At 41.7% G+C, this 65,555-nt stretch overlaps 1 protein-coding gene across 1 annotated transcript; it reads right to left on the reverse strand.

Moving 5' to 3' along the window:
* Nucleotides 1–9,872: 9,872 nt before the first annotated feature.
* Nucleotides 9,873–60,119, reverse strand: EPSTI1 (epithelial stromal interaction 1). Its single transcript, XM_086611853.1, has 12 exons — nucleotides 59,826–60,119; nucleotides 49,348–49,406; nucleotides 47,302–47,385; nucleotides 43,475–43,548; nucleotides 42,759–42,842; nucleotides 36,978–37,051; nucleotides 25,765–25,858; nucleotides 22,474–22,557; nucleotides 19,074–19,147; nucleotides 17,469–17,559; nucleotides 12,523–12,555; nucleotides 9,873–11,063 (listed from the first exon to the last, which is right to left on the reverse strand). Exons 1-11 carry the CDS (start codon nucleotides 60,020–60,022, stop codon nucleotides 12,535–12,537), a joined length of 936 nt encoding a protein of 311 aa, XP_086467979.1. The 5' UTR covers nucleotides 60,023–60,119; the 3' UTR covers nucleotides 9,873–11,063; nucleotides 12,523–12,534.
* Between the last annotated feature and the right edge of the window lie 5,436 nt (nucleotides 60,120–65,555).

Genomic DNA, 65,555 nt, shown 5'->3' on the forward strand with positions numbered 1-65,555 from the left:
TGACCCACGCCGACGCGAGTGGCAGCAGCTCCCTAAGAGGCCGAGACTGGTAAAGCCCGAACTGGTGCAATCCATGGGGAAGGATTGCAATCCTGCAGGCAGGACTCACGTTGGAAAAGTTTGGGGACTTTTTTCTTCATGAGTAGGGGATCCACCCAAGCAAGGGAAAAATGGTGTAAAGACTCCTCCTCCTTTAAGAAAGGAGCGGTAGTTAACAACATGGATGAACTGACCTGTACTCCCCATTCCCTGTCCCCCTGCGCCGCCGGGGGGGAGGTTGAGCCAGGAACGAAAGGAAACGGGGTGGGGAGGTGTTGTTTTAAGATCTGGCCTTGTTTTCTCCTTTCTCCTCTCAAGTAACCGGTTTCATTCCCTTGTCTCCTGTTAAGTAACTGTTAATAAATTGTTTTGTTTTATTAAGAAAGCCTGAGTCATGTTTTGCCTGGGACCATGGTTGGTGGGTGCTCCCTCTCGGTTCTTGTCTCAACCCTCAGTCCAAAAACCACGACAATGAGATACTCTGCTTCTTCAGCAGTCTCCAGTCAGGTACCATGGCTTGTGCAAACAGAGCCTCTGGGAACATCTATAACCTAAGACAAGTTTGGGAATTGCTGGAACCAGTGTATGTCTACTATTCAGGGACCATTTTCATTTTGAGGGCTACTGCTACTACACGCATACCTCCAGGGAAACACTGCACTCCAGGCAGAGACCAAAGTATCTAAGACAAGGAGCACCAGCAAAGAAACACTACCACCCCCACAGATTAGCTCAATAACAAACACTGTGCCAAAGACATGACAAAAGTACAAAATCCTCACTTCTGGTAACAAAATAAATCCTTATTTATTTTGGGGAAACAGAAAGATGGCTATTACCAGTTTAGAATAGGGAAATATTTATTTTTTTATTTCTTTAGTAAAGCAGTGGGTTACTAAATATCAACAAAGCAGAAATCTTGAACCCTTGGCTGTAGACATATTGACTGATGACATTGTTAAACTGCTGTTTTCAAAGCAGGATTCTGGGTAAGTCCTCTGAGATATGGTGACTGTCCAAAAGATGGAACAGAGAAGACAGGAAACAAATTTTTCAATATTTCCAAAGGACAATGTGCTGAAAATGTAACTATAGGTCTGTCAATTTAATGCTTACCCAGGGCAAAATCTCAGGAAGGCAAAATAGGATGTGCCCAATAAAGAATTAAGAGTGAGCAGCATAATTAATACCAGACAGCATGGTTTCATGAAAGACAAAACTTTAAAGATAAATAAATTGCATTTTTGGTGGGATGACTAATCTGACAAAATGTGCATTTGTTAAAACAGCAGAGTTACATAAAGCCATATGACTTTCTCATTTAAATAAAAAAGAACTATTCAAACTTCAAAGTCTAAGTAAGCAAACTAAAAATTTACTAGAGAGATTTTAAAAGGCAAGACTAAATGGGAATGATCATTCAAAAATAATGTTGCTGGTAGGATTTTCTTACACAAATGTAGTTCAGGGGAGTTCATGAATTGGGAGGGAAAGCAAGAGAAATTGGTGGTAAAAGCTATAGTTGGCACTAACTCAATGAGAGATAAAGATATCTTCTAGAGAGAAACAGACAGCAGGAAAATAGGGGTTTGCCTTCTTTTAATTAAAGAGCTAGCTACAAAGATCAAACAGCTAAGAACAGGGAATGTGGGCTGTAAGTGAAATAAAAAAATAATTAATGTTGGTGTCGTGGTTTAGGCCGATCTGGCAACTAAACTCCACACAGCCGCTCTCTCACTCCTTCTCCAGTGAAATGAAGAGGAGAAAAATATAATAAAGTGACTGAGGGTCGAGACAAGAACAGAGGGAGCACCCACTGACCATGGTCCCGGGCAAAACAGACTCAGATTTCTCAAAACAAAACAATTTATTAACAGTTGCTTAAAAAGGACAAAGGGAAACAAAACCGGTTACTTGAGTGGATAAAGAGAAAACAAGGCCAGATCTTAAAAACAACACCGCCCCCCCCCCCTTTCCTTTTCTTCCTGGCTCTACCTCCTGCCCCAGCGGCGCAGGGGGACAGGGAATAGGGGAGTGCAGGTCAGTTCATCCCGTGTTGTTACTGATGCTTCTTTCTTAAAGGAAGAGGAGTCCTTACACCCTTTTCCCTTGCTCCAGTGGATCCCCTACTCATGAGGAAAGTCCAACACTAAATCCACAAACTTCTCCAGCGTCAGTCCTACCCACAGGATGCAATCCTTCCCCGTCAGATTGCTCCAGTATGGGCTTTACCACAGTCTCAGATTCTTAGGGAGCTGTTGCCACTCACTCTGGCGTGGGTTGATCCACAGACTCTAGATGCCTCTCTACCTTGTCATGCGTCCCATGCTCCACAACTGTCTTCAGGCTCAGGCATCTCTTCCCCGACGTGGGCTTCTCCACAGGCTGCGAGTGGGTCTCTGCACCACCGAGTCTGTCCTGGCTGCAGGGGGCTGCCTGCCGTCTCGCCACAGGTTGCAGGGGAAACTCAGCTCCGGCACACCTCGTCCCGTTCCATCTTCACTGATCTGGTGTCGGTGTGGCCATTTCTCTCAGATCTTAGTCCTCTCTGGGTGAACTTGGCCCAGTGGGCAACCTGGGAGTGTGTTGCTCCCCGAGTTCCCCAAGCGGCTCCGCCGCGGCCATCCTGAGCGGGAGGCACCGGCCCGGCGCGGGCAGCCACCCGGCCGGGAGCCAAGGAGCCGGGGCAGTCCCCTCCTCCCTTCTCCTCGCTCCTAGGCAAAAGCACCCTTTCCGGTTCCTTTGTCCCAACTTAAATAGGGCAATTCACAGAGGCACTGAATGGCTCAACCCCGAGGGGGATGAGAGTTTGATCTGGTGGCCAGAACCAGGTCTAACCCGGTTCCAAAACCAGGGAAGTCACAGGGAGCAAATCCCCTCTTCTGCCACCAGAACCACCCCCACACATCAAACCATCACAGTTGGCAAGAAAAAATCCCACCCTTTTTTAATGAGAGCAGACTGGAGAGAGTTCAGATGAGATCCCTAGAACAGTTTGAAATTTGGAAAGCCTTTAATGAGAAACTGAAGAAGCTGAAGTGAATTTTCTCTCATCTTCAAGCTTGATTTCTACCTAGCCCCAGTCAAGGCCCTGCTCCCCCTTTACTAACAGTTTCAGCATCTGCTGAGTGCCCACCCATGATGGCTGGGACTGAGGTGACTCCTTTAAGGCCAGGACAAGAGAAAATGTTTCTTCCAGGTAACATGAGACACTTACAGGTTCCTCCTCCACATGCAAGGGATGCCAATGAGCAGTTCAGACTTCAGATGCACTGAAGCTGACATCCAGGGTCCTGCAGAGCTATCCAGAGCGGCTCAAGGGAACAAGCGGAGGGCTGGAGGAGAGCCACCATGAGCAGAGCTTGAGAGAACCAGGACTGCTTGTTGCTAATATGAAAGGAGGGTGAAGACAGAGGGTTGACTCCAAGATTGGTGATCCAAGGGCTGGAGCACCTCTCTTATGAAGACAGGCTGAGAGAATTGGGGTTGTTCAACCTGGAGAAGAGAAGGCTCCAGGGAGATCTTACAGAAGCCTTCCAGTATCTAAAGGAGGCCTACAAGAAAGCTGCAGTGGGACTTTTTACAAGGACATGTAGTGATAGGACAAGGGGCAATGGCTTTAAATGGAAAGAGGGCAGATTTAGACTAAGATATAAGGAAGAAATTTTTCACTCTGAGGGTGGTGAGGCACTGGAACAGATTGCCCAGAGAAGTTGTGGATGTACCCTCCCTGGAAGTGTTCAAGGCCATGTTGGATGAAGCTTTGAGCAACCTGACCTAGTGAAAGGTGTCCCTGCCCGTGGCAGGGGGGTTGGAACTAGATGATCTTTGAGGTCCCTTCCAACTCTAACCGTTCTATGATTCTATGATTTAAACAAAAAGAAATAATTTGAGATATTGATTTAAATTACTTCTTAAAAAATAATTGAACAAATGTAAAATTACTGTAAACAAGCTGCAAAATTGAAAAAGAAAAGAAAGAAGGTTGGAAGCAGTTAAAATTAACTGGGGCACAAAAGTTTTGGTTTATGTCTGCAGAATGAAACAACTCTTTCTTGGACTGTGAGCTGAAAGCGGAAAATGTGGGCTAAGGGAAGGAGTGATAGCAGAAGATAATAGCTATGGACAGATTAGGAGATCACAACAGGGCAGGTGAGGTTCACAGGCACCTCTGGAGGTCATCTAGTCCAATCTCCCTGCTCAGAGCAGGGTCACATACAGTAGGTTGCTCAGTACTGTCCAGTTTGGTTTTGAATCTCCAAGGATGGGGAGACTCAGCAGCCTCTCTGGGTGACCTGTGCCAGTGTTTGATCACCCTCACAGATTAAAAAAAAAAAGGGGGGGGCTGTGTGTTTAGACAGAATTTTCTTATTTTAACTTGTGCCTATTGCCTCTTATCCTGTCACTGGGTACAAATAAGAGCCTGTCTCCACCTTCTTTACTCCCCTCTTCCAATGTTTACCCATATGGATAAGATCCCTCTGAGTCTTATATTCTCCAGGCTGAACAGTCTTTGCTCTCTCAGTCTGTCTTCCTATAGAAGATGATCCAGTCCCTTCATCATGGTTTTGATGGATGGACCACTCGGTGGATAAGGAATTGGCTGGATGGTCACACTCAAAGAGTTGTGGTCAACGGTTCAATGTCCAAGTGGAGGCCAGTGACGAGTGGTGTTCCTCAGGGGTCAGCACTGGAGCCAGTGCTATTTAACATCTTTGTTGGTGACATGGACAGTGGGATCGAGTACACCCTCAGCAAGTTTGCAGATGACACCAAGTTGTGTGGTGTTGTGGACATGCTGGAGGGAAGGGATGCCATCCAGAGGGACCTTGACAGGCTGGAGAGATGGGCCTGTGAGAACCTCATGAAGTTCAACAAGGCCAAGTGCAAGGTCCTGCACATGGGTCGAGGCAATACCAAACACAAGTACAGGCTGGGCAGAGAATGGATTGACAGCAGCCCTGAGGAAAAGGACTTGGGAGTTCTGGTGGATGAGAAGCTCAACATGAGCCGGCAATGTGCGCTTGCAGCCCAGAAAGTCAACAATATCCTGGGCTGCATCAAAAGAAGCGTGGCCAGCAGATCGAGGGAGGTGATTCTGCCCCTCTACTCTGCTCTTGTGAGACCCCACCTAGAATACTGCGTTCAGCTCTGGAGTCCCCAACACAAGAAGGACATGGAGCTGCTGGAGTGAGTCCAGAGGAGGGCCATGAAGATGATCCAAGGGCTGGAGCACCTCTCCTATGAAGACAGGCTGAGAGAGTTGGGGCTGTTCAGCCTGGAGAAGACAAGGCTCCAGGGTGATCTTATAGCAGCCTTCCAGTACTTAAAGGGGGCCTACAGGAAAGCTGGAGAGGGACTTTTTACAAGGGCGTGTAGTGATAGGACAAGGGGCAATGGATTTAAACTGAAAGAGGGCAGATTTAGACTAAGATATAAGGAAGAAATTTTTCACTCTGAGGGTGGTGAGGCACTGGAACAGGTTGCCCAGAGAAGTTGTAGATGCCCTATCCCTGGAAGTGTTCAAGGCCAGGCTGGATGAGGCTTTGGGCAACCTGGTGTAGTGGAGGGTGTCCCTGCCCATGGCAGGGGAGTTGGAACTAGATGATCTTTGAGGTCCCTTCCAACCCTAACCATTCTATGATTCTATGATTCTATCATCGTCTTGGCCCTTTGCTGGACTCACTCAAGCATGTCCAAGTCTCTCTTTTACTGGGGAGCCCAACACTAAACTCAGCAATCCAGATGTGTCTCAACAGCATGGAGCAGAGGGGAAGGATCATCTCCCTTGGCTCATTGACAGTGCTTTTCCTAATGCAGCCCCCATGCCAAGATGGGAAAGGATGGGATAAGTAGGGGACATTGGAGGGGTCAGGAAAGCACATCTGCCTCTCAGAAAGGAGGGAGAAATGATGGTAAAAAAAAAAAAAGCAGTCATTTTTTGTCCAATTGTTCTTTGATAAGATACAGCAGAGAAAGAGTCTGTTGATGGAGTCAAGAGTGCTGAAGAAGAATCCATGGATTACAGGCATCTGATTCAATTCAGCTCAAGAAACAGAAGGATTTAACAAGAAAGGGGACATGACCGAAGGGAAAGGAGGAGGAATGCTTAACAGAGGGAGATAAAGGGATTTCTGTCAGAAAGCCTGTACTCCAAGAGCAGGACTAGAGAAAACAGTTATCTGGAAGTGTAAAGGAATGAGTGTGCTATGTGAGAGAGCCCTTAGGGAAGACTACGATGGGGAGCAGAGTCATGGCATGAGCCACAGCAGGAACATCCAGCTCTTGGGCTAGATAAAGCCATGTGTCTTCTCATTTCACATGAATTTCTATTTGTTTGCATAAAGCAGAAAAGTCATCACACCCTGAGTGTGAGAACTACCCTAAAGAGCTCAGTGGTTAAGATATTCTCCAAGACAAGAGACAGGGATTTGGATTTCTTGAAGCAGACATGTGAAGTGAACACGGATGAGTACCATAAAATGCAAGCTATGGATTAGCTGCCATTCTTGTAGCTAATGCTATTCTGCCTCAGCATCTGTGTAGCGGGGCACATACTGAAAAAGAAGATACACTTGTATCTAATCCTATCACATCTAAGGCTCTCTGTAAATCTGGGATATTTTTAAGAATAAAAGCTGAACAAGAACTGCTGTGTTGGGTTTATGCGGTGGGGTTTAGGAAGCTGTGAGAAGCTTCCCCAAATTGAAGTTGGACTCGCCTCTGGCCAGAGCTGAGCCAATCAGCGCCTCTGCGAAGGAACAAAGAAACCCACACCATGCAGGGCCTGCATCTGAGAGGGGCAGAAGGTGCGGGTGGCTGTCTGCTCTGGACTGTCTTGGAGTTCTTTGAAGCTCCCGGAGCGCCTGCTGGGAGGAACTCATCGCACCAGGGCCAACATTGCTCATTAGGCCGGTCGGGCCTGGCATGGCTGCAGCAGAGAGAGGAGTGAAATGTGAGAGAAACAACTGTGCAGACACCAAGGACAGTGAAGATGGAACGAGAGCAGGTGTGCTGGAGCAGAGATTTCCCTGCAGCCTGTGGTGAGATGGTGGGTGGCCCCCCTGCCATCCAAGGAGATTAAGAGTGGAGCAGTCCATGACAGAGCAGGTGGCTGCACCCAAAGAAGGCTGTGACTTCATGGGAAACTAATGCTGCAGCTGGAGATTAACAGTGAGACAATCTGTGAAGACCTGCAGCCATGGAGGACCCCACGCTGAAGCAGCTGGCTGTGCCCAAAGAAGCTGTGACCCTGTGGGAAGCCCACACTAGGGCAGTCTGTTGGTGAAGGACTGCGCCCTGTGGGAGACACTCACATTGGAGAAGCTCATGAAGAATTGCAGTCTGTGGGAAGGACTCACATCAGAGAAGTTTGCAGAGAACTGTCTCCTGTTGGAAGGGACCCCACACTGGAGCAGGGGAAGAGTTTGAGGTGTCCTCCTGCTGAGGAGGAAGGAGCAGTAGAAACAACATGTGATGAACTGACTGCAACCCCAACTCCCCGTCCCCCTGTGCTGCTGGGGGAGAGGAGGTAGAGCTGGGAAGAAGGGTGGGACGGGGAGAGGGGTTTTTAAGATCTGGCCTTTGCTTCACATTGTCCTCTCTGATGTGATTGATAACGGATTAAACTGCCTTTTTTCCCCAGGTCGAGTCTGTTTCGCCCATGATCATAATCGGTAGGTGATCTCTCCCTGTCTTGTCTCGACCCTTGAGCCTTTTGTTGTATTTTCTCCTCTTCATCCCACCGCGGGGGAGGAGTGAGCGACTGGCTGCCTGGTGCTTAGCTGCTGCCTGGGGCTAAACCACGACAGTTCTTTTTCCAAGATAAATGGGGGGGGGGGGGGGCGGGGGGGTGTTGGGCAGGGTGCAGCCCTGCACCAGCAGCCGCCCCGCACCTTCTCCCTCCCTCAGCTGCAGGTCCCGGACAGCACGGGTTTCTTTGTCCCTTCTTAAATATGTTATTCCCAGAGGTGCTGATTGACTCTGCCCTGGCCACAGGCGGGTCTCACATGGCCAGAGGCACATCTGACTTCGAGCCAGGGAAGCTTCTCGCATCTCCTTACAGGGGCTATGCCTGTATCCCCTCCCCTGCTACCAAAATCCCACCACATAAACCCAACACAACTGCAAATTGAATTAAGCTGTCCAATCATGCACATCGAAAAAAAATAAGAGTCCTAAAAAGCAGAAAATTCTTTAATTTAACAGGCAAATGGTTAAGAAAATTCAGTAACAGATACCTGAAACTTGGCAACTTTAAACTAGGAGTCAGACAGATATTTTTAAAAGCAGGGATAGTTAAACCATTGGAACAATTTTAGGTACATAATTGAGAATCAGTCTTGTAATTCCTTGAACAGATATTGCATTTCTTCATAGGAAGGTAGTTTCTGATTTAGGCAGACCATAAAATCTAAACATAGGAATCTTGCTGTCAAGTCACATTGGAATTCAGAATAGCTGATCATAATGGTTTAGTCACTTTGTTAAAATGAATTTGTCTCAGCAATGAAAAAGAAAAGGGGTTTCCTCCTGTAAATTCCAGGCCCATACCACTCCCTGTTGGAAGGTTTGTTTCTGAAATAGCAAGGAGTTTGTCAGTGCAGATTATATTGAGACAACGACAATTTTCAAAACAAAAAAACAAACCTCCATTTACTGCTATATAGTAATAAAATCTGGTTTTATGCCACTGCATAATAGATAATTAATTCACTCAATGTAAGTTATAACTGGAGGAACCTATTTGTATTTAAAAACCTTTATCAAAGGTTTACTCTAACAGGTAGATAGCGAACACACCCGACTATCAGTTCCTAACTCTCAACAGACATGAAGCCATTTTCCCAGTCTATTGCCAGTTCATTTCATTATAACCCCTTTAAAGAGATGTCATAACGTCCCTGTGCTTTCAAGCTTAAAGTTTTGGCAGGGTGTGTGTGTAGGGAGGTGCTAATTCTGAGATACTGGAAACTTTACAACAGGATAAGAACAGCATTTTCCAGACATCCTGCTAACATCAATTTGTGGATGCATGTAACTTCTTATCATCTCCATTGCAGGCTATGGCTCTCAAAGACACTTCCCGGGCCACTGTTCATATAGATTTGTTTGTTCTGTTCAGAAAGATAGGAGAGGAAAAATTCAGATACTTCACCATTAAAAAGAGCTGGAATAGTTAATGCCTGAAATAGTTTGTAGAGAGCATTTCAAATAAGAGATTGAAATGCTGGATAAGGGGAAGCACTTTGAAGATTGTGATCGAGTTTCATCTTTGAAGACAGGCAAAAGAAAGTAGACAAGCTTAATGGAAGAGGTTACTCAAGGTGACTTGCTATCACTATTCATTCCTGAATGTGAAAGTAGCAGGTTAATAAAAATTTCATCTTTTTCTTTGGATATAGAAACACAGCAACATGATCACACTGGATTTTAACTTGTCGGTGACCATGGTGACTTCCCCTCCCACTCAGCCTTTGGCAGTGGGGTCTAGGGGTATTGTACATTGAGTGTGGAGAGGCTGCTGATTCACTACTTCAAAAAGACTGTCTAGAAGTCTTAGTCTGATTGGAGTACAATACAAGGATCTGATTAAAGCAAAGATATTTCCTTTGAAATATATGTGCATGCATGCACATATATCCCATTCAGCAGACATTTAGTCCCAGCCCTGATTATCTACTACAGGAGGTTCTTGGAGGCAGATGTAAATTTAATTTCCAAAGCAGCAGTTCCATACCATAGTCAAGTACCACTTCCAAGACAGTGCCATTGTGTAGGTATGCAAAAATCTTCCCAAGGAATTTTCCCGGTGTCAGATACTTAAAAAAAGGCTAAACCACAGAGAATTACCAAGCATTTCCTATTAACGTCATCTAGCTAGTTAATCTAGAGAGATTTGAGTAATTCTCTGAGGCAAAGAGAGCCAAGGGCAACTGCAGAGAGTCCCAGAGGGGAAAGCAAATGTGGCAACGTCCATGGTTCAAAAGAAAACTTCAGGTGATCCATTACAAATTTTCCATATTGCAAGGGTGACGGAAAAATATCGTGGCATCCTGCACACTGAAAAAAACTGCTCAGGAAACCTCTAACTTTGCCTAAGATGTACTTGTCAACACCACCGATACTTTTTCTTGTCTGCGTGGTTTATCTAACATGTACTGTGGACCCTTCTTTTCCATTAGAAATATCTTGGTCATGCATCTGACTGTCGGAAAGCATTAAAATGTTGTTGTCTGCAGAAACAGGGAGATATAAAATAAATTCCATTAGACTAGAGGGACAAAGAAAAGCAAGAAACTAAAGCTAACCTTGCAGTAGTTTTCCCCACTCATGTAACAGAAGCTACCAAGGTAAAACAGGCAAAGTGAAAAACTGGTATATCTTATCACAAAAGATGTGGGAGAGATTGAATAAATTTCAGTGTTATTTCAAGTTTTATTTCTTTCATGTGTTATATCTTTCTAAGAACATATTTAAAAGATCCTGTCTACAATATACACATCTGTTTCTTCTTGAGTGTCTCCTGTTGAACACAATGGTAAAACAATTCCACAAAATCAACACCAACATGAAACAAAATAAAACAAAAAACCAAACCAGCAACACTTCTCATCCCAAAAGAAAATGCTCTACCTGCCTCTTTAGTTCAAGTCTCTGAGATGTTTTTGGCTGGGTATAGAGCAGCAAGTAAACACAGATATTACTGCAGCTACTAATATCTTCTGTTCCTGTGATCCCAAAGACCAGGATAATTACATTCTGCAAGAGGCAAAACAATTTATGGAGAAAAAAAAATGAAGCGTTCTCTTATTAAAAATTAAATAGGACTTTCATAATCAGCTGATTCAAATATGCGTGAATAATGACAGCTAGAAACCAGTCTCTGCAGATTGCTCATGAAGTGGGTGTGAAGAAGTAGTCAGGGTGAGAAAAAAAATCACAATGATAAAAGAGTGATTTCTTGGAGCTTTTACAAGGTCACTTGGCCCAGGCCAGATGAAAGTGAGTATTTCTCCAATACCCTGTAACAAGAGGGAGAAAACAGAATTAAAGACTATCTTTTGCAGCAAAAACAAACATCAAACTCAACTTCTCTGGGATTAAGTCCGCTGGAGAATAAAGTCTCCCTTTTCTTCCGACAGGTTTTAGCTTTTAATTATGTAAAGCCATCATGAAGGGATTTCTATCTTTTTGTAAATTTAATTGACAAAATGTCCCAATTATTTGCAGATGTATTGATAACTCTTTGAACAATATATTAATGTAGCAAACTGAAATATGTTTTCAAAACAAACAAGGCCTACAAAAGTATACCTATCCATAATTCTTGTACAGTTCATAGGTAAATATATTATTAGTATTGTAGATACTGTGAAAAACAACAAAGAATGCAACACATTGAGCTCCTTCAGCTGCCCACAGTTTACAAAACCTACTCGTGTTGTGGGCTGCAAAAGATGGTCATTTCTTCCTCTGTGGGGAACTGCCTTTATCTACTCATTGTAATTTCTTTAGTGAATTTGAGTTAATTTTTAATAACGATTTTACTCCTCATAAAATTAAAAAGATGACTCATGGGAGGCCAACAATATTATTTAGATACGACCTTCAGAATGCAATCCTACTGCAAAAATAATAAAAATAACTGTTGGAGCAGAAAATGAGGAAGAAAGTAGCAGAAGAATATGTGCATTTGTGGGAAAAGGTTTGAAAGTAAGGGGCTTTTTTAAGTTTGATTTTTTAAAATTCCTCTTTATAAAATCCTAGCTCTCAAAAAAAACAGTTATGTCAAAGCCATCTCCTAAGGCAAGAATAGTATGTGTCAGTACCTGAACTTGCTTCAAAAGTCTCCAAGCCTAGCAGTGAAGGCTCTGAACAAATCTTTATATCGGAACTGGGAATAAGAGTAGGGAATCCCTTTCAGAAAAGAACATAGGTGCAGTGAGCCTTATGAAAAGGCCATTTGAAAACAGAAGGCCTGATTTCTCCACCTTAGCAGAGGTTTTTAGCCTCCACTGATATGAACAGTCTCACTTTTTGCTCATGGCAAATAGCAGGAAGAATGAAGCCCACGACAAAGTCATCCTCTTTCACTTAAGACCACTGAAAGTTTGCAGTCACCTCCTGCATTTTCAGTCATGTTCCTCCGCTGCCCAGGTTTATCCACCCACAGCCCACGACACAGCAAATGTGGCTGTATTGAGGTTTTAGCATCAAATATCACTGCACCCTGAGCGGATGCCTTGGATGCCATCGGCACTTCCTCTGACTTGACATACATGTTTTGCAGTTCTAACAAGAATGTGTTTCAGGATAAGCATGTGCCATTGCATGGCCCCAAACACAGAGCTGGAAATAAGATTTCCTTTCATATTACTTGAGAATTAAGCCACATAAGCTGTCATAAGGAAATGTCAAATACGAAGGTACATTAACACCAGCATTGGTACTAAAAAGAACTGAAAAATCCATTATTCTGACCTTTCTCTTCTTTTATTCCAAGCAGTTCGGCCCCTGGATTAAAGAAAAAAAAACAACATTAGTACAGTACAATGTACAAGGTACAGTACATTGATATATTTATGCAAGGAATTCTGGTTATACCAGTCATGTGGCACTTCCTTGATTACTTGATGCCCTTTCCTGTCTTTTGAAATTCCACTTAAAAACCCAAGTAAACCCTTCTGCAAGATTCCAGTTCTAGCAATAAACATTTCTTTGATTTGAACTCAATATGAATAGCAGGATGTATCGACTCAAGAGATAAACATATCTTGTTTTTGCTGGGAAAAAATCAATCTAGAAGTGTTCCAAATATCTTCAGATACCTTAATCCTTTCTTGATCTCACACAATTTGAAGGACTGAAAAGCTTCTTCCACTCCTCTTCAGACTCCCACTATTCTCTTTTAGGATGAGATTTTCAACGGAAAGAAGGATGGAGCTCAAAGTCAGGCCAGGCAGAACACGTCTGCATATGCTGTTTGACTGCCTTGTCAGAGAGAAGTCATTAAACTCAGCTATGGCATGCCTGGACCTACTCAGCTGAGGTCCCTATATTGATGCTGATATATCTGCTGAGTAGTTTATTTATTTTCTGCCATCATTCTGCCAGGAAAGACAAGCACATTACTCTCAATTTAAAAAACAAAATCAAAACCAAACCAAACCAAAAGAAAACCACAAACAACTAGTATTAGGAAAAAATTTAATAATCTTTCCAACTCAGATTGTATGTAGACTAACCAGGTTAAAGCTGAGTTAGCAAACCACATTCTTTGTTAAAACAAACGTAACGATTGTGGATTGCACTCTGGAACCTTCTTATATAAATACTCAATTCCAAATATTCCCATGTCAAATAAAAGCTTTTCATTTGTGATGGGAAACCAGCATTTTCAGTGCAACGTTACCCATGTAAAAGCTTGTTAAAGTCTGCATTAAAGACTGTGTGTATGGAAAACTGAGGCATATATGTTGGCCTTGTGACTTCAGGGGCCTTTGAGCTATGCTTCAACAGTAAACTTTGTGACATTCTCCCTCTCAAATTGGTAGCCAATGACATAAATCAAGTCCTGGTTGAGACTCCAAAGAAACATTCCCATGGATCATGCTACAAAAGCTAAACCAAGTGCTAACCCACAAACCATGTTTATTTAAAATATTTTTATCCACAAATCATGTTTCCTCAAAACAGATTTATCCAGCATCCATTGAGTTCCTGTTCTGCATATGGGAAAGGAAGAGAATGAGGTTTCCTGTCACACTGCACGTGTGTATTCAGGGCATAGTTGCTTCCCATAACAAATATCTAGAATTATGCGTCCACTGAAAGAACAGAGTCACCATCCAAGAGATCATTTCTCATTCTTATGCATGACACCGTGTGTAATGGAGACATGAAACGGGAAGATGTAGTACGTCATGTTGCCTTCTACATTCTACTATACCTCAGAGTAGAGTAGAACAAGACAACTAGCATTTCGTTAAAGAAGAGTAGACATATAAATATCATCTATCCACCATGTGACCTCTCCCCATTAACGGAATAGACAAAAGGGTCCTTGACAGTGCTGCATTTCCATGCAAAAAATCAACAAGGGCTTTGTTACAGGCTTACCATGCATTAGCACTTGGACTCTGAAAATCCTTTGAACACGGGCAAATCTCATAAGGGAGGGAATATTAAAATGTGCAACTGTCTTAAAGTTATTCTTTTGTAAAAATAGAAGTGTTTTAATATTTAATTAAAACTGACCATTTGTGCCATTACAGTGAACAGATACTGTCTCAGTCACAGGTCCCAGCTGAGTAAGGATTAAATCTTACTGATTAAACTTTGATGTCAAAATGACGATTGTTATTTTTTTACCTTCCTATCCTAAAAGGTTCATCCTTATGTTAGAGATAATGGCAGCCCAAAGGACATCAAAATTTTCTTGATATCATACATCAAGACTGGATGCTTTCTCAAGGGTGCAGTTTCTCACAGGGAGAAGTGGAAATTCATTAGTTTGTCTTCCCATTAAAAAAAGAGACCACGCAACCACCCAGAGAGGGCCCTGGCATTTATAATCAAAAAGTGAGAAAAGACTACTTTCATGAAGATACTTCTCGAAATAACAGCTTATAAACGTTCCTAATAAAATACAAGATGTCTGGAGGGCAGATGAATTAATGAAAACTGGTTTCCTATCAATTAGAGGACAATTGCGCAATGCGACTCTTCTCCTCCCCCTTGCCCAGACACACACAATAAATTTGTCTTCCCCACCTCCTCTCCATGTCTGCTGGGAATCTATGTTGAAAGTTTGAAAGCCTTTTTACATGCAGACAGACAGCACAATCATACATACTTCCTTAGGAAACCAGGCTAATAGAAGGAATAATGACAAACACAGCCAGTATATCGATAACACAGTGCGATGTTCAGGTTCTGTAAGTGTGAAGCCGTTATGACTATAAAAAGTTTAAACAGGAAAAAAAGAACTGGTAAAGAGAACAAATATTTCCTTTTCAGTGCCACTGCACAGATGGAGCAGGCTCAAAAATTACCGCCAGGTCTGAACTTTGGGAATCTTTTTCATTTCCTTTAATCTCAGTATACAGTCTGACCTGCTTCACTTAGCTCCCTCATAATGTAAAACGCCACGCTGCAGACTACGACTTGTAAGTCTCACCTGGCATTCAGCAATTTTTGCTTAAAACCCCATGGGAAGGGAGAAGAATCTCAGTACAATCAAAGACACTGAGGTTGCAGTCTCCAGCCTATCTTTTGAGAGATATTTTTCTTTCTTGCTCTTTTTACCAATATAATTTTTAATGACTTTCCATTATGAGTTATTCTTTCATAGTTTATTCTTTCCCTGCTTTGTTTAGTCTTCTAACCTCACATCATAGCATAAAGGAAAAATGGATCATCTAGCATTACCCAACAGAAGGCAGGCTCCTTGGGAGCCACTAAGTAAACGTTAGAGTAGCAAATTTATCACTTCTACACATCAGGTTCTATTGCAATTGTGCTGATGTATTCTTTGAATGTATGTATTTAAAAAAAAAAAAAGCGCATAGATTGGCTGGGTATGTCACAGAGCTGTCTGTTGTTAAAACTGTGCCCGGGCTGAGTGCACTCCACTCGTTTGGTGGTACCAACACCTGTCCTGTGAAAGAGGACATATGGCATCTGGCTAAAGACAAAACCCCACTCCTTCTGTAGACAATGGCAAGGTTTTCGATAGTGACAGCAGGTGCTCTGACGGAGATGCTTGAGTTTAGATACTGGGAATCTGGGCCGTGTCACACATTCTTTTCTGAGTTTATCAGGAAACAGTTTACAAATTGGGATAAAGGACACAAAACAAAATAAAAATATTAATTTCTGCCCTCTTTGCCTTTGTTAACCAGGCCCCATCCAGCAGATAATACCTTTTGCCCCTTACTAGGTATAGAATCATAGAATAGTTTGAGTTGGAAGAAATCTTAAAGATCATTTAGTTCCAACCCCTCTGCCATGGGCAGGGACACCTTTCACTAACCAGGTTGCTCAAAGCCTCATCCAACCTGGCCTTGAACATCTCCAGGGAGGGGACATCCAAAACTTCTCTGGGAAAAATGTTCCAATGTTTCACCACCCTCATTGTATCAGTTGACTCTACCCTACCTGAAGCCTCTAATTCTGCTATCTGCAGACATTCCATCATAGAATCATAGTGCTCTCTTACTCATACACTTTTACTAGCCCTGACGTCTGTAGTTTGGCTTCCAACAGCTCCTGAATTTCCTGGCACATGACACAGGCCCTACGAGTAAAGCCCCTAACCAACTGGTTGTCCAAGCAGCTGCCCACAGACTTTACAGAAGGTCAAGTTGGCAGGTCCTCCTCCTCTCAGCAAGACCAAGAGAACTGCTACACACAAAGACAGCCTCAATCAGAGGTTCCCAAGCCCTCTGTCACAGCTCAGGGCTTGTCCAAAGCTTGTAGTGATTAAGACACTCATTTTTCCACTCTAGTATCTTGAAAACTCCAGCAGCAACAATATCTGCTTCTTTAACATGCCTTTATTTTGTAGCTGCTTGAACCCAAGTCTTCTTGGTGTTCATCTGCCAAGATACACATCCACATCAGACAGTTCAACTAATCCAATCCAAGCTTTTCTGATTATCAACTAAATATCTTTCTCTACACTGGCACATTCACTAAATTCTCTTAGGCTCTCATCCTTTTGCTGCTCAGTCTTTGTAAATTTTACATTTTTGCACTGTGACACTCTCAGCAAGGGAATTTCAACCAAATGTAAATTTCCATGATGGCAATACTACATTTTTATTTTTTTTTAACACTGAAGACTGCAATTCTAAATAACAGTCACATTAATGTCTCATTAGGACAGCTAAAAAGATTTAATGGATGTTTAATAGGCTACAGTCAAGATATCTCTTCTTCACAGAATCTTCACAAATACTATGTATTTTAAATTGGATGCAATGGAGTCTTTGTCATAATTTTATACAGGTAAAAAAAGAACAGTTGTACCTTTCATGGGATCTTTTCCCTCCACTTTCAATATCATATTAAAATATTTACAGCATTCCCAAACATCTTTCATTTAAAGACTTTCAAAAAAACCTTTATGATTTCACTACCCTTGCTCTAAACTTAAGGACGTACCTTGGATTCGGTTCCTCACTGTACCTTGAATGCAAAACAACTGAGTTCTGCTGCAAGAGTAGCTGTTCCTCCCTCCTCCCATTGGGACAGCCTATATATTTAAGACAGGATTTCTTCTTACAAGCTATTGTAGGCAGCCAGACAAGACTATAAGTTCTGTCAGGTAGGCTAAATGCACATAGACATATAATAGTATCCAGGGAAATCATAAAATTTTAAACAATCTTATTGCTTTCATGTTCTGTACCCAAAAAGCTTACCCAGGTGCCGTTACTGAGGTAGTCCAGACTCTCAGAAGATCCACGAGGTTGCGTTTTGTTCTGGAGTCGGTCCAGAAAAGCATTATTTACCCTTAAAATACAAGAAAAAAAAATAATAATGATTGAAGGTAGCTGAGGAGATCACAGACTTTTGAATTTTAACGTTCTGAGTGACTTTCCCAATTCTCAGTTCAATATGTGTCTTCCTATGTTTTTCAAGCCTGTGCTGAATAACCATAGACTGGCATGAGATAGGGTGGATTTCATTTTCAATTCACTGGTGATTAAAAGTTGTCCCTCAGCTGCTGTGAGAAATGCATCAAAATTCTCCCTAGAAAGACGACCTGTGTACCACCACCCACCTTATCGGGGAGGTCAGCTATTTCGACAATTCACCTTAGGTAGGATTTCAACCTTCAGTACACAAGGAGAGTTTCCCAAAGTACTGATTTCCTAATGCCAGTGAAAAAAAAACCACTTAAGCTTGTTACTAATAGTGACAATTTGCATAGCTGACAACTTTCCCTACCATCCAGCTCTGAAATGAACTCTAGCATTTTCTTGTACCGCTCTATCAATCTGGAAAGCATGCACGCATACAAATACAGTTTCCCTCAACCTGTTTTAAATATTTTCAAACCTTTTGAAAACTGTTTCTTTTCCCCCCCTATTAATGCTTAGGACTGACACACATGCTTAGACATGACTGTTGTTTTAATGTTTTACAATGCTGTTGGTAAGAATGATGTAAAATGCAAGACACTGGATTATTTCTATCTAGGGACATGAGATGGAGTGAATCGAAAATCCTTCATTAACTTCTATGGGTAATTATCTCAATATCTTTGCTAGAGAAAAAAAAAAACGAAATGAAAACAGTATGGAGAGTGGTTGCCTACAGAAGTAATTTTTTTTTATATATTTCCCTAATGATATAAAAAAAGAAACAAATGGTGTTTTTATCTTTTAGCCTGAGCCGTGTATCTTTTTACCAGCAGAAAACAAAGCTGAGAATAAAGCTGTGCTTCAAGACAATGGAAAGTCAGTTAAGAGACAGAAGTGCAAGATTAGAACCGCTGAGCACAGAGGGGACACAGCAGTGGGGCACAGCCCAGGGCGCGAAGCAACGCAGCTGCAGAAGGCCTTGCTGTGCTTCAACTTCTGTCCGTACTGGTATTTTATCCCATGTTTTGCTCTGCCTGTTAACTTCAGTGACAGGCAACTGCAAAATGTGGCATGGACAAAGTAGTTCATTTGAAAAGAAAATGAAATAAAATAAATAAATGAATAAAATATTTCTTATTTGAAACTACTGTCAAAGTAGCTACCCGTGAAACTACTAATAGTTTCTACCCTATGGTACCCTATTTATTTATCCTACACCGATAGGATAAATTCAGTGAAAAAGGCACTCTGGGTCATATTGCATTACAGTGAGCAGTTGTAATGATGGATATCAGCAGCTCATCTGAAGGAAAAGTTAAACCAGAGATGAGGTCAGGGATCCTCATTGCAATTATCTTCTAAAGCATGAATGCCTCCAATTTTCAGACCCTTTGCATATAGGAATTCACTTAAAGTGTATTCTGCATTTTTGCATCATACCTCCTCTGTTCATTTTGACGTGCTCTTGTCCTGGCTTCCTCTTCCTGCTTTTGCTTAAATTCCATTAATTCAGCCTAGAAATGATAAAAGTGAAAAAAAAAAAAAACACAACAAAAAACAACCAAGCAACAAACTTACTTTTAATTAACATGCCAATGTTGCAAACCCAATTAATTCCACAGGGTGTTAACTTCAGCTAGAGTCACATGTCATTCCCAGAACTTCTCTCAGCAGCATTTTATTTATGTGACAGCAGTATGTTAAAAACTGAACTCATTTTTCTGTTCAGCGTTGCTTTGGATGAGTTTTTTTTGTGCCTTAAATAGTGGGGAGTTACAGGATTCAAACATTTACAGTCCTACATTTAAAGGAGTCTGCCAGACACCAGTCCGCTTTCTCTTGCCCCAACCCATGGGTTTGACTTTCCCTGTGGGTCCAAGGAGGAAGACAGCTGAAGTCATCTAGCAGGAGCAGACACAGCCGTCACATCCGTGGGGTACGAAGGAGACATGCCCTTCACCTTCTGCCTCTGTGGAGCACGAGGAGAAGATGAAGGAGGGTTATGCGGCATGGTGTATCACCTCCAGCTCCCTGGGGCTCTCTCAAGGGTGAGGCAAGGGCAAACGATACCTGCTGATGTGGTGAAAGAGTGTGCAAGCTCCCAGCGCTGCAGCAGCCTACCATCCTTACGTTACATAATATTTAAGGTTTATAAACAGTGTTGAAGGGAATTCTTTCCAGAGGAGAGTTTGCTTATGGAATTTTAGCCAGGACAGCGAAGGAAACCCAGATTCTATGAGTCTGCTTTGCACGTGCACTTGTTTGTCTGGCTCTTGCTCCCTGCAATGCACCCCAGAATTGAAGATGCAGATTCTTCTACCAAGAGAATTTGGCTTGCAGGGCAAGGGAGAAGGGATAAGAACTGACCCGTCTTTCATATTTTCCATAGCAACTGAGCAGCAATAGGAATAGGAACTAAAATAAAATGAAGTGGTTAGATAAAAGTTTCAATAACTGCATGGAACCACAAAAGCTTGGGGTTTTTTTCTTTTTTTTTAAATCAATTTAAGTAGAACATTAAATAAAAACTATGCAATAAATGTATGAAGAAAATCAATAACTGCGAATGTGTTGTGTATCAATATTTGTCCAGCCCTAAAAGAAGAAACAGGATTAAGAAATAAAAAAGCCAACCTTAATTTTCACTGTTTTAAATAACTATTCAACCTGAAAATTAAAACCCAGTATCTGACTTTCCAATATGCTGAGTCCTCTCTTGGAGTAATGTTCTGAAATATATTGTGTGTGTATGATGTGGTGTTCAGAGCGCACTGAAAATTTCTAAATCAAGCAATACATACTAAAACCTGTTCTGAAAAAAAAAAGGAAACTGACAATACCTATAGGTTTTATAGCTACACTGTGCTAGGAGGTACACACAAGACAGAATTCACAATTACTTTAATAAATATTAGTTTGAAGTAGAAACGAGCCAACATATATCTGAGGGACAACTATTGAGCCTTTAAAATACATATTATTTACAGTAGGTTTCTAAGTAGTGCATTACTCTGCTCAATAGGCAGCAACAACTGTGAAGGCAAAGAGCACTTGGAACCGTGTACCAAGAAAGAATGACCTTAGAAGCAGCCAACACCTTAGAAATCTATGGAAATCAGTAAAGAGTCTAAAGCTCTACATGAGCCACTTAAACCAAACTCATAAAGTCAGGCATGCTACTGCACACCTGTATTTATTTTCTGTATGGAAGAATAAAGACAAAGAACACAATAGCTACCAGCCTTAAACCCCACAGGACTAGCTTTCAAAGATTTTTTCCTGGGAATCAAAGAATCATAGAATGGTTAGGGTTGGAAGAGACCTCAGTTATCTAGTTCCAACCCCCCTGCCATGGGCAGGGACACCCTCCACTACACCAGGTTGCCCAAAGCCTCATCCAACCTGGCCTTGAACACTTCCAGGGATGGGGCATTTACAACTTCTCTGGGCAACCTGTTCCAGTGCCTCTCCACCCTCACAGTGAAAAATTTCTTCCTTATTCTAATCTAAATCTGCCCTCTTTCAGTTTAAATCCATTTCCCCTTGTCCTATCACCACACGCCCTTGTAAAAAGTCCCTCTCCAGCTTTCCTGTAGGTCCCCTTTAAGTACTGGAAGGTTGCAATAAGATCGCCCCGGAGCCTTGTCTTCTCCAGGCTGAACAGCCCCAACTCTCTCAGCCTGTCTTCATAGGAGAGGTGCTTCAGCCCTTGGATCATCTTCATGGCCCTCCTCTGGACTCGCTCTAGCAGCTCCATGTCCTTCTTGTGTTGAGGACTCCAGAGCTGAACATTCCAGGTGGGATCTCATAAACATGCACCTGATAAGAAAGCAATTAAGACCCTCCCTTTCACTCCACTTTTTGTTTCCAGCCTCCTGGTTGCTAGAATACTATGAAAAGAGGACACCTATCCCCAACATTTAAAAAAAGATATCTGTGAAGGGGGCTGAGTCACTTGTTCAGCTCCAGTAGAAACTCGCTGCATGAAATTTGTTGCACTACCTAAGATTCTGCTACTAGGGAAGTAGTTTAACAACAATTTGGATGTTAGTAACAGCAGAGGCACAGCAAGAGGCTTAGTATTTGGTAACACATTTTCGAATGATTTGCTAATATGATTTTCAAATGCTGCACTCCCCATCCTTGCACAGTCAGACCTGGAGCCAAGACAGACAACTTAGCACAGTGCCATCGTCTTGTGTAGATGAATTTCACGTGGATACGGTACCCAAATCTATGCCAGAGGGACTACAGTGGTTCAGACACATTTCAGGCAATGCATGCTGCATGTGTGGAAAATGGAGTTCAAACTTGCAGTTACTGTACATCTGCTTTTTAGACAATTCAAAACTCTTCATTTAGGTGGTTAGCAAAGCAATAGAGAAGCATAGACACTTAAGAGCAAATCCAGGTGCTTCCATATCCCCATTTGGGGAGGCCGGGCACATGGACCTTGATTCTCTAGAAAAAGACTATTCAGAGTCTGAGATCATCATGAATATCTCAGTAAGATTACTTCTGCCTGAAAGAGAGGAAATTGGTTTCCTTAGCCTATGAAATCAGGTACCATGGTCAAAAAACGCTCTGCACAATAGTTCAAATGGAGAGGCGAGCAGGAGCTAATCATCAAGATGCAAATAGCCTTGAACTCAGAAGGTAATTGTCCTGTCCCTGTCCAAATTTTACAGCTTGGCTCATCTCTCACCATATTTGAAAACAGTGACTAAATCACTTTTGCTCAAGAGAAGCTCTGTGCGTAGGCTACAAGTAATCAATGTATTTAATTGGTTTCACAGCATGCAAAAATGATACAATATGCAAACTGTTAATGTATAATTACCTTCCTCCGTTGTTCTTGCTTCATTTCCTCTAATCTTCTGTTTTCATCCTCTCGAAGAGCTTGCTTATAAGTATGGCTCCTAGTCTGTTGTTCAGCAGGGCATATAAACATATTGGTGTGGGGAGAGGTGGAACTAAAACCCCCAAATTATTATTCCCAAATCTTTATACAGGTAATTAACAAAACAGAAACAGTTGAATGATTCCAGTTACTTAAAAAACAGATTACTCTCAAGACTAGAATTTAAGCAAGAAGTGGTCTAAAGCTCTCAGTTATTCGATTTGGCTGAACGTCCATCTGCACGTCACAACAAGGCAGCCATGTTCCAATGGCAAGCATAAAGAGATCCTGAGCAATGAGAAAACACAATCAGGACATATGATAGTGAGATGGGGTATTCTGGGAAGAAAGAAAAGTACTGAAAATACTACCATGATAACAGGGCAGAAGGGAGGCGTGGTAACAGGGGAACCCAGGATTATTTCCACAGGAGTATTGGAAAAGCATTTGTGGAGGTAGGGCAACAGAAGTTGAGAGATCAAGTCTGATATATGATTTGTGGGGCAGTCAAGAGAACTGAAAATCTGAACTACACATCATAAATAAAGTATTAAGCTGAGTAAGTTTTCATTACAATAACTAGCCCTTGTCTTTCACAAGCTGTAGTTCCTAGCAAAGAGCCAGCCTACCATTAGGATCTTATAGGATCCTTAGGATTTTATATATAGGAAGTTACACTGTAAAGTCTTTAAGCACGGACATAATGTAGCACACTAAATAACAAGACAGTATAATTTAACACAAGAAGTGTGCAGGTTTGACTTTACTGAGGAATTTGTTGCAGGTCTACACAATGTTCTCAAAACTTGATATATGCGAGCAGAATGACATCATTAAAAAGACAGGCACATAATTTGCTAAAAAGACTGAATAGAGAAAGCAATTATTAATAGCTCAATTTTGAGTTGGGAGGAGTTGTTACATGTGTCCAGGGAGACTCATTCTGGGACCAATATTATTCATTACTCTCTGTAATGGCTTGGAGAATTGTGTGGAGTGTATGTTAATCAAGTTGGAAGACAATAAAAATCTACACAGGATTGGTAACACTTTGAAAGACAGGATTAAAATTAATTATGAGCTTGATTAAATAAGCAGGCCAAAAAAGTCACTGATGACAGAGTCACTCCAAAGAAGTTAAATTTGTTCACGCACATCGAGTAATATTTGACACCGATATTTGAATTAGGCATGCTAAATTAATATCACTATCAAAGAAACGGTGTGAGGGAAAAAATTTGATGATTACATTGTCCCAAACATTTTTTAGAACACGAATTTTAAATTTAAAACAATCACATACATATATATATATATGCCCTCCTTTTAACATGAATATCAGGCACTTCCTAAGCTTATCACACTTCGCTATTTCAAATACATTGTTCCTGAATCTTTTAATTACCCCAGACAAAGGGCAGGTCCAAGATAACATCCAAACTAGAATTCAGTTTTAACCCTTGGTTTAACATTTTGGCACTGTGCCAAGATTATTTAGATAACAACTCATTGGCTCTGTGCTTCAGCCTCAGAGCACAGAGGCTGCGCGTATGCCTATAGACCGTATTTCATCCAAGTGGGTTGGGAAGACATTTTGCTCACTGCGTTGCTGCATTAAAAGCAAGTGGTGGATTGGTTCACAAAGCTATCGAAATGCTGCCTTGCAAAAAGACACGTATAATATCAACTGGTATTAGTAAAGAACAGTACAGATAAACTATGTATTTTATATGCTTGGATACTAGTGAAGCTAAAGACGAACTACGGTATGTAATTTGGCATAACTTACAAGAAACCCTTCAAAAACTGGAATGAGAACGACACACATAAGTAGATGAAGTAGAAGACAAAGGCTAAAAGTAGGACCTGTACACCTGAAAGAATTCAGGGTTTCTTCAAACACCCACCCTCTTCTATATAGATATGAAGACACCACAACAAAACGCTGAAATCCAAGTCAGTCCAGGGGACATGAGCTCACTTGTCTTCACAGTTCAATGTTCACACCATATGAAAGGCTACAGACCTGGGTCGTCCCTACCGAAGAACAAGATCCCCGCTGTTTGGAGCATTGGATGTTTAAGAGGGAGGTAGAAGTGGTTTCAAGACAATTTTTCTCCCTTCCCATAGTCCTTCACATCTTGTTTGACCACCCGGGACTACCAAAGACAGTCCGAAAGCCACTCTCTTGCAATTGACCTTCTGCCCAACAAGGCTGGGCAGAAGTTGGCTCCTTCAAGCTATATATCTGCCCACACACGTTAAGATTTCTCTAGAGTTTCCAGAGACACAAAATGACCTGAAGAATCAAAGGGGAAAGGACCATATGTTCCATATCGCCTTTCTTTTTCATGCATTGAAAACCAGGAAGAGACACTAGAGGCAAGACAGAGCTGTCATAGATTCTGTTTGCAGCAATTTCTGAACAGGAGGGTCTTGCACATTTCCAAGGCTTCCAAGGAAATATGGAGGTAACTCTTTCCCTCTCTTTCCTCAACTGTTGGTGTTCAAGATTGTATACAACAGAGGGCTGCCCAGATTGGATACTTCCAAGTTTCTGCTGAATAAGGACCATTGCTTGTAATGACAATTCTCTGTCTTCCTCCAATTATGAATGTCCCTAAAGGAGAAATACTTCTGTCTCAGGGTTAATACTTCTCACTGCAAGTTTTTAGTAGGAAAGCTTGGTTTAGACACGAAGAGACTAATCATATGTGAAAAAGCCTTTTTGAGGCAATTAGAATAATTAAGCAATACTTTACCTATTTCCTAATTACATTGATGCTTACCAGCCCATTCAAACCGGGACAAATTCCCCAAACAGTCTGTAGAACTACTTTTAGGATGCAGTGAGAAATAAGCTTCTCTTCTGACTAGATTTTCAATGCAGTAAAGCACCCGCTGACATGAACTAGTTGAGATTTCGTATAAGCTTGCCACCAACCGATGGGTACAGAGCACATTTAAGATTCTGATCTGAACTTAGAATATAAATCTGGCACTCATTTATCAGAGACATCTGTGAGTAATAAAGGCAGTCCCCTACTACGTAGGATACTCTGCCAGTGTGTAAGAGACAACGTAGGCAATCTCATTCACCCAGAAAGACTCCTTGGTACTCACTGAGTTATGTCTAGGCAATTAAGCTCAATTAGAATATTCTAATATTACACTATTGACAGCACCTGGAAAGCTGACAGAAAATATTGCACATGCCATGGTTTTGCTTACCCATGCTGTAGATTCTGGGCCACGATTAGCAATCTGACAGGAATCACTCTTTGGCAAAGCCAAGTCCAATCTGTTCAATAATTCGTTGGTTTTGCTATGAAGAAATCCAATCCAAGTAGAATTGTTAGTGCTTCCATAAAAATAAATACAGCTTTTTGTTACACCCTTGGAATCTAGCCTAGACATTTTATCATGTGGCTGCCGAAAAACATCACAGGTGGAACAAAAGGTTATGGAGACAGACAGAATGAAATGGGACAGAGGACACAGAACCTATATTGTGGATAAGACATTTGCTGGGTGCAATTTTTAAGCAAACAATTACTGTCATTTGCATATTTGAGGTCTACAGTGGCTACGCTTTGCTCATTGTAAAGCTCCTAAAACACAGACTTGCATACCATCAGACTTGATCTGAATGGTACTGCTTCACTGAATTGTTGCAAATTCTTCTACCAGACCCATAAATCTCAGACAACTAATTTAAAAGCGTATTTTAAGGAATTTTCCTTCATGTTTAATACAATGCAGCCTTACAACAGGTTACTTAATGAAGCAGCAAGATTTTGAAGCATTTTGTAGCATTGGAAAAAAAAAATGCCTGTCTTTAGTTGAAGCAGAATTGCACAACGTTGTCATTTCCTATTCTGGCAAGGGCCATTTTAGTTTTCCAATCACATTCCTTATAAACCAGATTTTCAAAGTAGCATCACTTTGCTCACAGTTCAAACAAGTACAGTTAAACAAAGTCACAAGCAACAATATAAACAAATGCTAAAAATAAGAGTTTCAGTGCCGTGATCAGGAATCAGTTCCCTAACCTGCAGATCAAAGCATATATATTCAACTCTTCACTCACTCAAAGGAACAGAGTTAGAGGAAAGAGGCAATTTTATTTCTGTATACAGCTTTGGAAAGCATGAAAGTACTGAAATGAGAGTAGAAAGAGTGCTTCAAGAGGCGTTCAACACAAAGATTTACTCTGCTAACAGGGCAAGCAGCTAGCTCTGTGGGGGAGAACATGCCACTAACAAAGACAGCTACTTAACCTTGGAGAAAAAGCCTTGGCTGCCAAAGAGTAATGATGACTAACTGTTGAAATAGACTACCAAGTGTGTTTTTATCTTTCACTCCACAATCCAAAATGGTGAGTAGATGCATTTTTGGAAAATGTCCTGCCAGTCAGTGGTTATATTGAGGAGAAGTGGGGAAAAAAAAAAAAAAACAAGAACCCACAAGTTCTTCTGTGCTACTATACACAATAAAAAAACATGTTACCACTTTAGTTACAGATTACTTGCTCAAGATGCAGCAAGTCATGTTTTTAGAGTCTCAGCATTATCAGTTCATTCTCTCCTCTCCATTACCTGGGCAGTTAACAGGCACCTCAGCCAAGGCACCATACAGAAAGGACCAAGTGAAAACATAAGTTTCCCTGACGTACAAAGAACCTGTCTGTTGAGGTTAGATGAATTAATACTCTCTTCTTACCCAAGCTATAAGCACACACATTTTTGCATGAAAGATGAGTGATTGAGTGGTGAGACTGCACAGAATAATTTTGGGAACTTTAAATTTTAAATTGCAGATTTTGTGTTTCTCTACCTATGTTAAAATTGCTAAAATAACCATTTATTTCTAGACCAGAAGTACTAAGAACTCCTACAGAAAGTCTGGAATATATTTGAGAGGTTGTAGCTCTGAAAAGAAATACCTAGCAACTTAGGGGTATAGCTGGATGTCCTAGTTCCTTATGGATAGTAAAAGAATGACTTGGGGTATGTGGAAGTTCTCATTATTTGCATAAAAATGGGGACGAGGGTTCAGACACTGCCTTCCTTGGATCAGCACGCTGATAGATGAAAAGCTAACTCAGTTTCAACATTAGAAAAGATCATTAGAAACATGGAAGCAAATAAAGTTTCTTAGCAAGACTGTGCACTGTCTTTGAATACAGAACAGACTCTACTACACCACATTAAGTAATACATTAATAAAATGTTCCTATCACAAGAAAGTTACTCAGGTTTTCCATATTTAACTAAAGACAAACTGTCAAGTCAGTCATATATGTTAATTTGTTGTGTATCACCTCCATGGAAACCCAGTAATGCACCTGGAGTTGCCAGATCTGTCAAAATATTGTCTGAATGGTACTTTTCATAATATTAAGCCTAAAGTCATCACAATGCAGAGCATAGCCCATGCTGCAGGGAAAGAGGAAAGTCAGAGAGATGACAGTTCAATTAACGTTCCAGAGACGAAAGCATTATGTCCAGAAGGACATTACCATATCGAAGTGTCCATAGGTGTTCTATATTCAGACAGCTGGAGCAACATCTTGCTCACTTGCTAAAACTTCAAGGGATAATCAAAGTTGCTAATAAAATGTGTTCCTCTAAACTAATTAATATTAAGAAAAGAAGAGCGTGAGCTGAAATTATTTTGAATACAGCAGCATCCTGATACCATTCAAAAACAGATAGGCAAAATGAGATCCAAAATTTAGAGAAACCAAGAAGATGGCACCCTTCTAACAGGCTGCTAACCTGAGCTTTTACTACCCCTAAGTATCCATCTGGAAGGAAAAGAGCTGTTCAGAAGCACTGGTTAAGCTGGAGTGATCTTATGAGGATATTTCGTCTTTTTCAGTAGCCCTGTTTCCCTTTACACTGTTTCTCTGTTAATTAAATTATGTTAATCCCATACTGGTACATTTAATAGCACCAGGCAATACTCTTAGCATGGGAACTCAGCCATCTATATTGTGGTAACAGTTCCTGGAATAGTTTTGACCTGTTTCAAATAGCACTTTCCCAAATAACTCCAGGCTGCTGTCCAGGAATGAATACCAACCAGAAGTAACTCTCACTTTGGAGGCAACTGTCCCGTTTTGGGAGGTAAAAAAGTTTGGTAGCAATGGAACCAGGCAGTCTCAGGCCTGTTGGCCTCAAAAGTGACAGTGATTGACAGTGTTTAATTTATTAGCACAATTGCAGCTGTGGTGGAGTGAAGCACAATATTGGAATCAGAGGCTGAAAAACTGAATGCGTGTGCTCCTGCATTCCCACTGGGGTTAGACAAGAGGGTGGATATAAAAGCCAGGGTGAGCCTAGGTTCCTCCAGCCTAGGTAGGAGTTCCTGTGGATCAACCGTCTTGACAGCTGGAAAGCAGAAAGCTCCACAGTTGACTCCAGTGGGCAACCGTGGAAGATCTGGAGACCCACACTGATCTCCTTGCAGGACCCGAAGTCTAAGATCCTATGCAGAATAAAGGCTTTAACTTTGTGTCTCGCTTGATCTTAACTCTTGCCTATTTGGGTAACTCCTGTCACATCTACAAGGCAAATAGAAGAGCCAGTCCTGAAAAGGATTCATCCTTCGGGACACGAATAAAGATACTGACTCAGGCCCCAGCATCTCCTTCCACCCGAGAGTCACACAGCACCACCCGCTAAGCTTTTCATTTGAGACTGTCTTCCTCTCAGAACAAAGATGTAAAGAAAATAATTTCTCTGCCTACACATAAAGTTCTTGGCTTAAGTTTGTTTTACAGACTCACATTAAAAAAGCATCAGTTAAAAAGGCTTCTTGTAACCTTCATTACTGCTTCCCTATGAAACTAGAGGCAGTTAATACTTTTGCTTTAATTGATGGATATTGAAATGCAAGGATACAGAAAAATATACTGGCTAAAATTCCAGTGCTTTTGAAAAAAAAAAACAAGCGCAATGCTTTTGCATATATCATAAATCTATTTAGTTCTGTTGACAATTTGTAAAAGATAATGGCCACTCTTACTACTACTGAAAACAAGACATTTCTGAACTCCTTGTTTTCTCAAGCTGCAGGATCTCCAGCATTAAAATTCTGCTCTAATGAACATCCACAAGTATGCTAAGAGCCATTCAAAAATAGTAATGAAAAATAAAAATAAAGAATCCCAAGCCAGGTAAATCATTATAGCCATTTCAGAGAGGAGACCACATGAGTAGTCACTAAAGATAACAAAAGTAGCAACTAGTGGTGAATGACGTGAGCACACCAGCTTCCAAATTCATTGTCAGTAAGCAACGCTTAAAGTGATATTTCACCATTTTCTTCCAATTCAGCTGAAAAACTGAGAACCATGCATAATGCATACACAAGGTTAGCTTGACACATCTGCCCAGAAGTTTCACGTTCGTTTTTAAACAATAGCAGAAAATGAAAACAAAAAACAAAACTGAATTTCATTCAAGACACATCTTTTCGCAGCACCAGCAAGCATACCTACACTTCTCCTCACTTCAACATAATTCAGTGCCTAAGCAGAACAATTTTTTGCAGAAATTAAGATCAGTTGCTTAACAGTATCAAAGCCTACCCACAAGAAAAGCTGCCCTTCATTTCAGTGAGGTTCATGGCGGGTGTGTTCTTATTAATGCCTTTGTTCCTTCCCCACCGAGGGCTCTGCCTTGCACATTGTCATATACATCCTGGTCAGGCACTTGCCATGACCCATAAGCCAGGCTGGTTGGTTTTAAGGCCATTCCTGCTCCTCAGTCATGTGACCTAGCAAAATCAAATGCTAAAGTAGAAGAAATTCCAGAAGTCAACGCAAAGGTCAAGGAGATTGCTGTCCATTTATGCAGGTTTCCCATAGATTCTGTGTTGGGAGATGCAGAAAGAGATTCCAAATGGAAGCGTAGTTGGGATTTTCACAAATGAAAACCGTTTTCTAAAGTGTGAATGACGCTGGGGGTCGATAACATCATTTGTGAAAATGATCCCACCAAAAGGCATGTATTTAAAAATTAAGCCATTAAGAAAATTGGAAATAGCCTGAGTGGGGACACCAATGGCTTTTACTGGTACACAATTACACATGCCTCCTCTCATGTGCCCTCCTCTTCACACAGATTTATCACAGCAACAAGAAGTTTACAAGGTTTAGGTAAATTCAGAAGGCTACAAGCAACTGCTACATTTCCCAAAGGTCTGCCATGACAAGGGACGAGGTAGTAAAAACACCTCCATCTGTCAGCAACAAACATTTCCCCAGGCATCACTATAGGCTCGGGGAAGAGTGGCTGGAGAGCTGCCTGGCGGAGAAGGACCTGGGGGTGTTGGTTGACTACCAGCTTGATATGAGCCAGCAGTGTGCCCAGGTGGCCAAAAAGGCCAATGGGATACTGGCGTGTATCAAGAATAGTGTGACCAGCAGGAACAGGGAAGTGATCCTGCCCCTGTACTCGGCACTGGTGAGGCCGCACCTGGAATATTGTGTCCAGTTTTGGGCCCCTCACTTTAAGAGAGATACTGAGCTCCTGGAGCGAGTCCAGAGAAGGGCGACTAAACTGGTCAAGGGGCTGGAAAATAAAACTTATGGGGAGCGGCTGAGGGAGTTGGGGCTGTTTAGCCTGGAGAAGAGGAGGCTGAGGGAAGACCTGATTACAGCCTACAAATACTTGAGAAGGGATGGTGGGGAGGTAGGGGAAGGGCTCTTTACATTAGTGATGGGTGATAGAACAAGAGGAAATGGGTATAAGCTTAGTCAGGGGAGATTCAGGTTGGATGTTAGGAAGTATTTCTTCTCTGAAAGGGTTGTCAGCCACTGGAATAGGCTGCCCAGGGAGGTGGTTGAGTCCCCATCCCTGGATGTGTTTAAGAAAAGGGTGGATGAACTACTTAGAGATATGGTTTAATGGGAGATTAGGGACGGTTGGACTGGATGATCTCTAAGGTCTTTTCCAACCTAGAAAATCTATGAAATCTATGAAACATGCCCTCAGCTTTACATGGACTCTGGTCCTTCTCATCTGTCCCAACTCTAACCACACCTGCAGGACACAGTCCACTTCGGGGTAAGAAGAAACAACAAACATCAGCCATGTGCAAAATTGTCAGCATGAACTAATGTGTGTTTTGGGGGGGCGGGCAGGGCAGGGGGATTCATCTTTTGCTGGAAGCTATAAGGTGAAAGACTACAAAGTGAAATAATTAACCCATTAAATTGCCATATGATGTTGATGGCTCTTCCCCAATGCCGTTTCCTGGGAAGAAAGGCTATCCTCTGGTTAGTTAGTTCACTTGCTTTGCAGCACAACTCCTTCCAGTAGCCACATACCAAGCTTAATGCAGTATTCACAGACCTCACTGAGAGTAATGCACGAGCATACTAAGGAGAAGTTGGACAAATCTGATGCTAACGATCAACACTGTGCTATCTTTGGCTGGTAGGCTTTCTTGTCTGCAAATTCTTGAGCATGTGTTCTTGTTCCTGGGGATAAGAATAAAAAATGTGGTACTAGTTTATTTTAGGTACAAGAATTCAAGAAAGTATAAAAATAGTTGGGTTTTTTTTAAAAAAAGGCAACTTTCTCAGCAGAATTATTTTCATCACTTCCCACCCACATTCAAAACTAACCTTTCTTGTCAACTCACTTGCTTTTCTAGTTTTCCTGACTGGATGAAAGAACACAGCTAGGCTATTCTTTCCTCCCACCAACTCATCTAATATTCTTGGAAGTTCTTTTAGATATCAAGATTCATTTATTATCTAAAGTAATAAGCATAAATCCAGTTTTAAGGAAAACATAGTTTTGTATAAGTCTATTGCATAGATCTTCCATTCTGTGTGCTCCATCTGCGTGTGCAATCTGCTTCTATATTTTCAGCCAGCTTGCATGGGCAGATTAATGTGTACAATTAGAAAGCAACCTCACAGGCGTTCAATAAACTGCCTTCATTATTACACTCAAGAGAGTCCCTCTGGATGTCTATAAAAGCCTAGTTTTCTGCCTGTTAGCTAAATAATTGACAACGCTTAAAATAATCAGGAGCAAATGAACAAAACGAAGACCATTGTGGTGAAAAGAAGCAAACAAAGGATTCTCAAGGCTGCGAAACCTTTTTGTGTGAGCCCTCTTTCATTCTCTCTAGCAACCTATATTAGAAGTCTGGTCAGGTTTACATTTGCACTTCTGTGGGGAAAATTTGTTACCAGCCTGCTGTTTGAACCACACATCATAGGGAACTGAAAACTGGCAAGGACACTAGTATTTATCCTGCAAAAATAGATAGATAAATAGAAATTCTGTTTTGATTCAGGTTTTATTTTCTTGCATTTTATGACTTTTGAGAAAACTGCTTTGGCAGGCAAGTGTATATCAGCTTGGTTTGGTGAACCTCCTGCATTGTGTTTGGAATACGCACTTAGAGGCACTCTGGCAAATTCTGTTCCCGGCTCCAAATTCTGAGCAGAATATATTGAGTGCACACATGTACCCGAGCGCAGAAGTGCCAGGAATTTTTACAGGAGTACAACCTTCACTAAAACAGAGACATGAATATGTAACAAAAGGAAAGATGGAGTGATACAACAGCCATCATGTACTATTAAAAAGAAACTCTATGTGCTAGACTGCTTTTCCCATTACATAAATAGGTAGATAGCTATTAGAAACGCAGTGGACCACATCCAACACTACAGTTTCTGAGAAATCTAATCCAAATCAGATAAAAGCACCATACTAGAGAGCTGGGCTAAAACCTTAGGAGATACGCTACAGTTCAGGCAGAGATTCATACAGCGAGTCATAGAGAAAAGCAAGTCATGAAGTGGACATCCCTCATTACTTTTTAAATGACATTTTTTGTGTCCTAACTAAAGAGAGAGGGCCTGAAAAGTCCTGAGCCAGCCATCTAACCTCTTCTTCACTCCCATTTGGAAAAATGGACACTCAGTCCTTGCCTGACAAGGATTAGCAATTGCAAAGTATGGACTACACAAGCTTTAATTATCTTTTAATGCACTCGGACAGAAACAGAGTCCCTACCACAGGCCATCAATGTAAAATGCATCCAAGACACCATTACTCAGAAAGAAGGACTCCATTTCATGTGTAAGTAGTTTCTGGTAGAAAAGTGCACACGTACTCCTTATTTCTCGATCTAGTACCTGCAGAGGCAGAACCACAGCAACTCTATCGTCAATAAATCCCTCAAGGGTTTCTCCTCTGTTAGTACAAACCATAGCAATCCTGCCATGCAGCAACTCCCCCAGCCCCAAGTGTGGTCCTGTGTGCTGTTCAGGCCTTTTATATGGAGCTACTTTAGGAGATACCTTGTGAGCTTTGTCCATTTTAGTCACCTAGTAAATCTTGAGTCCACCTGGGTCAGAGGAGCTGATGATCCCGGAAGAGAAAGACTCACAGACTTCTCCACAGTGCTCTGCATGCGTGTCTAGACCTCATTCTCACAAGACAAACACGTATACTCAAGCAACTATGATAACAAGTACAGCTGACTTTCAAGGGTCAGTTGTACACAAAGAAGCTAACAAGGTTTTCAAGAGATGGGAAATAACTGTATTCCGCAGACAGTGGATGAGGTTGCAGACAATTGTTCCTTTTGGCATTCGCTTACTTCACATTACACCCTTTGAAAGGGGATTTCAGTAAGAAGTTCCTGTTTTTAATAGTGACAGGGATTTAATCGGAACAACAAACTTCTGGGCAGCATTATACTTTATTGTCAGAGTACATTAATGACATGAGAATCTTAAGTCTCTTTCCGTATCAAAAGGAAGCAGCACTTCATACAAGAGAGGTACAGATTGGGCTGTACCCCGTGGAGGCAGATACAGCCAGAGGTGGTGATCAATTTTAAAAGGTTTTCCAGCTAATGAGGCTGCTGGTAGGCATTGATCTCCTCAGGAAAATCGTGATGTTGCAGCTACAGATGCTTACAGAGGACAGACTAACAAGGCAGCTTATCTTTTGAAATGGCTCCACAGGCCATGACTTTGCAGAGGTCATTGTTTTATATGCAGCACATGACCTTCCTTCCCCCCTCTCCCAGCAAGCGGAGAAGGAGATCAAAATACTCTAGCAGAGACAGTGAGGAAAGGGGCACAACCTCATATTTATTCTCTTCGCCTCTAGACATAGGCTTTTAGATGATGGAAGTAATGAGTCACTCGTTTTTCCATAGTATGCAAAAGCACGGCTTTAAATATCAAGCACTTTTCTGTGAACACGTCTCTAATAACCAGTAGTACATGAGAAGAGTTACTTCACAAGACCTGAGATGTCATACAGTTATCTTCTAGTCACTACTGGATGTTGTGGCCCATAATGCAAATGCATCTTAGCAATATGACTTCAACAACACCCAGTGGTGAATCCATTACCGCTCAAGACTCCTCTTCCTCTGCCCACTAGAGGATTCTTTTGGACCAGAGAAGGCACTAGTGTCACTTTGTACAGCATGGGAGGTTTTGGTTAACCAAAATTCCATTCACTGTAGGTAGCTTTTCAGCTCACTTCCTCCAGGTGCAGTATTTACAGGGCCCTCCTTGTGCATGTTCAATACATAATACACATAAATAATCCTCTGACAGTTGAATATAATCTCAAGCAATGGAGCTCAACAGTCCATCTTTATCTTCGGTTGCATCAGTCCGTTTGGTTTCCTAAGACAACATCAGCTGAATGCTGACAAGGTTCTCCTAAATCAGTGGACAAAACGTTCAGCAGTCAGTCTCTTTCCCAGTGGCCAGGTAGCCTGAGCTCCTGCACCACCTGGAGACCATGTGACTGTCCACATGAAGGTGTTTCAGAGGGTTTGGGCCTGCTTTTGACAGAATCAAGCTTACTTTTAATGGAAAAAAACCCGCTAATCAGCTGAATTCATTTCACTCTAAGCAAAAAAATACGTATGGACAGGGAAGGTGAGGGAAAGGAAGAGATACATCTCTGTTCATAACTAAATAAGCCTTAAAATAATAAAAAAAAAAAATCAGATTGAATGTGAAGATAAGAACCCTGACAATCCCCTCAGGAAAAAGTCATATAACTGAGGACCCTGCCCTGAAAACATCTGATGAGTTTGTTCTAAAGTTAGGCTCAAAGAGAATAAAGGTGTCTAGTCTGTCAGGAACAGGCAGAGATCTAAAGTTGTGCAGGGTCTTCAGAAATCTTGAGGAATCAAGGTGTGTGTGTTGGAAATCCACACTGGGACAAATAGAGGAGAAAGAGCAGGCAAAATACCAATACCTAGAGACAAACTTTGGCAATATATTTAAGGAAAGAGTTGTACCTGAAGCCAAATGTGAAGAAATAAAAGCAAAAAGACAAGAAAGGCTAAGATCAGCAAGAAAACATTAAAATGTCTATACATTAGAGAACAGACTCTGGGCAAATGATGAAGGAACTAGAGCTACTAGCATGGGACAAAAGCGACTCCTTTAAAGGTCACAGAGGAGGAAAGAGCAATCAATCATGCTGAGAACACAGGTGAGTAATTTCAGGAGCCAAAGATAAAAAAAGGCAAAGGTGACTAAACAGCATTGTGTGCTAATTAGGTGATAGAATTGGTTTGGATCAGTTAAAAATTAAAAAAGAGGGTAGAGTGAACTGTCAAGGCAGGAACTCCACTGCCAAGGGAATTAATTATGTCAGGAGTTAAGCCATATCTAAATCTGACATTAAGGAGGTATTCTTGGGAAACAGGTCTTCACAGTAGATCTTTACATTAAAGCTGTAGGGCTGTGCTAAATATAGGAAGTCCTCATTATTTCCATGTGGATTAGATTTCTTTACTAGTCACTAAAATAAATGGGTGGAGATGTAATTTAGATCCTGTTTCCATAATTAGTCTTGGATTGAATGATCACATATTGATTCAGTTAGAGAAAGAAAGCACAAAGTCATTCTGTAATTCACAGTTTTCATTTCAAAGTGTGTGGTTTGAGAAGCTAAGAGAAATCTAGTGAACCAAATTGCTCACAGAATAAGGTATGGAGGAGGCTTGGAATATTTCACAGAATTGTGAAGTGGTTGAGGTTGGAAGGGACCTCTGGAGGTCATTTTGTCCAACTCCCCTGCTCAAGCAGGGCCACCTAGAGCCAGTTGCCCAGAACTTTTGAATATTTCCATGGAGGGAGACTCCACAATCTCCCTGGGCAACCTGTGCCCATGGTCAGTCACCCTCACATTAAATAAGTGTTTCCTGATGTTCAGGAGAAACCTTCTGTGTTTCAGTTTGTGCCCATTGTCTCTTGCCCTGAAGTCAAAAGTTTTAAGTCAAAAGTGAAAAAACAGCAACAGAAGACAAACCCTTCCTGAGCCGCAAATCAGACAACAGCAAACAAAAATTCCCATAAAACCCCAAAACAGAAGGACAAGCAGATGGGGAATTTTAGGTAATAAGTTTCAAATTTTACTTACTAATATTGATTTTCAAGGAACATCTCTCTTCTTTGCATTTCCTGTTGCCTTTTTTTAGCTTCAAGTATCTCTGCCTATAGCATTAAAAACAGGAAAACGTACTTGAAATTTCCAGTAAGCCAGAAACAAATATTGACTATTTAAATTCCAGTATTTCAATATTCTGTTTTTCAAAACAGCTATAGCAGCAGTTGGGGACAGAAGTAACCCAATCACAAATTTAAAAGCGTTCAGACATGACAAAACAGCTCCTAACAAACTTGTCAAGAGACTAGTCCGAAAGAGAAAACCGCACCATGCTCCTGGCAGACTCATCTGTCCTTGCAAAGGGCCTCATGAGCCTTCATGGTTCTCATGCCACAGCACTGTTGGGGCCATCTCTCAGTATAACTGATGCAACATTGGTTCTAGTAAGAAGGTAGGTGAACCACCGCACCAAAGCAGGTGATAGTCTTTTAGCACTGAAAGCACTGTGATATGAGTACATGTAGCTCTGCACATACACCTGCAACCTTCAGAAGCATTAGGTACTGGCCAGTTGAATACATGCTAAGATGGATTAAGGTGGGAGACATTTGTATTTAACCAGAGTTATTCAGTCTCTGATACCATGCCCAGGGCAAGAGTCAACAAAAGCCTCGATGCAAACTACTGCTGTGAAAATCTGGGTATCACACAAGGGATCAAGTCCTTTAACGCAAAATCACACATAATTTCCAGTGGAAGGTTTTCTAAGCTGCCTCACTCCCTGAATTTAAGTAGAATAAAATGTTAAAAAAAAGCAGAAACTAGAGAACTTGCTGCAGCAGCAATATGTAGCTCAAGCTAAATTCCAATCAAAAGGAGGCCAGACAAATTTTTTTTTGACACACAGACTGTAGGTAGGTCCAGTTGGAAGAGCTGTCAAAAGGCAGTTCAGTGTATTAAAAACACACATCAGAAGTGCCAAACCAGGATTTCAGCCCTACTATATTTTTAGCCCAAGCTCCTACACCACAGTTGGTGGTGGGATGTTCCAACAAGAGCTCCCACCGGAGGTTCATGACAACTAGCTTGTTGAGCAACCTGCCACCTCGGACTGTCACTCTGCTCATCCCCCATCCTCAAAATGAAAAAAAGTAATTGTTTGGTAATGCATCAATCTGACATTACTCTAAATGAAGTGCCCTGGAAATTTCAGACAATACATTGCAGAGATGAGAAGGAGGCTGTAGGTGGGAATGGCCCATTTGGTCAGAGCCTCATATCAGGGAGAGGACACTGTACCCAGGTGGAGGTATTGTGCAAGGCCAGGCAGAGCAGGGCGGGGGGGGGGTATGTAAGGGGGAAAGTGGTATTAAGAACAGGGCTGTAACCCCCACCCCCTTAATTTTCTTCCTGTCCTGCAATCAATAACATTTCAGAAAAATTACGATTCTTCTGGCAGTTAACTCAATTACTTTGCCTTCAGTGATTTCAGGGTGAGTATTTAATTGGATAAAGAACGACTGTCTGGAAGAGATTTGCAAAACAAGCGCAAATTCCTCCTCAGCACGTATTGGATTAAGAAAAAAAAATCCTGTCAGATGTCTGCAGATAGGAAAAGAGACACTATGTTGTGTAACAATGATATAAACTGTTGGAAGGTAAATGACTTAGAGGTTGCTATTTGGAAAAAAGCAATGGGGAAATGAACAAAAGGAGGAAGACAAATCTCTGAATAAGGTGTCCCATTGCTGAGTCATTTGACATGCTGAGACAGTAGTAGAATGTATGAAGTACTGATGTAATTAAAAAAAAAAAATCAAACTAAAGTAAGGAGTATCACGCCACAATACAGGTAAATTTTGATAGCATTCAAGGGATATCCTGTTTGTTCCTAACCCCCTCTACCCAGAGACAGATGACTTTTTGGGGCAAAAGACTCCCACTCATCTGTGCAACTTAACAATTTACAGGGAAAGAAAAGAAAGAGGAAGAAATAAAATCTGGTAGCACCTATTATTGTCAAAGGCGATGTTGATACCCTCATGACACCAGTGATAGCTCTCAGGCTTTTCCCCACCACTGCTCAACACTGAAAGCTGATGCCTTGACCTCTGAAAAAGTATTTGGCATGGGATCCATCATCATATTGAACTCCTAAAAGTTCAAATCCAAAGCTCACCGGAGTTGCGGTGATCTAGCTCCCAGCTAAAACAACACAGTGATATTAACTTTTAGAAAAATAACTCTTCAATATCACCCCCATCTCCCACTAGATAAAAAAAGGAGGAGATATCCTACAGCTATTCTACCACCAGAACAGTGCCTGAAGAAAACTCCAGCATATTGGAATTATTTACCTGTGGCTGGTGTAACTGCTTTCTGCTCTGGAGGTTTATCGTGGGCCCCCTGCTTAGGATGCGTACAAATGACAGGCAACAGGACTGGGACATTCACTAACTAATGACAATCTATCAATAGACATTGCCAAAACACTCCACTTTTGGCATGGTCTTCAAAAACAAAGCCAAGAGTGGAACAGCTGTGATATTGAAGGTAAACATGTTGAAAACCATTAGCAGAAGGTCTGTAAAGTGCCTGGTTTTAACAAATTCCCGAAAAAGGCCATTCATGACGATTAACACAGTCAAATTAAAGAGCACATGATTTGATAAAGAATAAAACAAAATTATAGCTTATTCTAAATAGGACAGTTTCTAAAGATGGCAAGACTGTTACTATGGAATGTAAGAGAAAGTTGCATGCAGTAGAATTACACTGAATCTTTTAATATTTAGTCAAGATTAAGAATATGCAAGGAAAGGCTAAAGGCAGTGTAACAGGAACAGAAATTGAATGACAGGGAACAGAAATATCCAGTGAAGTTATGCTATTTTGCATACAGCACAAATTCAGAAAGCACAAAAAACCAAGAAGCCAACTATCAGCCACTTGTTTATTTTCTTGGGAGCTTTGACTGTCCTTTCATCCAAAAGACTCGAAGTTATGGTTCAGTCTGAGTAAAATCTGTGAAAGGTTGCACAAAAGATACCCAACTGGAGATGCCTGCTACTAATGAGCAAATAATAATAATGCTCCTTCCCATGTACTCCCAGTCTTTCTGCACATCAGACACGCGTCTCAGCACTAGGGACAAACACAGAAATAGGGACTCCTTGCTAACATTACAAAGTCTCTCCAAAATTATTTTGGTGAGCACTCAGATTGCTAGTTTAGAAGAAAATCCGAACTCATGCAGCCCAGGGTTATCCCATGAACAAATCAAAGCACTTCCAGGACAAGCTGCCTGATGTGGAGCACATGTGATCCCAAATCCCATACACTGCCACACACAGAGACCCAAGTACCAGTTCACACAAACTGGTCCCATAAAACACAGAATGGGATGGAGGGGCGAGGATTCACCTTTCTTCTCTCTGGGAGCTGGAGAGATACAAGGTAGATGCCAAGAGCATTGGTATTCCAGCGCCTAACCTCACCGTTAATTAAAGAATGACAGAGACAGGCAGGTGGACTCGTGCAGATGGTAAGGCAGACCTTCCACATTTGGGTACTGCTTTGGCAGACGCCCAGTTTTATCTTGGTCCCAAAGATAACAGAAGAGTGGATACTGCTTTTCTCTGCAAAACGAGCATTACAGATATAATGTAAACAGATCCTATGTTCATAAGCAGCACTGGCTTACAGTGCATCATCCTTACAATCAAAGGAAGACTGAGCTGAGTACCAGCGCCCGTTCTAGTCATTGTGCATTACTCTGGAGGGCTTCACCATACACGTTTGTTGGCAAAGTAGCTCTCCAGCTGGGAAAGTTTCAGGGCCCCTGCTGATAAATCTGGCTAGCCGTTATCTCCTTTCAGACTGTCAGACAATTTGGGTTTTATTGAATGAATAATAACCTTGAGCAAAAGAAAGACAGGCCAGCAAGAAAGGAAGGCTCATGAATTTGCAGAAAGACATGCTCTCAGATGATATCCTGCAGGTGCAGTTGCCTACAAATCTAGCAGTTAAAAAAAGAAAACAGTTGTTCTCCTGCAGTAACTGGGGCCCAGTGTTGGCCCTACAGTACCAGTTCTTTAGGATCCCTTTCCTGTCATCCCCAGTTCTCAGGAGCCTTTCATCTGCAGGCAGGGCGAGATAGCCAAACTGACACCTTTTAGTGGCTTTCCAGCATGCTTTTCTTAAACACAGAGTTGAATTTTTAATATATAAACATCTTCCAAGCAGAAATCTTCATCAGCTCAATCACAATTGTGGAAGACAATCCAAATAAACAAATTCAAATTGAGAGCTCCTCTTCATGCTCCTGTGTTTGTTTGCTTTGTGGGTATATGTTTATTTACTCAAATTAAACATTCTGTTTGGTAAAGACATTTGCCATGATGTTACATTCTCCTTTAGAATAAATTGATAGTTATAGTTTTACTATCTACAACATCTATAAAGATTTTATTATCTGTGGGACTGAAGGTAAAGAAATTAAAAAGCATGAAACCAAAACTGATACATCAATATATTTTCTAGGTGTAACTATAAATTATAGCAGTTTTGCAACATTTTACTTGTCTGATGCCCATGGGCAAAACCCATATATTTAACAGGTGAATAAAACATAATTAATCCTTCTTCTACCATTGCTATCATCCCTGCTTCCGGAGCTATACATGAGCTGGTAACTCTTAATGACATTTTCACATGATAGTATTTAATGCCTCTGTGAGCTACTATGTATGGGCTTATCCTCAAAGACTAATGCTAATCACTGAAAGACTGGGGACAGACTAACCCTTACCTAGAGGCAATTAAGGCTATTTTTGTTTATGCGTATCCTTGTATGCTATCCAGCAGTGATGGTTTTTTAATTAACTCTCAGCCTTTAGCTTAAGTACAGAAGATCATTTTTACTGTCATGGAGACAAAATTTGCAAACCTGACATCTCCCTTTCTCTCATTACTACTGTGCACATCAGTATCATGCTCCTCTTCTTTTCTTCTTTTTGTATAAATTCCATGTTACGTTCTCAACCGAGTGTTACTTGGTTTCTACCAAGAAAATGAGAATGAAGTTTTACAAAGGTTTATGCAGCACAGAGGACAAGAAGATGCTTTGTGAGAATAACTAGGAAAAACAAATTAATGCAAAATAAAACTGAAGATTCAAAAGTGAGCTATTGCTGGTGTCAATATGTGGTGAATACTAGAAAGAAAAGTGATCTTACGTACTAGCAATGCATCTGGGTGTGCTCCCCCTCAGAAGGGCTGGAATGGCATCTGAATTTCAGGCTGCACTCAGCATAGTGCATATAGACTACATTGACCCTTTCATAATTTGGATGCTTTTTTCACCATGACAGACTGGATTTTCTTGTATTCTTCCCATGTGTACAGCAGGCAGTTACGGATTTCTATAACGTCTTTGTGCCATTTGCCACGATTAGGTCTTATAGAGAAAGCTCATGCCAAAGCGAACTACATAACCTGTATCACTATTCACAACATTAACCCTGACCCTAGCATTCTCCCTTTCTCTCTGCTAACTCTTCAGGATGGATGGAACCAAAAGGCTAGAGTTTGGCTAGAGTTTCTGAAAAGCAAAAGGAATGCCCAAACCCCAAAGAGCACCGGGTCAGATATCCTTCAGTCAGCTACTAAGAGAAGGACTGGATTTCCTAACTCCCCAATTCAATCCGGGGCTAACGTTTCACTTAATTAACCTGTTTCATGTAGTTCAGCAAAATCAAGCATCAAGACATGAACCTTGTTATATGGCTCCAACTCTGCAGTAACCATGTTTACCTTTTCTCTCTGAATTGCTTTCTTTTTCAGGATTTCAGCTTCTTCAGCTGCCTTTTTTGCTTTTACATATTCTTCTCTCTTGTGCTGTATGACAAACATAGAAAATTCTTTTACATATGTATGTGTAGAAAGAACACATAAGGTAACTTGAATTGATTCCTGTACTGCACATCTTTCAAATCTAAAGTACGTTTGAGGAAAGTTTCCAGAACTTTTTCTTAAAATGAGACACTGAATAAAGCAGGCTGTGCACCAGCTACTCTAATATCAGTTTTAAGAAGGCTGAGAAATCTAGGACTGATAAACGGGCATCCATGCAAGGAATTACACAGCTGACTGATAACTTACAAGCATTTGCACCTTTTGTAACAGGAACAACATTTCTACATAAGCACAGGATGGGGTGGTACATTGATCAATTAGTCAAAGTGTAGGCAGCATGCTGGAAGCTGCAGTGAGGCATGTAAGTGGCTTTACAACTGTACTGGTTAGCATTTTAGGTATGATCTCTGATACGAGTAGCTACATATTTATAGCCAGATTTCTCATTTTCTTTGGTGCAGAACATTTGTTTCCAGTTTTCTGCTCCTTCCTTTAGGTTTCATGATTTTCTTTTGTCAAGCAGCTGTGAGTTTATTTTATAGTCACATGAAACACTTCATGAAAAGCGTTTTTTCAAGTTCTTAAAATAAACAACCAAATTTATTCTTCCTGACCTTTTGTTGGTATTTAGATTGCATGAGCATCATTTGCTGTTTTTGCCTTGCTTGAGCCTCTGATTCCTTTCCACCTTAAAAAAAAAAAAAAAAAAAAGGAAAAATAGCATAAATTGCATTTTGCATCAGCATTTTAAGTTCAAATGCCAGTCATTTCAGAACAGAGCAATATAACAGATTGGATGTATGAATATACAGGAAATTTTTCATAATTACAGTAGCTGTCTGACATTAAAGAGAACAGACAGGAGACCTTTTTGATCCATTCGTCAAAGACAGTAGCTTGTTATTTACAGAGCATTCACTGTATCATCCACTCTACCAGCAAATATGTCCTACAGTATATGATCAGTTTACCGAGGAACTATTCCATTTTCAGAAAAATCAGTCACGCTTTGCAGATGAGTCTTCATTTTCAGATCCAGCTTTCCCCACCTTTTCTCAGTTCGTCACGCACAGAATAAGAAATTTTATTGCCAAAAAGTTTCTCTTTTGTCAAATTTAGGAGCTTGGAGTCTCTGCCAGCTCGAATGAGATGTTATCATTTGAATATCTTCTAAGTAAAGTCTTGGGGCTTGAGGAAGAATCCCCTTTCTGGAATGGAAATCAAAGCTTTTTCCGACAGACCTCCAGGTCTGTCCATATCCAGGTAGCAGAAGGTGCCCTTTCCAGAGGCATAGACTATTTTTTGAGAACATCTAAAGCTCTGGCCATAATGTTCAGCCTTCAATTAAATAACAAAACAAAACAAAAAATCCACAAACAAACAAAAAAACAAACCACACAGAGAAGGTGATAATAGGTCCTGAGGGATAGAAGGAGTGGATTTGATTCTATTATTTGGCTCTACTATTTTCCAAAGTATTTTCTTACTTTGGGAAAGCAAATAATTCATTCCCTCAGTTGTTGCTAAAAACAGCAGCAGGTCTCACCCTCTTCCGAGGATTAGGGCTGTATTTTCACTCACTGATTTCCTGAGAAGTTCCCCACTATGCGACTGTTAATTCTACAGAAGCAGCTGGACCGATCTGTGCTACCTCAGGTGCCTGAAAGGTCAGGCAACTATACTAGGTCCTTCAGAAAGGATCACCCTTCACTAAAAGTAGCTTTCTCCACTTACTAATGGAAGATAACTAATTTTTAGGTGCCTTTGTGAGGTTCAGTGAATGGGAGATCAATTCCCTAAGTGTGGAAGCATTTCTGTTCACACAGATAACTCCATAAGATTAAGCTCTCAAGACAGACTGGCCACACAGCATACAAGCAACAAGCCTGCAGCAGCAATAAGCATACAGCTGTCATTGTAGAGTTGCTGCTCCCCACGACTAGGAAATAAAATTGCTACTAAACAAGTTTTGAAACCTTTTGGATGCTTGATCTTTCTTTCTTTCTAGCCTTTTATTGGCAACACTTAACACTCCTGTCTTCACTGTGTTTTTCTGCCTGTACTGCCGGACATCGGCTCAAAACAAGTATTTTAATGATCATTATTAGCCATTGCTTATAGCCTTTCAGCCAGGTTTAATTCATTCAAGTCGGCTTGGCTGTTAATGTGTCAGATATTTCACTGAAGTCAGAGTGTGTCATGACTGGCTTTATATAATACGATCAAGAAAGAGGCCATTGCGTTCATGAGGCATGATTTGCTGCTCCACACATTGCTTATGGAGGTGGGCGGATCCTGCATCCTTCAGTGCTCTCACCCCTCTGCGGTACCCAAAATTTTGCCAGTCAAGTATTACAGAGTTGAAATCCAGAATACTTATTTCCCTATGGAAAGCATGAGTGTTAAGAAACCCCAACTTTAAGAATTCTCTGGTGATTTGGACTAGATGTGTAGTCTCTTAAAATCACTCTGAGAAAAGAACATAACATAGTATTTTTCCTTAATGAGTACCTATAGTTGTGAAATTAGAGATGCCACTTTTTTTTTTCTCCTTCCTTGAGCTCTCTTCCGTTCCAAATTTGTTCCTGTGGGAATCAGATCTAATAATCTTTGCACCTCACCTCTTTGCAGATGCACAGAACATAGTGCATGTGTCTCAGTCTCCAGGGATCTTTCTAAGTGGCAGCTAGACAGTGACTGAAGAGCTCATATAACCTCTTTGAATTCTTTCAGTTTTTTCTTGCTTTTTTTTCCCTTTTAATTTGCTTCTTTCCCAAGAAAGTTTTTCAAGGCAGTGGGACGAGAAGAAGTCAAGACTCCCCACGCTCAGTTACTATGGGTTTGCCACCACGTCCCCAGTCACACGGCCAGTCTGCACACGTTCTGCGTAGACATTGCACACCAAATTTCTGTTTTCAGATTTCACTTTCTTCAGCAAAAAGCTTTGTGGTCCTCTTGGGACAGAAGCATGTCTTCTAGGAACTGCTTACAGGCAAGCAGCAGATAGTATGTATGAACTCACAAAGAGCATGTCTGGCCACAAAACTCCACAAGACAGTGGGAACACAGGACATTGCACCAACTTGCAAAGGTAGGTTCACCAATGCAAAAAACTGAGACTGAGGCTGCAGGACAAAACAAACATGTGGGACCAGCATCACCTTGACCAAAAAGCCAAATCTCAGTTGGGGTCAGCTCAAATTCCTCTGTCCCCTATCTGGTATCTATTTTTATACACAGTACACCACCCCAAACTTATCTTGTGTAGCAGGGCAAAGAACGAACTTAGTTCCCAGGTCAAAGGAGACAATATCATGTACTGTGCATCCCAAATTCTCCTATAACAGCCAAGGGAAGGAAGGGGAGCTCTAAATCTACAAAACTAATAAAAGCATCATTGTAATCATGCACTTTGTCAGAATGAATTTTGTCCCATCTTTATTAGTGCAGTTCCTCAAGGTCATCCCATTTTTACTGCACAGTATCCTCATCATGTTCTGTACGGATGATGCTTTCAAGTCTTGTCTTGTCAGCAAGTTTTGTCAGCTCTCTCCTACTTCTTGTGCCAAAGACATTAAAGGAAGATACTAAAACAAGATAGGTCTGAAGAATGGTACTTGAAATGCACTTCTAATAACCTTCCTCTTGCTTTTGTACAACCTGCAGTCATATTCTCTGCACCAGAGTAGGAGTGGGCTTCGTTTTTTGGGGTCTTTTAAATTTCATTTCTTTTTCTTTAAATTACTTTTAAACTCCCAAAACTCCCAGTGCTGAATTAAATGCTTTATAGTGGGTAAAACTGAAGAGATCACTCTCATGAGTTTCTCTCGTGTGTCTAGAAAAAAAGTTGAGTATCTTATCAAACACATCAGTTCACTCTAAGTTCCTGTAGCTTTTTATTCTGTTTTTCATTTACCCATCTGTGGTGGTGTTGTTATAAAATTGGTAGTATAGAGCCTCATGCACATTTAGTCTGCAAATGCCCAAAGCTGCAGGGATCACTTCTGCCTCTTCAGGAACCAGCCATCAGGAAGGCACACGTACCGGACCCTGACACAGAGGAATTTTCTTATGGGTAGCTGGAGAGTCTCCAACATGTGCTGTCCATCTGTGCTCCAATGCCAAGTGTGTGCCCCCTCAGAGACATCAGCCACAGACAACGTCACCAACAAAAGCGATAATCCACGTCTTTTCCCCAAATGTGAGTATAGATTTTCTGCACTGATCTCGACAGATTTCTTGAGCAACAATTTATGCTGATTTGCTTCAGAAACATCTTCATTGCCCTGACCATCAAGGTGCACAGAGCACAGCAGGCTCATATTAACCTTTATTGACGCTGTATCTCTATAATAAATAGCATGTGAGAAAAAGTGAAAAATGTCTCATGTCCTGGAAAACAAAATTTTACAATTCATAATAGCCAATTTATATGTCTTACCCAGTCTCTGTGGAACCAGCTGAATTGGCCCTGGCCTGTGCTCTTCCTTCCACCGCTCCAGGTCATCTAGTTCTTTCTGAGCGACTGAGCAGGTACGAAAAGAAACAAATATATGGCAGTTAGAAGCAGTACTAAAAAGCAAGCGGTATCATTAATTGCATGTAACCCTGAAGACCCATCCAGGAATAGACAAACTTGTTCTCAAGGGGTGCAGACAACCCCCAGGAGGTTACACAGTCACTGCAATGATCAGCTAACAAGGCAAATATTTTGCCTAACTCAAGACTGTATGGTGAGCAAACCCTAGGACTCAACCCCAAAAGCAAAGCAAAAACCAGCTAAGGGACCGCTAATAGACTGCTTTTTTAACTTCTGGGAACCTGTAGGTAAACACCACAGTATTTACTCCTTCAGGTAAGGCAGATGTTACAACTAAGATGTTATTGCTGCATGGAGAGAAATGCTTGTGGTGCCACGCTCCTCAGCAGGGAAATGAAGAATAAGTGATTTTCCCTCCCAACCACATGCTCCCTAAGTAAAAATAGGAGGAATGAATGATTCAGCTTCAAATTGAGACACTTCAAGATAGGTGCCCACATGCGAGATGGGCGGCAAGCTCCAGGTGTAGTCAGTGGAAGTCTAGTCAATACAGCCAGTGGAGGCAGCCATGTGGATGGCTGGTGGATTAAACTGCTCTCTCGAATCAACTGACAGAGGAAAAAAAACCCAAATTCTTTCAAGATCAAGGTGCACAAAACCTATGGAAAGAGAAGCTGCATTTTAGAGTAGTACCTCTGTTGCTTTAAGAGGTCAGTTCGCTCTTACTAAAATCAACACAAACCATATTGTCTAATGGCAGGCTATGGCTATCATACACCAACACCAGCTCTCCTCTAACGAGATAAAGCCAGTTCCTGGGAAAGTCTCTTGGGCCTCTGCCCAAGACGGGCACCAGCTTGTTGTTTCACCTTCAAAACAAGCACTTAGGTAGAAACTAGATTTGGTGAGGCCTTATTTCTGCCAGTATCCAAGGCAGAAATACTTGGCATGCTTCAGACCTTGCATGGTGATGGCACAAAGAGAAAGCAGATCTTTATTAGAGCAGCAGCACCTTTGTTGTTAGCATCAGTCAGCTCTAAGATTATCTCCTTTTATTCCTCCTTCCAGAATATTATTGGCTTGGTTCAGGAGAAGCCTGTTTTCATTCTTGCAACCAAAGGTAACCCAATCCTACATCAATCTACTGGTTGAGAATAAGTATTTCTATTGCACTGTTTCCTTGAGGGCTCAAATCATCAGGAGTGTTGACCGACACTCCTTCAGCTTTCATATCTGGCACAAATAAACATCAAGGAGTGCAGGACTGCAGTGCTTGGTCATCGCTGCAAACAGAATTTATTTCATGGCTCTTTTGTTGTAACCTTTGGCAATGAAAGCTTTTTAACACATGCCTAATATTTCTGTTACAAGTTCAGGGTGTTCCCACTTAGTACTTTCACCAGCAAGACTTGAAGTCAAGCAAAAGTGAAGCTATTTTCCATCTAAAATGATCTTTCTCATCTTCATTAAAAGATTCACCTACAATCCGTAAACAGAGATTCAAGAACCAACAGTGATTCTAGTTGCTTTAGTCTCCACATGAGAGCACTTTCAAAAATATTTCTTACTTATATTTTTCTTCTTCCTCCCCCTAACCCAGAGAGCATTCAGAGTTGGGTTCTCCAATCTGAATTCAATCCTGTAGAAGCAGATGGAGCTGATTGCAGCTGAGTCTTGTAGAAGCCAGCTAGAACAGCTTCGGCACTGAAATGACCAAAAACCTTTCCCGAACAAGACATATTCCACCTGAAGCTTAGTCAGATGAGAAGTTAATCTTAAGAAAAGCCTACACGACAATGGAGAATGCTCATAGCACTGACTTTACTGTCACAGCTGCACATAGAACAGCATTGTAAAAATGAGGATAAAAGTTGCCAGGGTAATAAAGTGCACTAACCCCTAACTAATTCAAGTACAAATATTACCGTATTAGACAACTCGACTTACTTTGCTGCAACTGGCTTCTTCTGGTTTCATTTGGAGTTATCAAGACGTACGGGCCAACACTAAAATGAAAGAAAACACTCTCATTTTTCATGCCTACAGAAACACAGGACTGGAAGGGGTTTCCTTCATCAGCAAGGTCAGTTTTCTGCTGTTATAGCTAACAACATCTCAAAACTGGTGTTTATTTTGATTCAGCTCTTCAGGAAGTTTTCGTAAATACTCTAGAAATACTGGCTGTTTGGAATTGGCTGCGAATACCAAGGACAAAATTTTCAGACGCTTTTAGCATAACCTTCACTTTTCTTACTGAAGTCTCACTCTAGACTGCTGACATCAAATCTCAGCCATTTCAGATCAAATCACTTCCTCGAATCAAACAGTTCCACATGGTAGACAACTACTTCCACAGCTTGCTCATGCACAGAGGAAGACCATTGTCTATTGGGAAAAGCAATGGGGCTGGCAGTCCCACCCCATACCTTGAGGGCACGGACCACCTTGCAGATTTAGGCAGTCTGTCCAAAAGTTGTCCAAGGAGCGTGCGAAATCATAACTGTGATGGACCCAGGTGACCTGCCCTCAGCCCAAGCCCGTTTCCTTGTCAGCCTTGCCTTTGTCAAGCACCAGGAATTCCTCGGGCATATTTATCTTGCTGTCATGCCTAAGGTCCAACTCACTGAATCAGGACAAAGGTCCTGTTTTGCTAGACTTAATTCAAAATGCAGACGCTGTCTGAAAGAGCCATCAATCTAATGTGACAGCAAAGAAGCGGGACATGGTTTAGAGTGTATTACAGACACGAGGTGATCAAGAGAGTGATGAAAACATGTCAGTTCCACTTGGAGAAAACAAAGTGTTTTATCTACACGGTGTATTGTGTGGGTATACGTTTACATTGCTCCTGCTCAGCAGAAGCTAAGCCACAGGGGTGCAGGTTTAACCAGAAATACACTAAGGAGCAGTTGGCTCCGCGTATCAGAGTGAGCTCACAACGCTCTGCAGCATTCGGCGTGGTTTTATCTGCACGCAGGGGCACAAATATTTCATCTGACTTCATGGCGCGGAAGGCCCAAGGAGAAGAGCAGAAAACAAAGAATAATGAGGGGCGAAGGCTGAGCCTCTTAAAAGAAGAAAGGGTCACAGGGGGTGGCTAGAGGACAAGCTAAGAAGCGGAGAGAGCACAGCTGGCTGTGGAACAGTAATGAGAGAATGAGGCCTGAGACTAAGGCTAAAAAGGGGAATGAAAATCATGCAAAGAGATCAAAGTGCAAAAAGCTGCCTGCTGCTGTATCGCTGTAATTCAGGGTTTGGGAAGGAAAGTATTTATATCCAATTACCTCTTTCTCTTTGAAGACTTATTCTAGGAGGATGTGGATTAATTTATGAGATTAAACTAGTAAAGATAGAGCTGCGAGCTTTAATGGTGCCATTTAATATGATCCTTCCCTTCCTGCCAGCGTAGTCTGGTGCCCATGAGACTGTTCTTCACCTCTCCACCGAATTTCAGACCCTCAAAGGCAGGAGCTAAGAGAGCAGCAATGCCCCTCCAGCATTCGCAGCACAACTGCAAGTTACTTAAAAGAAGTTTTGATAAGAGATCTCGCTTATGGCATAACATTCCCCATCGGTGATGTTTTTTCAGACATTTCTTTATTTGACTGAGTAGTAGCACTTACAATTTATCCCAAATTGCCTTTGACAGTCTGCTATACAGTTTATCGGTTTCAAAAAATTTGTTTAGTTTTTCTCAGCTGTTTCAGGTATTAAGATCAGACACAAAAATTATCATGTACCTTTTACGCTCCCCTCCCTTTGTCAGTGAAAAAAAAAAAAAGCTGGAATTATGAGTGGCAAGGCTACATATTTTTCCCCCCCAAAAAACATCAGTGCATCTCAGACATCCCACTGCTTCACAGCACTAGAGGGCAGAAGAGTTTTTATATCATCACATGTACTTTGATGACTTCAAACAGTGATGGGTTGGTTGGTGTTTTAAAATTAGGGATCAAATTAGAAGGAAAGCATGGACCTCTCTGTGTCTGCACGTGTATGAGAAATCCCGATGTCAAATCTAGCCCTTGTACCACAAATCATAGAATCATAGAATGGTTAGGGCTGGAAGGGACCTTCAAAGGTCATCTAGTCCAACCCCCCTGCAAGGAACAGGGATATCTCCAACTGGATCAGGTTGCTCAGGGCCTCGTCCAACCTGGCCTTGAACATCTCCAGGGATGGAGCATCCACCACCTCTCTGGGCAACCTGTTCCAGCGTTCTACAACTCTCAATCATTTCCTTTATCTGCTTCTGCTTTTTGGCTGGAAGGCTCAGAGTTCAGGAGGTCTCTGAGGGTGGGGGTTACTCTTCTGATATCCAACCACGGCCATTGTCCAGGACCTCAGGATGGTACATGAAATACAGCAAAGATCAATCGGTTTATGAAAGAGGTAGAAGTGACATTACACTCACCACTAGGAAAGCTCTGTTCTTACCAAAGAGCAGTGTAAGAGTCATTGTGGTTAAAAGAGTGCTTGCTTAAAGGTCAATTTAGTTTCCATATTATTGAAATAAAGGCAAAGTTAAAATAAAACGAGGATGTCAAGTTTCCAGTGAGGAAGAGAAAGGCAGAACAGGGTACCAGCCTTTGGTCTTGTACCTAGTGCTTATACTTTTTTTTAGTCCAAGTTAAGAAAAAAAAAAAAGAAAAGAAAGAGCATTAGTGAGTTTATCGAATTTTATAGTGTTCACCTTGGTCTCTGGAAAGACTGATACGTAAAAGCGTAGCTTTGGGTACTGGGATCAGGGAAAAGGAAGAGTGAGCACATGGTAAATTTCTTGTGAGGTGAGTGAAAGTTAGGGTATGAACTGGTCCTTGCTTCTCAAGCCTACAGCAGGAGAGAGGACAGATGAGCTGTTGCCTGAGAGACACCATCTGCCCTACCAGTTCTAATGCTAAAATTAAATCCACACCTAGCATCCCTCATTTTCTTGAGTTTTTTTTTTTTTTTAAGGAAAGCAAGTTAATGCAAAAACCCACCACCAGCTTTCACCTTGTGTTTTAGCCAGTTTGCAGGATATTGCATGTCGTTTCTTTGTTGGGACAAAACCTCTGATCCAGTAAAGCCTGTAAAACCCGCTACAGCCTGTCAATTTAATATTCCAGTCAATTCTGAATTCTCACAGTAGACGTAAGCCTGGAGTAAATTATCCTACTTACTGGGGTAGCAATTAAGGAAGTGCAAAGATTTGACGCTATCAGTGATGTGCAGACTTTTTGTACTTTATACCAATATACAAAGTACCACAAAACCCACAACCAGAAAAGATGATGAAGAATTTAACTTTTCAGGCTCCCTAATAATGATTCTTATTGTTATATGACTTAAGCCTATCTTTGAGGTAGGGTTGTTTTATAAATAAAATACAGAAGTCACCAGGGGAGGGGGGGAAAGCATCTTACCCAGGTTATAGATCTTCAAAAAAGAGAAACAAATCATCTTCTTCCTTTATAGATCATATTAATTTTGATGAGACTTTTTTTGGTTTATTTACTCTGCAGAAAATGGGAATGTATTGACTAATTACATAGACTGACCACATTAACAAGAGTAAGAAAATTATAACTCAATAAGAGAATGTGTCTGTATTGAAATAAAAACAAAAAACCTCATATGATTTTTCAAACAGATAGGCATCAAATACCACAGCAGTAGGAAGATAAACACCTATATAACTATATATAAATAGATAGATAAACATTTAAATCAGGAGATACATGCAATACAGTCATAGAAAATCTGCAAAGATAGTTTAAAGTTTGAGTGATCAGCAACACAGAGAACACCATATCTGCAATCTTAAATTCTGAATCCTGTATGTAACTGTACTCATCTAACTAGGACCACTCAAGGACACTTTTTCAATGCTTTCAGGGCACAGACCACAGAAACCTTTGTTCTACTTTCTTTCAGGTTTGTATAAAATAGTTTCTTTCTAAAACTGGAAAAAAAATCCACATTGAAATAGCTGTTCACCAATGATGTTTTTTGCAAAGCTGTGCCCTTCAGTTTTTCCTCGAGCCCGCTCCAGCCATCTACCACTGGGAAGCCTTCCAAATGAAGTGTGAAATAGTTTAAAGAGTTACAAAAGTAATGGCTGTTACAAACTATTTCCAGTTCCACTGTGTTTTATACTGTGGGTGCATCGGTACATGAATGCCACAATGCTGAAAGCTAAATATTTCGCACTGCTGGGCAACGTGCTCTCTGTAGGAGACAGAAACCACAGAGAGAACCACTTGGAGAGCTAAACCTTGGGAAAAAGACCTGGGCAGGTTTAGTCTGGAGGCAGGACTCAAGGCAAGATATAGGTGAAATACTGCATTAAATATTATGTTAAGACTGAATTTAAAAGAGATCAAACTGCTGAAGACAACTGTCGAATCTCCTTCAAAGATACTCCAAGCTGAACTTTGCGTTCAATTATCAGGAATCGTTTTAAGAGCAGTCAAGTCCACGCCACCACAAAGTACTATTTTCACCAAGGCTCCCATGCCTAACGGAGCAGCCATATGCTGCTAAGCACCATGGAAGCTGCCAATTCAGAGGGCTATGAGATGCCAAATCCCAGCGAGCAGACAACAACTGTCTGTAGGTATCCCTATCTCGCAATGCACACACGGCCAGATGCTAACGATAACTGACAGCCACAGTTCCAGACCTCAGTTGAGCAATATGCTCTGTGCCTCGGTGCTGCCATAAGCTGAGCTCTGGGAGGGTGCACAAACCTTGCGTGTGGGCTTGGGGCTCTGGCTTCCCATCTTTACCAGTGACAGCATCTTACCAGCTTGCAGCTCAGAAACAGAAATGAATTACCAGGGCTTAACATTACACACCGATTCATCCTAGCTGCATGTCCACTCTTATCATGAGATGCGGAAAATAAACTGCATTAGCAGAAAATGTTTATCATCCAAAGTCTGCATTCGTGGATTTTGTCCTGTGTTTGCCACAGTCTGGGAGTGCACTTAATTGCCACAGTTCAGGTGATGTCTGGAAGTTTAATAAGCCAGGGAAACTCACTTCTGTATCTGGTCCCTCTGGTTAGCTAAAGCTTTCATTAAAAAGGCCAACATTTTTGCCGTAGTGAGGCCTCAGGATAAAATAGTTAAATCCTGCAGAAGTGAACTCGCACAGGCAAAGTGCGAGAATGAAAACAGTGGCAGAAAGAGGCACAGGAGAAAGTATGAGTCAGAAAAAAGCAGTAAAGCAACAGTCCTGCAGCTCTGCTGTTGGCACCCAAAGCTCCAGTGCCCACAAGCTTGTAGAGAGATTCCTAAAGTTAAAATTTGGTCCAAAGACTAAAACTGAAACTCAGAACTGAATTTCCCAGAGTTAAGATAGGGCTCAGATTCAGCAGCTTGGTTTGGGCTCAGCATGTCCAATGGAAAGAACGGCAGGTGCTTCAGTCAGCACCTCATTTGGTACAATAAACACGTCGGTACTGGGAGATGATCTCAACCACCCTCTAAAGCTGCAAGGAAATTGTCACAGCAATGGATCAAATCAGAGAGCCAAGGCATAGCTCTCAGCCCCAACTCGGCTTGCAGCACAGCTTTGTCTCTTCCCTAAAAACGCTAACGTGCCGTTAGTCAGCCTACGCTTATGAGCAGGTTACACCAACAGGAGAGGTGTAACACCACGACCCGGCCAGGGAGCAGGGGCAGCACCCCTCTCCCCTCTCCTTGCTCCTGGGCAAAGGCACACCTTTCCAGTTCCTTTGTCCCAACTTAAATAGGGCAATTTGCAGAGGCACCGATTGGCTCAAACCCCAAGGGGGATGGGAGTCCGATCTGGTGGGCAGCTTCTGCCACCAGAACCTCCTCCCCCACATCAAACCATGACAAGTTTCACAGACTAACTCAGTGTTTTTAAAAAGAAATTTGAGATCAGGAAAGAAAATAAAATTTTCAAAAGAACTGCTAAGTATACTCTATCAGCAAAAGATTGAGAGGTCTTACAACACTATAGATATACTTTTTTTTTTAATTCAGGATGAAGATTGGAAAAGGAAGGAAAGAAAGCCCTGATGGATTTGGCTCCAGCAGTCAGAATACAATTTAGTGAGTGAAGCATTCTAGTAATTCTGCTCTCCTTTCAACACAAAATGATGAGAGACTGTTACCAGCTGTGCAACAATATATCTTCACATTTTATTATTTTGAATTTGATTTTTTTTTAATGGATTTTACCAAAACCAATATTACTCTTACCAGCTTTAAAGGTGCCAAGGAAGACCACTGACTGGGGGCAGCATTTTCTTTTTCAGGCACTAGTTATAGTTCAGCCTCTAATTTCCCCACTTTCCTCCACCTTTTCTTCTCTACAGACTTTTGTTTCTGAATAGACATGAACAGGGGCAATTTGGGAATTCACTTTCTACAAGTTAATTTCATGGCACTTAGCAGACAAAGTGAAGTAACTTAAATGCAAGCTTATTATTATGAGCAGTTTCAAGCACTTGTCATCCTGGTGATTTTTTTCTCCACAGCCTGAAACCACATCCTGTATAGAACTGGAGGGAAAAGCACAAAGTTTCATTTCAATTTTGCATTTGAACAAGTATTTTTCTTAACTGAATTAGGATCATTTTATTATCACTTCTCAGCCTTGGCAGATGATAGAAGGGCTTTTCCAAAGCAAGAGAGAAATTACCCTCTAATACCAGTTGCCCATCTCATACTTTTTAATGGCCAAATTTGAATATCGACTAGCGGATGAGACTACAACATGCCACGTCCCACGCAGATTTCATGTGTCCAGCGTACATGAAAGGTCACCTGATCTCACCCTAAGATGCTGCTCAGGTGTCTTCCTACTCCCAATTGCTCTGAAGCTCAGCCTGAGACTGTGAGCTTGCACGGAAACAACACACACCCACACACGGAGGCTTCAACAGGGACTCCAACTCCTGCTTTGCTGGCAGCAAAACCGTATCCTGGCTGTTCCCAGAAAATAGCGAGCAGCACACAAGTTGGACTAGAGCCACTTCTTGGCACAGAGGTATCTGACTTGGGCCCCTCATGTTCCTTCTGCTACCCATATTCCTGAAAGCCTTTTAGGTTAACGTTACTCTGTGCATTTTTTCTTCTACTGACAGCCTATGACTTCAGCTCTCCAACCGCTCTGAAAACCTGGACTATTCTGAGAATGTCCTACTGTTTTAGTTTTAAAGAACATGTTCAAAAGGATTGATGGCTAAAAGGCTGAGTCAGCTTTATCACTGCTAAAACGATATTTTAATCTGAGATCTTTCTTGAAACGTAACTTGAGATAACAGAACAAAGATAATAGCAATGAATTAATGTCATGGTTTGATGTGGAGGGGGGGGTGGTTCTGGTGGCAGGAGAGGGATTTTGCTCCCTGCGACCTCCCCAGTTTTGGATCCAGGTTAGGCTTAGTTCTGGCCACCGGATCAGACTGCCATCCCCCTCGGGGTTGAGCCAATAGGGCGCCTCTGCGAATTGCCCTATTTAAGTCAGGACAAGGGAACCGGAAAAGGTGCTTCACCCAGGATCGACCAGAGAAGGGAGGAGGGCACTGCCCCCGCTCCCTGGCTCCCGGCCGGGCGGCTGCCTGCGTCGGGCCGGCGCCGCCCACGGAGAATGGCGGCGGCGGAGCCAGCTGGGGAACTCGGGGGCACCCCACTCCCAGGGTGCCCACTGGGCTGAGTTCACCTGGAGAGGACTGAGATCTGAGAGAAACAGCCGCATCGACAGCAGGTCAGTGAGGATGGAGCGGGAGGAGGTGTGCTGGAGCCGAGTTTCCCCTGCGGCTGATGGTGAGATAGCAGGCTGCCCCCCTGCAACCAGGACGGCCTCGGTGGAGCAGAGACCCACTCGCAGCCCGTGGGGAGAAGATGCCTGAGCCCGAGGATGGTCGTGTTGGGGGCACGGCAAGGCAGAGAGGCATCTGGAGTCTGCGTGACGACCCACACCGGAGCGAGTGGCTACAGCTCCCTAAGTACCCGAGACTGTGGTATAGCCCACACCGGAGCAATCTGTGGGGAAGGATTGTTTCTAGTGGGCTGGACTCACGTTGGAGAAATTTGTGGATTTTTCCTCGTGGGTAGGGGATCCATTGGAGCAGGGGAAAAGGGTGTAAGGACTCCTTCTCCTTTAAGAAAGAAGCAGCAGTAACAGCACGGAATGAACTGACCTGCACTCCCCCAGTCCCTGCCCCCTGTGCTGCTGGGGGGAGGAGGTAGAGCCGGGAGGAAAAGGAAGGGGGGGGGGGGGGGAAGGTGTCGGTTTTAAGATCTGGTTTTGTTTCTTTCTGTCCTCTCAAGTAATCGGTTTTTATTTCCCTTTGTCCTTCTAAGTAATCATTAATAAACTGTTTTGCTTTGAGAAAAGCGCTGCCTGTTTTGCCCAGGACCATGGTTGGTGGGTGCTCCCTCTGTTCTTGCCTCAACCCTCAGTCCTTTTGGTTTTTTTTTTTTCTCTCCTCTCTACTTTATTGGAGAAGGAGAGACTGTGTGAGTTTTAGTTGCTGGATCAGCCTAAAACCACGACAATTAAATAGTTATTTTTTGTTTTAAGAATAAAGATCTCCTCTTGTCTGCTTCAGTATTTCAGATCCCATCTACCACTTTAATCAGGATTAGTTAAGGATATCGCAGTTTAAGCAGTTTCATCTCCTTCATACTGACTGCTACCATCCCTCTCCTTGAAAGAAGAGAGCAAACTCCAGTCTTGCTCAATTCTTTTTTTATTTGTTTCCCACTCATATTACTTGGTTTGTCTTTGAACCTGTCTTTCCCTCAATCTTTCCTCTCACTAACTACATACTAATGCAGACTTCAATTTGGACACTCCAGGTTTAGGAATGAATTCTTTGTTACAGCTTTACGAAGACACAGAGCATCTTTCATATCACATAGCAAAAAATATTAAGCACACAGTCCTTGCAGTAGATGTACAACAGCTTTCTCTCTGCAAGCATCACATAAAGATGAAAAAGGGAACAAGGCTCTAAATTATTCTTCCTCAAAAGCTTGCCTAGTTTTATTGGGTGGATACCATCATCTGATTGGAATCTGTGTGAATATATTTGTTTTAGCTTTAAATTCTGTGGGGAGCTCAGGTTAACCAATTGATTAAGTATTTACCTAACCTATACCAGAGGGGTTATATCCCAGACTAAATCCAAGCAAAGATCAATGCAAAAACTCTCACTATCCCCCACTTCAAAAAAAAAAAAAAAAAAAAAAGAAAAAAGGGAAAAAAAATGCATATAGCACAAATACAGAGGCTAACTAGGGCTGCTCTCACTGTGCTGTGGATATATGCCAGGGTGAGAGCAGGCAAGACAGAGGGTTTTTCATGTTTGGAAGTGGCAGAAAATAAACATAGACTAAGTCAGGAACGGTTGCTTGCTCTCCTGAAAGTCAGTTATTAAAGCGTTGATGGATTTCAAAGCTACCCAGCTCTTAATAGTCCCTGTATTATGACTACCTAGTAGGCAACCGTTCATGGCTTATAATGGAAAGCTGCTGATCGCTGCTTGCCACCAGCAGCCTGCCACCTCTTTCACAGCGTGGCTCCACCTTCTTCAGCCAGAAAGAAGGGAAAGGAAACTGAAACAGCCTTCAGTTTCTGTCAGCTGCACTTTGAAAGGCAGGGGGGAAAAAAAGGCAAGATAGGCAAACTCAGCACGTAATAGCATTACATGCACTGTTACTAACAGCACAGAAAAAGCACGTTTGGGGAAAAAGATTGTAAACAATTCGCTTTGGTCAGCTAAGCATATATGTATTAAGCACATATGCATAAAATACACGCACACACTACTGTCCGTTTCTATTTGGCATTATATCTGCAAGCTAGAGCTTATACAAGCTATGTAAGAATTGTGACTGGAAAATCAGAGATGGACTGAGCATAGATCCCAAGAAAGCCTAAAATGAAATTGAGGGCTTAAGCTTTGGCTTGTGTCAGCGTGAAGTTGTTAGAGGCTGTTCTGTGTCCTGGACTGCATTCAGATCAGTGCTGGAATGCAGCCTATATCCATCTCTTAAGCTAAAGGAAGTATTTTTAGATTTTCCAAGATGAAATATTAGGAGATAGAAAACAGGGAGCTAGAACTAGGTTTGAAATTTCACTTTGAAAAAAGATGTCAAGGAACCAACACTCCGTACAGCAATATCAAACACACAGAACCGGCCACTGCTACCGCATGAGGTGTAAAAGCCCACGCCACCACAAAGCCTGCCAGAACAACTTGGGTCTCACTCACAGGCAGGCTTCAGGCTGACCACAGGTGGCTCTGAGAGGATGAGGACAAGCTGCTTGCACACCCAGTCCCATTTACAGGCTCTCTACAAAGTATTTCTGCCTTGGAAGGTGCACACCTCGAGTAAAGTGGAGAATAGGCACCCACTACACACAGAACCATCTCACCCTGGCTCCTTGCTACTTACTACTGCTCTTGCTGTTGTTGGTAGACTGACGCTTGGCCACTTTGCTCCCCTTCAGATGTTGTCAGCTTCTGATGGTTTTCAGCTTCCTCTGTTTTGTTGTTGCCATCCAAGGGGTAACTCTGAGAGGAAAATGAGGTACTGGAGGCAGCAGCTGTCCTGTACCTGCTGCTTTCCCTCCATCCTCTGACCCCAGACATTGCTTCAGGAGTACCTTTCCTTACCAGAAAGGAGTGTTGCAGCTAAGGCTAGGGAAATACTCAAAACTTCGAGTTCTTACAAATTGGTTTCAATTCCCTGTAAGACCCGCCCCTGGCTGGGCTCTCAGCTGTTAAACATGCAAATTCACACACTGATTTCTGAGTCATCCTCCAGCTGAAGCTCAGTTTGATCATCTCAACCACAGCATCCAAGCAGACTGGAGTCACAGGGTGACAGCAAAGCCGATCTACACTAATAAAACAGTTCAACATCACTTTGTGCAGTCTTGGAATAGACTGCTTCAGCAGAAGCACGGTGAGGTCTGGTTGAAAGCCACATTTCTGACAATTTTTTACCCCAGCACTTCAAATTTGCCTATAGCACAGGGGAATAACTCTAGGGTGTTTGCTGGTTTCTATTTTGCAGGAGTGTACAAAGAAAGATGAAAGTGAAACTAAAAACTAACCCTCAGATAAATACTAAGGCAACGATCCTGCACAACTCCAACTGCCTTTCAATTTTGCTCAATCTCAAAACTTTTTCATTTTGACTTTCCTAATTCTACTTGATAAATATATGACAAATACATGATCCTCTTAAGCAAAAATGTAGATCCCTTTAGTGGACACATCTGACCAGTGGTATTGTAGCTGTGAGATTTGGTACTGTGGCATCTGCAGAGCTGGGGAAAAACTGCGACCTTCTCAATGTTGCTAGTAAAAAAAAGATACTTGGCAGCTCCTAACTCAAGCAAAAAAGAACTAGTAATGCTACTCAAACTTTATGCATTTCCCTGAGCTAGGGAAATTCAGCTCCACACATGCAGATCCTGTCACTTTTTGTCCTCAGCTGCTCAAGCTGCACTAAAACCGCATTGCGGAAGGGATGCTTTTGTGGCCAAGTTTCCTGACTGTCCAGACTGTTTAGGTCTTACAGCATACCCTACACATGCTGGGAAAGTAGAAAGACAAAATGCCACATGGAGAGCCACAGACTGCCTGGTGTTTGTGATGCTCCTTGAGGTGCTGTAGAGGACCTCATCACCAGCAGCACACATCCCAGAGCTGCCACATCCAGCAGTAGATAACTCCTAGGGCTGCCCCATGAAGGCACCATCAATGGTCTCTCCCTCCCACAGTCCCTCCTGACATGCTTTGCAGCAGGGAAGATCTTCATTTGTACATGAATCATTCTGCACAGACTCTGGAGGGCAATGGCTGTGTGTTGCAAAGGGATGAGCTGGTGGACAGTCCCTTGCAGCCCTCCCAGAGCTGTTGCACTTCTGGGCCATGATGGGTCTAGCCTGGTCTATAAACACACAGGTTCTCAGGTGGGAGAGTCCAGTGTGGTCACTTCTTGGAGACAGATAGCAGAAACCACTCAGATGCCCTCTCCCTACCTTCTGCCAAGCCCTGATCTCTCTAATCTCAGTATCTTTCAAGATAACGATGCCGCATGCATTGAGACATATGCAGAATCCATCCCAGGTTGGCAGTAGTCTGTCTTTTTGGTTTCTTAGGGGAAGAATTGGTCTCTAGGATATTTTTTAAGAAGCTGGCTCAGTTGAGGGGAATGGATGCCAGTTGCCTTTTAGCTGCCCGGGCCATTAATCAGAGTACTTGCTCACACAGCTCCTGTCTTCGTTTGGAAACTGCCCAGGAGGCCAGAGCAGAAAATAAACAGAGACTGTAACAGCCTTCTTTGCCCTGTGTTGTTCAAAGCTGTTATGTCATGGGCAAAGGAACACATCTAGTCCGCAAGACATTGCTGGGTCATAGCTCCAAGGCAACCCTTCATAGTGACAACAGCCAACACAGGCAGGTTTCTTGTTTAAGGGTGTTCCAGGCTGGTCTGGGAGAGAGGGTCTCCTCTGCCAGATGTCTTCAGGAACTGCTGAAAGAGCAAAGGGCCTCACAGCCTTCGAGAAGTCGTGTGGGCTTTTTCTTTACCTCTTTGCATTACATTTTATGTACAAGGTGCTGGCAAGTGAAAGTAAGCATCAAGCTCAGTCCCCTATGTGGGACTGTGGGGTAAATACACAAGGGGTAGAGAGACTAGAGGCAGCACAAAACCATGTCTGAGGACTGCAAAGATTTGTGGGATAACTGCTGTGCCTACAGGCACCCTATTTGGTAAAAATCCAGCTTCAACATCTGGATTCTTCTTAACTCGTGCAGATTGATGCCTTACTAACCCAAATTTAATTACGAAAATTGATTATAATTAATGTGGCCACTACTGCTGCATATTCAATCTCACTTTGTTACGTAAAATTCAGATCTAATATGTTTCCTGTCAAAATTTAGAAAGTTTTGGCTGCAAATAGCAACTGTAGAATCAAAGTAGTTTACATTTATATTCATCAAAAAAAGAGGGATGTAAAATGAACCTAAGCACTAGAAGCGCAGTCACTTACATTGGTCCAACGATAGTTTATTTCTCAGCTCTATTTTGGACAATCCAAACTAACTCTCTACAGGAAAATGTCTGAGGATGGTTCATGCCAGACAGGACCCCCAGAAAGTCAGTACAGATACAGCTGCACCAGGTTTAGTTTCCTCCACCCTAAGCAGCTCTCCAGCAGTGTCCCAGCAATCTCTGCATCTCAAACACCTCCAGTGTACCTCTGTGTCATGCTCCACAGTATGTCATTCATCAGCCCTTCAGTTTCATACTACTAAAACACAATTTTTGGTGGGCTGCAACACATCTGTCATATTGCTTCAGCCACATTGAGCTCAAATATCCCTCAAAATAATAAAGTTTTAAGGTCACAGCAGTACCACCTGGGGCTCTCAGGACACTTAGAGGTTAAGTGTTCTGTAGTAAGGACATATGTATTGCCTCCACCAGTCTTCTCCTAGCCAGTTAGGCTCCTCCTAGCCCAGTGGAGGCCAGTCTTACGCAGCATACATATGAGCAAGTCTGTGCCCAGCTGGATTTAGGACAAAGGCTCAGTCTCCAGCCTTACTTTATTTGCTAAATGGATGATAAAGTGTGTGCTTCCTAAGTATCAGAATGCCAATGTATTCAGCCTCCTGAAATATGCAAACCTTCACCAAATCTCAACCTTTCCCAAATCTGAATTTTAACTCAGTTCTTACATTTTTCTAGACTCACCAAATATTGGCTGCCTATTCTATCTCGTGGTTTGTTTATAGTTGTCTTACATCCCTAGCTGGATCTGATGCTGTGGTGCAGGCCCTCACTAGCATGCAGGCACCCACACAGCTTGGGGCTCCCTCCCTCCCTGCCAGTGGGATAAGGGAGAAAACAGGGAAAGGAGTAAGAATATTCATCTGCCAAAATAAAGCTTTGTTGTCCGTAAAGTTCTGTTGTCTCTAGCTATTAACAACACTTAAAATTTATTTAAAAATTTATTTCATGGGAGGAAAGTCCTTGATAGAAAACTATCTTTCTTTTGCTTTGAGAAAATCCTTCAGTGGACATATAAAATATTAAGAATCACCATATTCCCTCCCTCACTTGTGTTTTTCATGACATTTCAATAATAAAACAAAGTAAGTTATGTAGAGAACATTCTATATTGAACCTTCATTTCCAACTCTGCAGCACCATGAACTGTAATAAAAATTAGATATATCAGAGATCCTTTTTCAAGATACAGGATACTCAGAATCCTGGTCAGCCACTTTATCCTTTCTTTGGGAATGTCAAATGGGATAAAACTCTCTTCTACAAAAGAAACAGTATTAAAAAAAAAAAAGTTTTTATAACAATGTAACATCCCCTGCGTTTCCTTCCCTGAAAACACCTGTTCATTATTTCAGTGTTGGTTTATGGATTTTAACATTTTGCATTTTTAAGCTTTTTCCACAACCACGGACACTTTTCATTAAAAGCTAAGATTTTCATTTAATCCAAGGAGACTAGAAGCCTAAAGCCTGAAGAAAAGCATCAAACTGTGCGAGACTTTTGAGAAAGACAGCCAGGACAGGCTAGATTTTCTACAGCCTACTCTCTATTTTTCCCAGGAGCCAGCAAATCGTATCAGAAGGCCTTGACTGCTGGAGAACTGCCTTTTCCTTTGCTGTCAGCTAAAATACTTAGTCTTACAGCTGAGTATGATGCTCGAGGGCTCACAGGCGTAGTTTTTTCCCTGGATATTTCGGCTAAGTAGGTAGGACACACAGCTGAATACACTACAGAGCATATACGTGTAGCTGATCACTGGGAACATTTCCTTGCATATTAGAGCAATGACAAGGGGTGGTAAATATACCTAGAAGCATACCTAGAATTAGCACTGCATATAGCATTTTTATACCATGATGGCAATTTGAAAATTAAATTTTTAAAGATGCATTGTACTTTACTAAGGTTTTTCTGGCTGAGTACTCTAGCTTACTGTACTGTTAGTTGTGAACAGAAAACCTTAAACTGAACAATAAGTAATGTTCAGCTTGACTTATAAAATACTTGATCTGAAACATGTTTATGGCAAGTAAAATGTCTGAGCTCACTGTAGCGCAAAACCACAAAGCATTAATATGAATGAATGTTGTAGTATCGCTAGTACATTAGTAGCACTAATCGTTACAGCTCAGGACGCTGGAGATGAGAAATTTCTCTGCTCCCTGGAGAGGCAGCCACAGAAGGAGGGTGAAATGTCAACATTCAGCCAAGATTTAGTCTTGTTTAGATTTAGGACTGGAATTTGTCAGGCTCAGCAGAAAGAATGCCATTGGCTTTGACAAGTACGTGCGTGTGTCTCTGTTGGATAATCTATTTAGGAGATGTAAAATGCTGCACACACTTCCTATTTTATTGCAAAAAGCTGAAATTGACAGTACCTGTCATAAACTATCATCTTCCACTCTCTGAAAGAAAATTGACCCTTGCTTTCTCTGCAGTATCCTTCAGCACTGGAGCAGGTCCACCTCTCCTTTAGCTAATACTACTTCAGGAAAAGGAAGTGGAGATTGAAACTCTAATTGACCTGATGTCCAGAACTTGCTATATTGAGGTCCTGAAGTAGTGCTGGAAAATTATCACTACATTTTAGGAGTGTTCTTATGCCAGGAGAGTGCTATGCATATCTATGTTGCTATATAAATAATACTAAATAATAAAGCAGGGCTATTTTAAAGGTCTGATGTTATAAAAACAATCAAGACTACAAATGAATGTTTTATACCATTAGAAATGCCTGCAACAAATCTATTGGAAAAGGCAGAATTAACTGGTAAACTACTCAAATGCTATCAGAAACAAAGAACTCTTTTGCTACAGCCATTGCTCCAATATTGTGACCAGAAGGAAAAAGTCCTTGAGAAGTTTGACAGTATTAAAATAGTATTTGCAAAATTCTTGAATGTATCTTTTCCTTTACAGTTTTTAAAGCAGAAGAGATTTACTTGTACATAAATTATTTTAACACTCTTATTCACAAAAGGTGCCTGAGCCTTTTGCTGTATATACCATCTTCTTGAAGGAATAATTGTACTCTTGCAATACCTGAAGGCCATGATTAGTTCCAGCTCAGAATTTTGTATAATATACTACCCTGTG

Source organism: Tauraco erythrolophus, chromosome 1 (assembly GCF_009769465.1).
Source record: "Tauraco erythrolophus isolate bTauEry1 chromosome 1, bTauEry1.pri, whole genome shotgun sequence".
Classification (NCBI taxonomy): Eukaryota; Metazoa; Chordata; class Aves; order Musophagiformes; family Musophagidae; genus Tauraco; species Tauraco erythrolophus.

Coding starts and splice junctions, on each gene's coding strand:
- EPSTI1 (XM_086611853.1), bottom strand. CDS start 60,022: ATGTCTGGGGTCAGAGGATGGAGGGAAAGCAGCAGGTACAGGACAGCT. Junction 43,549..47,301: donor GCTGGTTCCACAGAGACTGG/GTAAGACATATA, acceptor TTTTTTTTTAAG/GTGGAAAGGAATCAGAGGCT. Junction 22,558..25,764: donor GCCCAGAATCTACAGCATGG/GTAAGCAAAACC, acceptor GCTGAACAACAG/ACTAGGAGCCATACTTATAA.